The 70,416-nt window shown below is 43.2% G+C and overlaps 3 protein-coding genes and 1 non-coding gene across 5 annotated transcripts in view; 2 read left to right on the forward strand and 2 right to left on the reverse strand.

Annotated features, from left to right (window-relative positions):
- Positions 1-563: 563 nt before the first annotated feature.
- Positions 564-635, reverse strand: TRNAD-GUC. The gene has a single exon. It is a non-coding gene; the product is annotated as a tRNA-Asp (tRNA).
- Positions 636-1,045: 410 nt separating this feature from the next.
- Positions 1,046-33,128, forward strand: LTA4H (leukotriene A4 hydrolase). The gene is made up of 19 exons (XM_046011453.1): positions 1,046-1,309; positions 7,432-7,562; positions 9,372-9,492; positions 11,086-11,154; positions 12,986-13,090; positions 14,087-14,139; positions 16,823-16,895; positions 17,172-17,312; positions 18,098-18,121; positions 18,573-18,643; positions 19,121-19,232; positions 20,121-20,265; positions 21,474-21,577; positions 22,254-22,324; positions 24,782-24,836; positions 28,898-28,993; positions 31,110-31,192; positions 31,862-31,966; positions 32,846-33,128. The coding sequence occupies exons 1-19, from the start codon at positions 1,151-1,153 to the stop codon at positions 32,961-32,963; spliced, it is 1,836 nt and encodes a 611-aa protein (XP_045867409.1). The 5' UTR covers positions 1,046-1,150; the 3' UTR covers positions 32,964-33,128.
- Positions 33,129-37,421: 4,293 nt separating this feature from the next.
- On the forward strand, positions 37,422-63,112 carry HAL (histidine ammonia-lyase). 2 transcript variants are annotated; one of them, XM_046013477.1, is made up of 21 exons: positions 37,428-37,558; positions 37,700-37,994; positions 38,439-38,499; positions 38,606-38,633; positions 38,963-39,037; positions 39,129-39,201; positions 39,305-39,371; positions 39,677-39,714; positions 40,328-40,453; positions 43,901-44,040; positions 45,723-45,770; positions 46,430-46,577; positions 47,334-47,429; positions 47,519-47,577; positions 48,675-48,755; positions 51,358-51,423; positions 51,505-51,670; positions 54,104-54,238; positions 56,714-56,822; positions 56,922-56,991; positions 60,857-63,112. In XM_046013477.1, the coding sequence occupies exons 2-21, from the start codon at positions 37,748-37,750 to the stop codon at positions 60,995-60,997; spliced, it is 1,974 nt and encodes a 657-aa protein (XP_045869433.1). In that variant the 5' UTR covers positions 37,428-37,558; positions 37,700-37,747; the 3' UTR covers positions 60,998-63,112. The 2 variants fall into 2 exon arrangements, with proteins under 2 accessions (XP_045869432.1, XP_045869433.1); XM_046013476.1 differs by having other exon boundaries at positions 37,422-37,994.
- Positions 63,113-66,702: 3,590 nt separating this feature from the next.
- AMDHD1 (amidohydrolase domain containing 1) overlaps positions 66,703-70,416 on the reverse strand; it is a 16,605-nt gene continuing 12,891 nt past the window's right edge. Inside the window, exons 7-9 of the mRNA XM_046014041.1 lie at positions 69,408-69,501; positions 68,650-68,810; positions 66,703-67,779 (exon numbers count right to left, since the gene is read on the reverse strand). Coding sequence (XP_045869997.1) covers positions 67,692-67,779; positions 68,650-68,810; positions 69,408-69,501 — 343 coding nt within the window. The 3' untranslated portion in view covers positions 66,703-67,691. The remainder of the gene's footprint in view (positions 67,780-68,649; positions 68,811-69,407; positions 69,502-70,416) is intronic.

A 70,416-nucleotide genomic window follows, 5' to 3' on the forward strand; every position in this document is an offset into this window, starting at 1 on the left:
CTCTGGATGACATGACTCTGATCATGTTCCTCATGCCTTTAAAATTCTTCAGGGGGCTCCCCATTCAAGAATTCAGGATTAAAGATCCAACTGTTTAAAGTCCTCTGAGGCCTGCCCTCTTCCAGTCTCTCCAGCTTCAACTCTGAGGTCCCATCCCCAAAACAAATCATCCTTCAACCCTTTCTCACCTTCTGAAAGGGCCCCAGAGCTGAGCTAGATGTCCCAGCTCTGCATTCCAGTGTTGCCACCAGCACATACTCCTATAACAGAATTCTCTCATTACAGTATACTGAAATGACCTCCCTAGGTTTCTAAAATGAAGAATATTGGCTTGTTCAGTTTTTGCTCTCCAGGGGCTGGAAACGTACATAAGTAGCACTAAAGAAAAATTTGTTGAACTGACACAATTTAGCGTATGTTGGGTTGCCAACATGGCAAGCCAGTAATGAAACAACTCTTAAAATGTAAAGCTGACAACTAATTTGACTTTCTTTCATACTAACTTTTAAAACGTTGGGAGAAATACTTACATCACGGTTGTTAAAAACAAAACCTTCCCGTGTCTCCCCGTCGGGGAATCGAACCCCGGTCTCCCGCGTGACAGGCGGGGATACTCACCACTATACTAACGAGGAACCGCACAGAAGCTGTTCCTCCCACAAGAGTTTTATTGCTTATCACCCTCCCCCGCCCTCACTATTGGCTGCCATCAAAGTTTCTGACATCCTTGCATTGTTATTGCAACGTCCACCGAAGTCGAACGAAACTAAAATGGAAGCACCCAGTTGTTCTCCCCGCTGCACTTCTGATCATTTCCGTCGGCCCACCCATCCTCCAGCAGCCCCCACTCCCCTCCTCTTCCTCCTCCTCCCCTTTCAGGAATGCTCCCAGTCCTCTCAGCTCCCCTCCACACACACACACTCCCAGGAAGCAAAGCGCACTCCTTCTCGCGCTGCACCACGGAACTTGTAGTTCCATCCACGCTACACCTCACTCTTCTCTCACTTTACGAAACTTCCCTTCCCGGCGGGCGCCACGAGTCGGTCTTGCTCTTCTTTACCTCCCTCCTTCTCTCCTCTACCTCTCAGTCGAGTAGTCGGGCAGCTGGTTTTAGGGTGCGCATCGGCGTGCGGAGAGACTCCCCAGAGCCATGCCCGAGGTAGTGGATACATGCTCCTTGGCCTCTCCGGCTTCGGTCTGCCGAACCAAGCACCTGCACCTGCGCTGCAGCGTCGACTTTACCCGCCGGGTGCTCACCGGCACCGCCGCGCTCACGGTGCAGTCTCAGGAGGACAATCTGCGAAGCCTGGTACGGTGGGACGCGCGCCCAGTGCCCGCCTCTCCCCGGCCGCCCGCTTCTCGTCCCTCACCCCGCTGCTGCCCCTTCCCAGCCCCACGTTCCGGTCTGCCTCGCGCATCCCTCGGTGCCCCTCCGCAGCCCGCAGCTCATTATTCCGCACCTCCCTTTCCCCCTCACTCATTTCTCAGCCTCCCCTTCCTCGGCTCCCACACACCCTATATCGCCTCCTCCCAATTCCACTTCTGTCTCTGCATCCCTTCGTCACCCGCTGCATACACCTCAGTGACCCCCTCCTGCACCCCACTCGCCAGACTCCCCTCCTCAGTCCTTAGGCACATCCCAGCGCCGCATTCACGTCCTGCCCTCACCCAGCTTCAGGCTTCATTTTAGCCCGAATCCTCCCTCCCCCGCTATCCTCGTTTCCAGCGCTAAGCCCCCTGTGGCCTCCCCATTTCTTTGGCCTGCAGCCCAGAACTCCCTTCTCAGGCCCCGAATTTCTTCCAGTCCCCAGCCTACCTTCCTCAGGCCGTAGTCTCATCTTAGTCTCAGACCGTATGTCCTGTCGATGTTGATCCGACCCTTTCCTCCCAGGCACCTTATTTCAACCCGCACTAATGCAGGACAGTCCCCCTCGACCCATCGGAATCTGTCCTCAGTCTCTCTACCATCCATTCCAAACCCCTCTCCCTTGCTTTGATACTTTCAGTCTCTGCTAGCTCTAGATGCAGCTCTTTTTCCAGGGTCGTGGTCCTTGTACCTTTATCACCCTTCTCTTCAGTTCATGTAATGAGGGTGGGCCATTCAGGCTTTCTAAGCATATCTCAGTACAGTGTATTACATAGCTGGTTTCAGCGAGCGAGTAATAATTGCGCTTCTTAGAAATCTACTTCTACAACATCGCTAAGCCACTTCAGTGACGAAAAACTTGTTTAGATTTATGGAATGTTATTAAATTATTTTCTCTGTACCACATAACCTGTTTTCAGTGTTCTTACTCAAAGTGATAGTATTTAGATTGTACCTTTCACCTGAAGGATTTCATAGGTGAGAATTTTGGAAATCAGAGGGACAGAGAAAGACCAGCCACAGTGTATGGTGCCTAGAGCATTGTGATACCTACTTAAGCAGGCCATTAAGCAACCTAATCACTGAGTGTTGTGGGCTTGATGGTGGGAAATCAGTGGGGTCAATTAATTGGGCATAATTATAAATTTAGATAAGAATTGGTGGTTCTCTTGACTCCTTGGGTCATAGGCTATATTCTGAGTTCATTAATATGAACTAATAGACCAGGTAACCTACTCTTCATTCTTTAACATCTTGCTAGACTAATGCTGATTTGAAAAGTTGGTCGACTCCCCTATGAATTGCTGTTTAGTCACCAAAAGCACTACAAGGAAGAAAATAAGGTACTATAAGCAAGAAGATAACCATTTCCCTGTAGGTTGTACTTTGGTCAACTTGAAGTACCATGCTATCATTCATTGCAGGCAGCTTTGCCCAGGCAGGATTGGCCAAAGTCCCATTTCAATGAGATTTCCCTTTTTATTATAAGAAAGTAGGTTTTGATAGTTAATCACTACTTAGTATGACCTTGCACTCTCACCTGTTTTGTAAAAATAAAGGTTTAACTCTGTGATCCTTGAGGAAGCAAGGGACAGGATGCCTAAATTTTGAAAAGAATGTGTCTTCAATGTCCTAATCTCAAAGCTGCCCATTGTTTTTGCATTCCCCAAATCTTGAGAGAAGACTTTCAAATCATAATGTCTGGTTGGCATGTCTGTTTGGTAAATTAGAGCCTAGAATGATAATAATTTAGATTTTATACAAGGAAGGCTAGTTTGGTAGAGTGACATCTGTTTTTAATTGTTTGCTTATGGCGAATGACAACTTGAGGCCAAGAGTTTGGTTTTATTTCTTCAAATTCAGCTTCTTTCCGCCACTAGAATACAGTTTCTTGAAGGTAGGGCTGTTTCATGGCTCTATCAGGTTCTTAGTATTGCACCTGCCATGTGGAGGACACTCAAAAAGTTTGATAACTAATGGATGAGTTTGATTAGAGTGCAGTGCCTGAACCTTAATATGGGCCACACTAATAATAGTGCTAACAGTGTCTTGAAGGTGAGAAAACACCACACCTCACCACCACCAATAGAGAGGACCTAGTGGCAGTGCTTGGTGAGGATATCAAGTGTCCTTGCTGTCTCCATTCTTGAAGACCTTCAAGCTGGGGAAATGTTGAAGGAGCCCTCCTTTTGAAGTTTGGGTTATTTGTGCTCAAGTTCAGTATTCTTTGGTGATAACTTCCAAGCATTTGTTTCTTTTATTGAAGTTTGCAACGTTTTTAGTTCTGTCAGCTGGTGGCTCAAAGAGGTTTTAATGTCTTGGCCAAGATCATACACTAGTGAGTGGTAGAAGCCATGAAGTGAACACAGATCTTTCTGACTGCAAACCCTCTAGTGTTCACTACGTAAATGGCTGAGCCGGAAACAAAATTAAAGTTTTGTTTTGGTTTTGGTTTTAACAATAACCCCGTTTTTTAAAATTGCAGCACCCTGCAAATGACAGAAAATGTAAATAGAGACATAATACTGAGGACTAAAGCTTTTTTATTTAAGCCATGCTTTGTCACAGAAAGAATTTGAGTCTGTTTAAAACAACATATACATTATAATTAAAAATAACTTAAGAATTCAGAGGAAGAGAGAATAAGGATTGGGAAAACAAAACACATGGCCCAAGGAAAAAAGAAGTGGGTTGGGAGGCTTACTCGGAGCTTCCCAGCAGCCTGTGCAAAAAGGGAATTAGTTATATATTCCATGGCAATTAGCCAGCTGCTTAGAAGTAGAAGTGTTTTTTGGGGTGTTATTCGAAGAGGATACTGTGAGATACAGTAAATTATCTCCCTAGTAACTTCCTACTATTGGTAGGTCTGTTTCTTGTAACTACATATGGTATCTCAGCCTTACATATATAATTGGTATTCAGTAAAACTTTGTTGAAAAGTACTAGTTCCAACTTTTCATCTACCCAGTTTTCTTTTTTTTTCTATCACTGTTTTTAATCAATTGTTTAATGACATTTATTAGTGAAATTTGAAGGGGAATTTCTTAAGTTATTTGAGAATGATAGTTGAGGTTAAGACTTGGCAATACACAGCTTAAACAGTGCATTTTTTTCCTTTTCTCCTGGCTCAGGATTTGCTTAATGCATTAATTGATACCTACAATTTTTTCAGGCACTGCGCTAAACTCTGGGAATGCAAGCCTAAGTAACATTCTATGTCTTCTTAAGAACCCTCCGTCTAATAGAAAACACATACCATTCTAATGTGGTACAGTAAATGCTATAGGAGAGATTTGGACTGACTTAATAAGTACGGAGGATTTGAAAAGATTTAAAAAAAATAGTAAGACAATAATCTGGCTCTTCCTTTTTTTTTTTTTTAAATATGTGTTCGAGTCCCTGCTTTCAATTCTTTTTTTTTTTTTTAAGATTTTATTTATTTATTTGACAGCAAGAGAGATCATAAGGAGGCAGAGAGGCAAGCAGAGAGAGAGGGAGAAGCAGGATCCCTACTGAGGAGAGAGCCTGATTCTGGCCTTGATCCCAGGACCCTGAGATCATGACCTGAGCTGTAGGCAGAGGCTTAACCCACAGAGCCACCCAGGCACCCTAATCTGGCCCTTCTGATCTTTGATTAGATTAAAACAGTTTAGGCAGTACAGATAATCACATATATCTCCCTGGGAAATGAGTCAGTTGATTCATCCTGTGGTTATAAGAGTAGTATAAACATGAGAAGTTACAGACATAGATATTGTAATCAAGTTTCTAAAATAAGTCCGATAGCCAGAAATAGATTCTGGAATGTAAAGGGGGAAAGGAGGAATCCTATTCTCCTTAATAAGATGTAAACCTAATAAAACCAAATATTCTGAATATGCAAGTGCAAGAAGCTAAGTCAGTTCTACTAATTTAGAGCAGCTATCGTGGCGGTACCCCTCAGGGAAAGTAACCCGAAAGGAATCGTGGCGGTACCCCTCAGGGAAAGTAACCCGAAAGGAATAATTACCTATTCAGAGGGAAACAGGTGGCACCCCGAACAAATTTAGCTGCTTTTAAAACAAACAAAAAAACAGAATAGAGATTTCTTTCTGCCCAAATACTGCTGACTGTAGAGAGGTAGGGATCAAATTAATGATTGCCCATGTGACTTTTCCTGAGCTTATCGTGCAATTAACTAACTTGAAAGAGAGGCAGCCGGCCTTCTAACTCCCCGTGCTATTGCCCGCCAGATTTCAATAGAAAGATGCCAGAGATAGACCGCATCACATGTAGTTCTAAGGCAGGGTCTGACCAAGAGCAGTGGTAGAAGGAAAGAGAAGAAAGTCTAGGGATGGTGTGAAAGAAAAACGTGTTAATTGGCCATGGGGACTTGGGAAAGGGATCAATTGTGGATTATTTGAATATCTCAAACCTTAGGTACCTTGTGGATTCTGTTAACGGAAGGGAGAAATTAGCAGAGAGAACTGATGAGGGGACATAAGGCTGGCTTTGTTTTTAGAATTTTTAGAAGCCCACTGAATAGGAGGCAATATTGCCCATGGAAATGTCAAGCAGGCAACTAAGAGAGATCCAGTGGCAGTCCTGTGGAAGGGATACCAGTCATAGAAACAGACTGTACTCATGGCAGGGAGGAATTGATTGATGATACGGGATGAGCGAGAACAAGGGAGTGTCGGTTATGGTAAGAAAATCCAGCAATCCAGGGCAACTGGATGACTCAGTCAGTTAAGCTGCTCTAGTCAAGATCCCAGGGTCCTGTGATGAGAGCCCCACATAGGGGCCTCCCTGCTCAGCAGGGAACCTGCTTCTCCCTCTGCCCCTCCCCCTGCTCACGTTCTCTCTCAAATAAATAAATTAAATCTTTTTTAAAAAATCAAGGGATTGAGGCTAGAACATTGGGACAAATCCATTTTTAGCTAGAAAGGGGGGGATAGCATTAGACGAGTAAGAAAACCATTTATGTGTAAAGTCAAAGAAGCCATGGAAAGGACTTCAAACAGATGGTGTGGCCCATAAGGGCTATGAGGGGGTGGAGGTTCAGATTACTGAGCAGAGAAGACCTCTTGACCAGGAGGCATGCCCTGCCCTTTCAGCAGCAGAGTTGCTGCAAGCCAGACTGAAGAGAGGGAAGGAGGAGAGATTGATGAAAAAGTGGAAACAGCAGCCACAGGTTGCCCGTGGAGTTTAAGAAAGGGATGAACAGTTATCAGGGCAGAAGGATCAAGAGAAATTTCAAACGTAAGGTGGAAGACGTGTTGAGGTTGTTTGGAAGCAGTCTTTCGGCACAGGAAGATTGAAGATTCTAAAACAAAAGATGAGTTGAGAGATAGTGAGAGGTATGGTCTCTAGGGCTCAGAGGACTTCAGGGGATGGAAAACACTCAGATACTTGCTGCCACTCCTCTCCTGCATAAAGCAGGAAAGTCCTTGACTGTCCTTAATGGGCCATGGCAAGTAGATAGGCTCTCAGTTTTCTGTAGGTCTTTCGGTTGGACTTAGCACACCAGGTCAGGCTTTTTCTATATCCATAACGGTGATGTACAGCCCACTTATTTGCCTAATGAGTGCCAAGGTTTGTTTTAAATTTCAGATATATGAAAGTACATAGGAGCTGGACTATATGAATCCCAAGAAGAAATATATAATAAGATATATCGAGGAGTCGTGATGAAAGAAACTTAAGTTATAGATGATTTTGGGGGGGGGCATAGAAGTTAAGTTTTAGGAGACAGGAGCAAAGACATTCTAAGTTAGATTAGATTTGTATTTAAAACCTTAAATTTGTGTGACTATCCCGGAATTACCTAATTACCATTTATATGCAAACTTTAGAATGAAAAATCTTTCAGGAAGCATAGAGTCCCAAGAGATGCGACCTACTCTAATATTTGGCTCCTTTAATTCTTGTAATTTCACTCTATTTTGCTTTCTGTGAGCAACTAGTTCTATTCTGTAATCGTTATAGTTATCTATATATAGATAATATTATCTATCTAATATTACTTTTCTCTGGTATATACTAAGTAATTTCCTTATCATTTAAAAATACTAACTTAATTCTAGACCTTGGATACAAAGGACCTCACAATAGAAAAAGCAGTAATCAATGGACAAGAAGTCAAATATACTCTTGGAGAAAGACAAAGTTACAAAGGATCACCAATGGAAATCTCTCTTCCTATTGCTCTGAGCAAGTATGAATGTTATCCTTCTCTTTTATATAGCTAAATGATGGAGAAAAATGTTTTTAATTTAGACAATTTTCCTTTCCTATTTCTAGTTTGTGTGTATGTAGTAATTGGTGCTCTTACTGATCTGTTCAGATTAAAGCTTATAGTGAAAATTATATGTTCTTAAGACTCTAAAGAAATTCATTGTATGAAATACTCAAGAATAGGACTTTTGATAACTGTTACTTCTTTACTGATCATGGGAGTGATCTAGAGTGATGATGGGATGGAAATGCCATCTGAAGGAGGCATTTCAGGATCTGGGAAGCCCTTCCAAGCTGCAGTTTTCACCTTTTCCCCGAAGGCCGGCCACTTTTATTAATGGGATAATGACAATGACATAGAATGGCTTCTGTGTACCAGTCTTAAGCTAATGCCTTAGACTTTCCTTTTTCTGATTCTTATGGTAGCCCTTTGTGGTTTGATTTCCATTTTACAGATGAGGAATGGGAACTTCAGAGAAATAAAGTAACTTACTCAAGAAAGAGGCAGCCACAATTGTCATATTGGGAGTATATCCCACTCCTCGATAAATTAGGAAGGGAAAAAAGGGTAGAAAACCATCCACCTAAAACAAAGGTAATCGACCCCACCTTTCAAAGGCCAATGTTTTCATGCCTTCTCTTCTTGTTTAAGAAAGCGAAGGGCAGGGTGCCTGGGTGGATCAGTCTGTTAAGCATTAAGCCTCTGCCTTCGGCTCAAGTCATGATCCCAGGGTCCTGGCATCCAGCCCCACATGGGGCACCCTGCTCATGCTCATTCTCTCTCATGCTCTCTCTCTCTCAGATAAAATAAATAAAATCTTAAAAAAAGAAAAAGAAAAAGAAGGGAAACACCCACACGTAACTTACTGACCCCATTCTACAGATCAAGAATTGCGGCACAGAGTGGCCAAGTCATTTGCCCAGTTCACAGCACCACCAGTAGGTGGCAGAGTCAGGATTTGCACACTGGCCCGCCATTCCTCTCCCGTGCTCTTTGCTATTTCCTCATTATTGGTGCTGCTCAAACTATCTGGGGCCAAGGACCAGTTCTTTTACACAATGCAATAAAAGTGAATTACTAGGAAGAAGAGATTAAAAGCAAGCACCTTTTTTTTTTTTAAAGATTTCATTTATTTATTTATTTGACAGACAGAGATCACAAGTAGGCAGAGAGGCAGGCAGAGAGAGAGGAGGAAGCAGGCTCCCTGCTGAGCAGAGAGCCCGATGCAGGGCTCTATCCCAGGACCCTGGGATCATGACCTGAGCCAAAGGCAGAGGCTTAACCCACTGAGCCATGCAGGCGCCCCAACAAGCACCCTTTTTTGATCCGTAGATTCAACAGACATAAAAGTGACTCTTAAAGCTTCTAAATGCTTACTCTCCATTTCTTGACTGGTCCCATACCCGTTTACAGACCAGTACTACTCTGTGTCATGCTCCAGCACCCGCCGCTGTGTGTTAGTCAAAGTTCCAAAACTCTTTCTTCCTCTTTCCCGCTGTCATGAAAGATTGTGGGATACCACAGGTGCAAAGTGTGTGACACACAGTGGTGTCATTGACGAATATCGGTCCCTGTTACGTCTTCGGAAGCACTTAGAGCAATAGCGTGGAAGGCAGCCAGAGGCAGACATCAGGTAGGAACTGACGACCCAGCATTCCTACAGCTGACTTGCCATCAGTAACAAGACCTTATAAATTATTATCTATATTGTTTAGTCTGTGTGTTATGAATTCAGACGTCAGTTAGATTGAATTATACTCTACTAATGTATTTGTTTGTTGCATACAGAAATCAAGAAGTCGTTATAGAAATTTCTTTTGAGACCTCTCCAAAGTCTTCGGCTCTCCAGTGGCTCACTCCTGAACAAACTTCTGGGAAGGAACACCCCTATCTCTTTAGTCAGTGCCAGGTAAAAAAGATCGGGAATGATTTGTTGTACAAAAAACTCCCAGTACAGTTTACTGAATCAAACTGGACAGTGGTCTTATGGATACTTGGGTCTTCCCTAAGACAGCGTTTTAATTTATGTTATAAAAATGATATGCATTTTCATTGATATCTCATTACTAACACATTCATACATCACTTTTAAAAAGAAACACCCTTCAGTTTGAAATCATGTCCACTTAAAGTGGACTGTCTAGGTCATATTTCCTGAGTGGGCACTCAAGAAATCATTATAAAATAGAAAGGAAAAAATTAATAAGATGAAAGTAATAGGTACGGGTTATGAAAAATGTTAACAGTAAAGAAAAGTGAAAGTGAAAGGTCAGATGTTTCAACCTTCTCCAGACACTATTGCCCAGAAGTAACCATCACTGAGATAGGTGTACAGCCATTTCCAGATTTTCCTTATACTTTAACAAATGTCTATGTTATGTAAACATATTAAATATATGATTTAAACTATTTCTGTTTTCTCTTTAAAAACTAAGAATAAAGAATCCTATCACTGGAGACAATCTGTCACAAGGATAATACATATTAAACTACCTTCTAAAAGGGGAAAAAAACTAATTCTGTTAGTAATTAAATAATTTACAGTTAAAGGAACTCATTTCATTAAACACTTACTGTAGTTTTTATTAGGTACTTTGCACAGTTAATCCTCTCAGTATTCCTAAGTGATAGACACAACCTTAGACTGAAATGTAAATAGAAGTCTAGATGGTATTGAGAAAGGCTGTTCTTTTCCTTCCCTTTCTTCTTAACTTTTACTTTCAAAGTTTGCTGTAAGATTGGAATGTCAAGCCTCTAGCAACACTCCCCACGCATTTCTCCTCAGAACATGGGCGTCCCATTAAATGTTAATAACTAACCAGAACAAGATGGTTTCCTGTTAAAACAAGTGTAAGAATTCAAACAGGTTTCTTTATTGTGGGTCTTTTCAGTCTCCAGGAGGCTAATGCTCCAAACGATTCTGTAAGACAGGAATGTAGTATGCATGGTTCTCAGTTTTATTTCACTAAAGAGCCTTTTTTTTCCTTGGGGTTCCTAACACCATCTCACTGAGCACTGCTGTTACTCAGGGCGGAGAACAAGAAACAATGCTTACATTGCTTCATGCTTCAACTGCAACGTGAGGATTGACCATACATTAAAATGGGAAATCAGGGGCGCCTGGGTGGCTCAGTTGGTTAAGCCACTGCCTTTGGCTCAGGTCATGATCCCAGGGTCTTGGGATCAAGTCCCGCCATCAGGCTCCTTGCTCAGTGGGGAGCCTGCTTCTCTCTCTTCCTCTGCCTGCCTCTCTGCCTCCTTGTGCTCTCTCTCTTTCTCTGATAAATAAATAAAATCTTAAAAAAAAAAAAAAAGTAAAATGGGAAATCAGACTTTTCTATCCACAAGTCTATTTTTGTTCCTTCAAAAGATCTGAAAAAAATATGAGACATATTTTTTAAAAAGAATATATTTAAGGGCAGTGCTGCAATTTTAATGATTTCTTAACGACGTGATCTATAAGAAAGGGAAATAGCTTTTTCTTTTCCCTCCCTCTTCTCAGGCCATCCACTGCAGGGCAATTCTTCCTTGCCAGGACACTCCTTCTGTGAAATTAACATACAGCGCAGAGGTAAGTATCACAAATTATTAACTGAAATAAATGACTCATGTAAGTAAATGTGTTATAAATGATAAGCAGAGTTAAGAGTTGGATTTTTATAGTTAGTAATATTTTACTTAATTAAATTCTACATGAAATATAACAAAGAAGCTGTGGACCTCATTTTGCATCTCTCTTTTTAAAACTTTATTTTTAAGTAATCTCTACAACCAACTTGGGGCATGACTTACAGCCCTGAGATCAAGAGTCACACACGCCCGTGACTGAGCCCGCCAGGTGCCCCTGCATCTCTCTTTCTAAAGGCAGTTAACATTTCTAAAATATATAAATTCAGCCAAAAAGTAAGAGGAAATGGGTACTATTCTGATTTTAAAGGGAATTCAGAATAGCAGATCTCAAGACAAAAATTTGGGGACAATGTCTTTTAACTTTTAAAAATTAACATTTGTAGGATTATAGGTTCTAGAAATGCACTCTATAGCCATGTGAACCTCTGTCTAGGTCCCCTAACAGGCTTAGATTGCAGACTTATCTGAACGTTTCCACCTGATTCTTGTAGATACTGCTAATCATTTTACAAAAAGGACTATAATAATAAGTAAGTCCTAACCAACTAAATGATACTAAATACATACCTACCTACATATGTACGTACTAGGTCCCAGGCCAGTCCTACTCAGACCAAGCAAATAGAATTGGGGACCAACCTGTCTTTATGGGGACTTCTTGATTCCGAGATCGTCGCACAACCGAACCACACCTAGTATGTATAGTGCCGTAGAAAACTGTATACTCGGAGACAAAGAATCTCCAGTTTTGGACTCTTTACCACTTACTGATTGCATGACCTGGGGCAAGTCTTATGACCTCAAAACCTGGAGTTGTCTCATCTGTATAACACATCACTGCCTAAACAAAGGGAGGAAGCAGAACTAAATTATTTCTCAAGTGCTTTTTAGCTCTAGGTTTATGATTGTTGTGGTACTGGCTCTGGAAGTTCTGATTCTGTGTCTGCCTCCAAAATAACTTTAAATACTGGGCCAGGCAAGGAGAATATGAAAGTCTAGAACTTCACGGGATGTATGTTTGCTAGATCATTAATATTGGAGGGCTAGTCCTTAATTCTAGCATTCATTAGAAATAAAACTTTCAGGATCATGGAGCTTGGGTATACATTTAAATGACCCTAAGTTTTGCCCCGTCAGCATCTTTTCCATACAAATTCCCAGAGAAAGTTATTTCACGGCTCTGGGCAATAACTTTTAGTTTCTCACAATCATGACCCTTAAAAAGCTCTTTGATTTGTAACTCCAAGTTTATGGTTTAAATATAGAACTATTCAAAACTGTATTCACTGTCCTAAAGTGAATATACAACCTTGTGAATCTGTTTTGAGCGTGTGGAGGAAGACACGGGTGGCCAGCCCTGCCAGGAAGGTTGCTGGATTGTTCTTCTGTAATTTACTCTTTGCTGTAGTCCCGTGAGGTTATTACCCTTGTTTGATGGGGAAACTGAAGCTCAGGCAGGTCATTTTCCAAGGCCATGCAGTTAGTAAGTAGCGGAGATGGAATTTTAATCTAGTTTCTACCAAATACTCTTAACATGGATGGATGAATGGATAGATAGATAATTCACATTCATTTTTAAAGAAGCCAGTTTTATTTATTGCTAGTTTTTTTTTTTTATTGCTAGTTTATTTATAAAGCTGCTAAGTCCAAACTTATTGGGCTCACTGTCTATTGCATAGTTAAGAAGGGGGAAGTCCGTTATTTTACACATATAATTAAGGATACATAGAATCTTTTCTTTGGAACTGGAAATGACTTCTCTTCTTGATTAGGTTTCTGTCCCTAAAGAATTAGTGGCACTTATGAGTGCCATTCGTGATGGAGAAGCACCTGACCCAGAAGACCCAAGCAGGAAAATATATAAATTCAGCCAAAAAGTAAGATCTGAGGACCTGCATTTTTGTTTTCATTGCTGGTGAACTATAAATAGCTTTTACCTATCCAGAGAGCAAAATCGCTTTTGAAATATTTCAGAACTTAGAAAGTAGCTTCTGTCTTTTGTGTTCTTCATTTCTTTTGTGCTTGTGAAATGTTGGGCTCTATTCACAGAGTTGGACTAAAGAAAGGGGTCATTGAATAAGCAAAGTGGGGCACGGGGCCTGATCCCATTCTCTCTCATCACAGTTAGCAGCAGGTTTTCTGTTGTTTCAACTTTGCCGACCCTCCTACCGCAGGGCAGGCCTGTGGTCAGTGTTTACAAACAGAGGAGCTGCATTAGACCAAAGCAAACAAAACAAAAAACAACTCTGTTACAGTCCTTAAGGTTAAGATTTCTATGTAGCTGGTAACTTGACTTGTATCTTTGACCTTTAATGAATCGCGTGTGTTTACACATGCTTTTTTTTTTAAATTGACCTTCTTAACAGAACATGTAATTGAACCACAGTACAGTTTTGCTTCCAACCAGCATCTGGGATTCCAAGCTCCCAAACCTTCAGCTTCCTATTACTGCTGGATTATTTTATATGTCTCTCAAATATACCAGGAGTGGTTTTAAAAAAAAGGAAGTAAAAAATTGTTTCACGTCAAGGAAAAACCCGAAAAACTTAAGAAAAAAGCACGGTTCCTCTTATAGGCTAATTTTTGAGAATGCTTGATATGGACCTGTTAATATTATGTGCAGGCATGTTTTTCACGTAAGACTGCCTTTCCTAGTAAAATAAAAGAGAAATAGATGTTCTGAAATGTTTTACATCACAATTTTGAACTATTTAACCCCCTAAAAATGAGAACAGTGAGATCTGAAAAGGAATTTACATTTAAATATGGATTGTCTTACTCTGTAACTTTTCTAAGCACTAATTCAAGTGTGTGTGTGTGTGTGTGTGTGTGTGTGTGTGTGTGTGTGTGTGTATGTGTTTTGCTCCTTTTAGGTGCCCATGCCCTGCTACTTGATTGCTTTAGTTGTTGGAGCTTTAGAAAGCAGGTGAGCTTTTGAACAAATTTTGAGGTTTACGAAAAGATTAAGCTTGAAGTATCTTGAATCTCTGGCAGGATTAACTAGCAGCTCATTTATGCACATCACATGATAACAAGCTGGAAAAATTCAAATCTAATTATAAAATGTAAATAACAATGAATTTTAAATGAAAAAAGTCTTCACCAGTCACCATTCAGCTTTTCTGGGTATTCCAGAGTGAGCATGCTCTGGCCTTTAGTTAAAGATCTGGATTCTAATATAAGTTTGAACTAGTCACTTCTCTTAACTTCCATTTCCTCAACCTTGAAATTGCAATATCTCCCTTTCCCTGAACAAATGAGGTAAGATATGTTAAAGCAATTGGAAGGGGGCACCTGGGTGGCTCAGTGGGTTAAGCCTCTGCCTTTGGCTCTAGTCATGATCTCAGGGTCCTTGGATGGAGCCCCACATCGGGCTCTCTGCTCAGCGGGGAGCCTGCTTCCCCCTCTTTCTCTCTGCCTGCCTCTCTGCCTACTTGTGATCTCTGTCAAATAAATAAAAATTTTTTAAAAAGCACATGGAAGCCTATAAATACTACAGAAATAAAAGATACTTTATTAAAATTTTACCAATAGCTAGGGTGCCCTTTTTTTTTTTAAGATTTTATTTATTTATTTGACAGATAGAGATTACAAGTAGGGAGAGAGGCAGGCAGAGAGAGAGAGAGGAGGAAGCAGGCTCCCTGCCAAGCAGAGAGCCCGGTGAGGGGCTCGATCCCAGGACCCTGGGATCATGACCTGAGCGAAAGGCAGAGGCTTTAACCCACTGAGCCACCCAGGCGCCCCGGGTGCCCTTCCTTCTTAATTTTTTGCTAAGTCTTACTTCTAAAGAGCTCAAAATTAAGAATATGGGTAGGCCTTACTTTCTTTAAATTGCCAGAGATGTGGACAAGATCAAGAAGTCAGGTAAACCCAGCTCCAGCTCCAAGCAGTTACTATCAGCATCCTTGGGCAGCTCACCTCTGAGTTTCCCTTTCTTCTCCTAACGGCTGGAAAGAATACTATGTTCCTCAAAGGATTTCTATGAGAATTAACCGACCCAATATAGGTAAAGCTTCCAGCCTACGGGAAACACTCACTAGATGATGATTCTAGGAATGATCGGAGTGCTGACCCCCGAGCGTTAGGGCACAGAATCCCCAGTTCCGTGGAGTAGATGGGATTGCTTTTCCCATCTGACCCATAAAGGAGCTGATGCTCTGTGAGTATTAATAACTGCCTCATGGTCACACGGTTAGGAAATGTCAGGGCCAGGGCCCGGATCTAGGCTGGCTGACTTTGCAGCCTGTGCTGCAAACATGTGCCCTCTCGGGCAAGATAGCCGCTGACCGCATGGCGCCTGCGATGTGTGTGAAATACACACTAGATTGCTAAACACTTGGGTAGGAAAAAAAGGACGTCAACTCTTTCGTCGGTAATTTTTATGTTGATTCCATCTGGAAATGATACTACTTTGGATGTATTGGGTTAAACAAAGTGTATTGTTAAAATTGATTTCATCTGCTTCCATTTTGCTTGTTGGACATGTGGCCTCTAGGCAATTTAAAATGACACATGCAGCTCATACTTGGGGCTCTCATTAAATTTGTTGGATAACAGCACGTCGGTTACCATTGCTACCCAGTATGGTTCCAGAGACTGGTAGCTTTGGCATCACCTGGGAGTTGGGTAGAAATACAAATTCTTGGGTCCTATCCCAGAGCTACTAAATCAAAATTTGCATATGAACAAGAGTCCGGGATCATCAGTATGCACATGAAAGTTGGAGAAGCAGCTGCTCTAGAGTCCACCGCCTCTCTGGGGCACGACACCTCAGCGAAATCTTGTTGTTTGGGGTTTGGCTCCGCAGAAAATTTTTAGGATGCAATTTAGATGAAAAAAATATTTTTGTGTTCTAGTCCTTTGTAAGTGAGACGCACTTCTATTTGTTTCTTCTGGGTTTACACTGCGGCTAAAAATCCCACAAAATTTACTCTCTTAACCATTTTTACGGGTACGGCCCAGCAGTCAGTATCGCCCAGTAAATCCACACCGTTGTGAAACAGATTTTCAGAACTCTCATTTTGCAAAACTGAAACTCTGTACCCTTTAAACAACTACTCCCATTTCCACCTCCTTCCAGCCCCTGGTAACTAGCATTCTACTCTCTGTTTCTATGAGTTTGAACACTTTAGAGACCTCCCAAGTGGAATCAGAGTATTTGTTCTTTCGTGACCGGCTTGGGTTGTTACTGAGCATAATGTCCTCAAGCTTCAGCCATGTTCTAGCACGAGACAGATTTCCTTCTTTTTCTATTTGTTTCTTCTTCTGTGAGTGTTCAACCTTTACGTACATAGCAAATAACCACTTACTGAGCCTGACTGGGGGATCCCCAAAGTCCTTGCCAGAGCCAGTTAGCTAATCTTTGGGGGCACCTTACATCTCTGTTTTCATGTGGCCCAGACGGTGCCTCCTCAGAGAGCTGCGTATTTTCTGGTGTGCACACAGCGGTGGACTGTATCTCAGAGAGGCTGTTAAACCTCCCCTCCTCCCAGAGCACATGGCAAATCTTACTACTGTCAGGCTTTTTATATACTACTTTAGCTCTTTCCTAGAACCAAATGAATAATGTGTCTTGAACTTCATTTTTATTAAGCCTTTTAATTTTGCAGGCAAATTGGCCCAAGAACGTTGGTTTGGTCTGAGAAAGAGCAGGTGGAAAAGTCTGCTTACGAATTTTCTGAGGTTGGTCATAGAGTTATCCTTTTTAATAATCCTGGTAGACAATCGGTTTAAGACTTTAAGTATGAAATGCAATGGTGTTTAGTGATGTGGTCAGAGAATCAAATATCTCTTATTCTATGTGGTTTTGCAGTTGCTACTTTTTTTTTTTTTTTGCATCAGTATTATTTAAAATGAACATCCTTAATTTATAACCTTCATAGAAAGCAATATGTACTTTCAAGGAATTCATCACTATAATGACTAAGACACTTAAATATATACACGTTCATTTTCCAGACTGAATCTATGCTTAAAATTGCAGAAGATCTGGGAGGACCGTATGTATGGGGGCAGTATGACCTGTTGGTCCTCCCGCCGTCCTTCCCGTACGGTGGCATGGAGAATCCTTGCCTCACCTTCGTAACCCCCACTCTGCTGGTGAGTGTGAGCCTGTCTGTGTGCATGGCTGAGTTCTTCTCACATACAAACAGTTGGATGTGAAGAGCCTTAGGCTCCTAATCTTTTTTTTTAAACCATATTTTCTCTTATTTGTATAACTCCTCTTCCTGATGTTCTTGCTTATTATGGTTATTTTTGTCATCTCATTTTATCAAAAGGAAATAAGTTAGCCATTAGGGAGACGAGAACTAAAGGTGTATGGGGGCAGTGGGGGAGGGGAGGTGGTGTCACACCAATGTAGGGACAAATTCTGTATCCAGACGAGAAACTAGACCATTTACACTCAGCATATAGGGACGGGTCGAACAAAACGAACCAAAACTCACTTTAGCATGTATAGGGAAGGATTAGACCTACAGTATATAATTTATATGCCTTTGTATGCTACTTTAAATCACTACAGACTTTTCTTAAGTATGCTGTGGGTAATTAGACGAGAATAAGTTACATAAAGGAAATAAGAACAGATATTTTTTTAAAAAAATGGAAGGAGAAATGTTTCCTGGAAGTTAGAGATAGGTATCCTGGGCTTCCTGGTTCTGGAAAAATTCCCAGATGAGGGAGAGAAAGAGTCAGGCTTTTTTTTTTTTTTTTAGTCCTGCATGTTTGGTTTTATTTTCCCAGTACATACTCTGGTCTTGAACCCCTTTGAGTATGATAGTAGAAATACAGTGCACTATTAATGTCGGAATACATCCTGATGTAGGCAGTCTTTTAAATGTAGTCTGTAATTTGAATACTAAGGTACTTTTCTTTTTTTTTAGGCAGGAGACAAGTCACTCTCCAACGTAAGTTAAAATTTGTTATCGCAGTCTTACCCTCAAAGAACTAAGAATTCAGCTGATTTTTAAAATATCGATTGTATTATTATGTTGAAGATATGGTTATAAAAGATAACTCAGGGGTTGTTGTTACATTAACAGTTAGATTTAATAGACATCATAACATTTTATGGTCTGATCTCTTCATATGTTTATGAAGTGCATTTTAAAGGAGTGATGTGTCCATTTAATATTTTCTAAATAACTTTTTGTTTCTAATTTTTTAAACTATAATTTTGCCTTTGCTAAGTGATGATTTGTTTGCTCAACTAACTCCCTAAATATCTCAGCTGATGTTAAAAAGAAATTAAACAACGTGGAACTGAAAGAACTAGAATGCTTACGTGCGGAGTTATTTTAGAATAAGGCAATGCGTTCTACTAATCCCTTCCACTGTTACTATTCATTTCCACTTTAGGTTATTGCACATGAAATATCTCATAGCTGGACAGGAAATCTAGTGACCAACAAAACTTGGGACCACTTTTGGTGAGATTTCTTTATTATTATTACTGTTTCTTTATCGGTTCTTGTTATTAATTTCCTTCCCTGCCTCCCGCCACTCTGAATTGGTTTGGTGGAAATATCTTGTTTTTCTTTGTCGTCATCTCTTAGGTAGATAGTTAAAAAAATTCCACAATGCTTCTCAGTGTTAGGAGGAGTAAGAGTATTCGGCTCGTGCTTCTTACTTAGTGCTGGTAGCGTCACATTTTAATACGTGGGAATGAAAAATGAGAACCGTGGCTGGATTTTCCCCACTGCCGTCCTCGGGGCTGCACTTCCCTCCCATTGCTCTGAGTGGAATGCAGAGCAGGCACATAGGCAATCTGCTTAGACTGTAGTGTCCAGGCTTTACAATGCTTTACTCTGTAGCAAAGCCAAAAAGAAAATACTTGTTAAGTTTCTTGTTCCTTTCAGCTGTGTCTCTGTTTTTATTTTATTTACCCACAAAAAAATACTTTTTAGGTTAAATGAAGGACATACTGTGTATTTAGAACGCCACATTTGTGGACGACTGTTTGGAGAAAAGTTCCGACATTTTCACGCACTGGGAGGATGGGGAGAACTACAGAATTCGGTAAGTGAGTCATGCTTTAAAAAGCATTTCTCCAGGGGCACCTGGGTGGCTCAGTGGGTTAAGCCTCTGCCTTCGGCTCAGGTCATGATCTCAGGGTCCTGGGATCGAGCCCCGCATCGGGCTCTCTGCTCAACAGGGAGCCTGCTTCCTCTCTCTCTCTCTCTGCCTGCCTCTTTGCCTACTTGTGATCGCTCTCTGTCAAATAAATAAATAAAATCTTTAAAAAAAAAAAAAGCCAGGTGTGGAAAATCAAGCAGATACTGATGTAATATTCTATTTTTTAAGCTTTTATTTATTTGTTTGAGAGAGAGAGTGGTGAGGGGGCTGCATCAGAGGGGAGGGGCAGAGGGAGAGAGAGAAACCCCAAGCAGACTTGATGCTGAGCACATGGGTGCAGTCAGAGAACCCTGAGGTCATGACTTGAGCCAAAGCAAAAGAATTGGACGCTTAATCCACTGAGCCACCCAGGCGCCCTGGTATAATATGGTATTGATACATGCTAGTCATTATCTTGTGTAATGTCATGTTCATGACCAGTAGGACCTCATTGGGTCTTTGCCATTAATACAGTTACTTAGTTTGAATTTTTCATTGTTCCCTCCCAAAGGCTGAATTTGCTGACCAGGCATTGAAACATTTTCCTAGTTTTTTATAAGAATAAAGCCTACTGCTGAACAGGAAATACCACAGAACATGACACAAATAGGCATTCCATTAACAGACTTAGAGAAATTTGTGCTAACATACCCTACAACTAACTTCTAGTCTTTCAGTGTAAGTTCCCCTAAAGTTACGCCTTTGAACGAAGTCATACTTCCCTATTAGCTTGCTTGCATGCTAATGACCAGTATCCATATTTGAACATTCATCTAATTTTGTGTCTTGCAGATAAAGACCTTTGGAGATACGCATCCTTACACCAAACTTGTGGTTGATCTGACAAACGTGGACCCCGATGTTGCATATTCTTCAGTGCCCTACGAGAAGGGCTTTGCTTTACTCTTTTACCTTGAACAACTTCTTGGGGGCCCAGGCAAGTAGTTGGCATTTTCTGATTTTTGTTTGTTTTGGAGGGCGATGTGAAGAATAAGGAGGATTTTTAACTGTTGTTTCTGTCCCATTTTATTCTTTCATTTCATTTTGTGTGTAGCTGCTAAAGAAAACCCGTATCATTTTCTAATGTGACCTCTTCTGCTTTAAACCTTGAATAAGCTGAATGCAAAAGTGTGTTGCCTGACTTTAAAGAAAACTCATCAGTATTTTAAAAATTAGGAAAATAGTATATGGTCCGTGAAAAAAATTCTGTAGTACAGAAGTTTCTAAGCATGACAAGTGAAGAGTCCCTCAGCCCCTTTCCAGTCCCCAGATGGCCACTGTTAGCAGTTTGGTGTGCATGGTTCCAGGTCTTTTTCTAAGCATAAATGAACAAACAGACAAATAAATATATTTTAATTACAGAAAGTGGATCATTGGGGCGTGTGTGTGGCTTAGTGAGTTAAGTGTCTGCCTTTGGCTCAGGTCATGAACCCAGCATTCTAGGATTGAGCCACACATCGGGCTCCCTGCTAGGTGGGGAGCCTGCTTCTCCCTCTCCCTGCTCGCACTTACTGTCTCTCTCTCAAATAAGTAAAATCTTAAAAAAAAAAAAAAAATAAGAAAATGGATCATTTTATACACACACACACACACACACATTGGTTCTACTTTTTTTTTTTTAATTCAGCAGTGTTCCACAGACATCCTTCCATTTCAGAACATAGAAATCTGTATACCCTTTAATGTCACCGTAGCTGTCCGTGATGTAGATATGCTGAATACAAGTAACCTTCCCCTCCTGATGGGCATTGGGCTCTTACCCTTTGTCCACGGACTTCGAAGGCCCTCCCTCAGCCACACGCATTCTGCCTGTCCCATCTCGTTCTTCTCCTCTCAGGTCACACTAAGGCCATTACTTTTAGAATTTATGTTGTGGGTTCCTTCTCTGTTTCTTCATTGCATTGGTCTCTTGTCATTAGGATTTCTCTTCTCTCTTCCACCAAATTACATATATTTTTCAAGGCCTGGCTTAAGTCCTACGTCCTGATTTGAACATTCTTTCATCCCTAAAACCCTTATTGGTTTCCCTATTCTCTGAAAGCTCTCTGTTTTCCCTGGGCAAGAGTACCATACCAAGCACCCCAAAGTGTTCAGTAGTTACCTTTCCATTAATCGACTTTTTTTTTTTTTTTTTTTAACTCTTAGAGGTTTTCCTAGGATTCCTAAAGGCTTATGTTGAAAAATTTTCCTACAAGAGCATAACCACTGATGACTGGAAGGATTTCCTGTATTCCCACTTTAAAGATAAGGTTGGTTTTGAAAAGCTTTCTTATTTTCTATGCCCAGTATACCTGTGTTTAATGGCTATTTGTTAGGCTGATTTGAATTCCTTCATAGTAGTACTGGTTTAGAATTTAAGATTCAGCCTTTCCTGGTACTTTGTCCTATGTAAAATGTGATCTCAACAATATGAACTAATGTGAATATTTGGAGAGATCTGCAATAGTAGGTTTCAGAAATTTAGTTCTTGTATATAATTAATTTTCCTGCTTTATTTAACGGAATAATGCTGATTAATATAACTTTATTTTAGGGGCACCTGGGTGGCTCAGTGGGTTAAAGCCTCTGCCTTAGGCTCAGGTCATGATCCCAGGGTCCTAGGATCGAGCCCCACATTGGACTCTCTGCTCAGCAGGGAGCCTGCTTCCTCCTCTCTCTCTGCCTGCCTCTCTGCCTACTTGTGATCTCTGTCTGTCAAATAAATAAATAAAATCTTAAAAAACATATATATATATATATATATATATATATATATATATGAATTTTTTTAGGAAAGAGACTTAGAAGTTATCTTGACATGTTAGTGCAGATAAAATTTTAGATTTGAGGACCTAAAAGTCTGTTTTAGATAGTCACACCTCCCCCACCCCACCCCCGATGGAAAAAGTTATTCCGTAGCAACCTTGGTGTTCTTTGTGTTCATAGGCTGATCTTCTCAATCAAGTTGACTGGAATGCGTGGCTCTACTCTCCTGGAATGCCTCCTGTAAAACCCAAGTCAGTTCTTCCGGTTAATGCTTTCCTTCTCACTCTCCAGAATTCTTGGGCTCCTCAAGATACCCGACAGGGTTTGATCACTTCCTTAAGCAGTAACCACTTACAGAGCAGTTGTAGGTGTTTGACCCTTAACTCTGAGGTCAAAAGAAACATTTCCATGAATTATAAATTCAGTTAATTGCAAATCATGATGGAATGCCTCCTTTCAGCTGAAGGACGGTGATACAGAGAAGATATTTTCCTTTCTTTCAACACCTCTGCAGTAAGAAATACAGCCTGTATAAGTGTTATGTCCATCATTACGGCAGTGTTCTAAGATGTCAGCCTCGTTTCTAGAAGAGGCACATTAGGCTTAGTGAGGTAAAGGTCTTCAGCCGAAGTTCGCACAGTAAGTAGTGAGGGTTGAGATTCAAACCCTGGCAGTCTTTACCCCTCCATTATACTGCCTTTGATACTAAATACCCCCCTTGAATCAGAGACCTAAACTCTGGTCCTCACGTGTCATGTGAGGATGCGAACTACCACATGTTCCAGCCAGGACCATGCTGTCCCCCCCGACCCCTGCTCTGGCAGTACTCTTTGCCAGAACATTCCAATCTCAGCTCAAGAGCCGCTTCCTCATGGAAGTATTCCTTGACCTCTCTGACCAAGTCCGGTCCCCATTTAGGGTTTCCTGGTGCTGTGTTTGGCCTCTTCATTGCTGTTACCATGTGGTAACAGTGTGTGTGATAAAGTCTTTCTTTCTTCTTCACAACACTGAAGCACCATGAGAGCTGGGCTCATATCTGGTTTTGCTCCCTGCTTTTCTTAGGATCTTGCCATAAGTAAGGGCTGCTTCCCTTCCCCGGGCTAATCCTTACCTAGTTCTTATGACAACGAGAAGGAAGTTTCGGGACACCCAGAAAGAGATCAACAGAGGTTTTGTATGGTTCTATTGTTCCTTATGAAATCAGTGCTAAGGAATGTTCTAGTTGAAGGTGATTTACTGCCTGAGCAATTTACTGCCTCTGATCCCATTTGGTCTTGGGGACAAACAAAAGGCTTTCTCTGCAGTCCATAGCCAGGCTACTTAGTGAAGATTAACTGGCAGCTACTTCAAAGGAAGGCACTGCTTTAACTGGCTAATAATCTCCCCAAGGGCTCAAACTCTCTTTCAGAGGTGCAGAGGCAACTTCTAATCAAAACTCATTTCATTGAGGCCCACAGGGGCACGTTCCCCCACTGTTCTCTAATAGAAACATTTCACAGCAAGCAAGCATCATTTATGGACAAAGAGGGATGTTTTGCAAGAATTTTTGTACCTTATACAGTCTCTTCCACTGTTGTTGCAAAACAGAGGATTTATTTTCTAAGTTGAGAACACACAGATTTTAGTGCCATTTGCTTTGCTTAATGGTCAGAGTTTGTTATTTCCTCTTTGTTCTGAAAAGAGAGGAATAAAATTATCACATGACGACGCGGAGTCTCCCAAGGGTCTCCCATGACACCATCATTTCCCTGGTGTCTAGAACAGTGCCTGCCACATAAATGCTCGCAGATTTGTTGGATGATTACAAAGTCAGAAGATAGTTGGAACAACAGAATGTAAAATCCACAAAAGCAAGGACTTTGTGTTGTCATGAGCCCCTAGAACTGTGCCTGGCACACAGCAAACCCTAAATGTGCCCACCTGGGTCCCAGCACCTTCAGCAGATGCTACTGAAGCATTTGACCATCTTTTCGCTGAGGTGGTGAGGCTTTCTCTCTGGAGGATAAGCAGGTGTTTCATTAATCTGGTAACCACTTGGATTTCCAAGTTCTCCGATGACATCAGTATATTGAAGTCAGATAGAAGATGTCCTGTTTCCAACAGTCAGGAGTTCTGATCGACATTTCCTTTCCTTTTTCCTTTCCTTTCCTTTTCTTTCCTTTCCTTTCTCTCTCACTCTCTCTTTCCTTCTGACTCCTTTCTTTTCTCTATTTATTTTTATTTATTTGAGAGAGAGAGTGAGCACATGAGCAGGGGGGAGGGGCAGAAGCAAAGCAAGAAGCAGACTCCCCCGAAGAGCAGGAAGCCCAATGCAGGGCTGGAACCAAGGACCCTGGGATCATGACCTGAGCTGAAGGCAGACACTTAACTGACTAAGCCTCCCAGGTGCCTCCTTGAGCTTTATTTAAGAACTTTGAGGGGCACCTGGGTGGCTTAGTCAGTTAAGCATCTGCCTTTGGCTCAGGTCATGATCTCAGGGTCCTAGGATCTAGCCTTGCTTTGAGCTCCCTGCATGGTGGGGAGTCTACTTCTGCCCCGGTCCCTCCCATGCAGTCTCTCTTGGACTCTCACTCTTTCTCTCAAATGAATAAAGTCTTTAAAAAAAAAACTTTGAAAGATAAGTATGTTCTGTAACTTTTAACATTACATTTATGGAAAAGCATGTCCATTTTTATGAAGTTGAATCTCTGGTATTTTTTCATTTGCAGTTATGATATGACTCTTACAAATGCCTGCCTTGCCTTAAGTCAACGGTGGATGACTGTGAGTACTAACGTGTGATTTTGACCCCTTTTTGAATTATACAGATATGTCTCTACTCAGGAAGGTGGTGGCAGGGACAGGAGTCGGTGGGTACTTGACTCACAAACTCAAGTATTTGGAAAGGTCACCCATCAGTCAAGTTTGTCTGAAGAGGTAGTATACCAGCCCTCAGTGTGTAAAGTTAAGTTTGCCCAGGGGAGCAAATACATATTGGTGCTATTAGTTCTCATTTTCTTGCTTCTTTTCAAGTCTTAAAAAAAGGTATAAAAAAATATTTGCCTGTTCTCTTGCTTCTCATCTGTCATTTTTCTCATCAGTCATTTGTAAGATACTGCTTCAAATAGCCCTTACCCATACAGGTGAATCTAGAATGATCTTAGGTGAGCGCTGGTGTCACCTGTGAGGGAAGAACAGGGGCGCTTCGGTTCTATCCGCCGGTGTTAGTGTTGACCGCTGTGGAACCTCCTAGAAAGAGCTGCTTTGTGCATTTCCTGTAATAGAATCCTTAGAAACCGGAGTGCAGATGTGTCCTGGGTAATGCTTTTGGGGAAAAATAGTGGAAAATGTAGGAACAATCCTTGTAGGGGAAGAAAAGGAATTTTCCGCGTACCCTCTGAGTTCTTAGCGGAGACGTCTGTAAGAAAAGGCAGATTAACGGGAGAAGAACGAATGTATCCCCGTGTCTACCTCGTGTACACATGGGAGGGGCCCACGGAAAAATGAGCAATTCAGAGGTGGCTCAGAATTCAGGATTAAATACCATTGCGGTAGGAAAAGAGGAGGCCTTTTAGGTAAATAAAGGATTTTTAGGAAAGATAAATGGGCCCTTAGAAGAATAGGTAAGTATTGGGACAAAGTTTGTCTGGGTGTGGTATCAGCTTTTTTTTTGTTCCTTTCCCGTGATAAGAGTCAATCTTGCCTGATTGATGAAACTCCCAGGGGAGGGGATCTAGGACAACTGGGTTCCTTTTGGAAAATCTGTCTTTAGGTAGCTGTGTGCAGTTGGGAGAAAACCTCTCCTTGCCATTCCTGTTTTTCCAGAGCCTGCAGCTGAAAGATTCGGTGTATTTGGGGCTGGCGTATTCTGCTAGTCTTCATGCTGTGACTGCCACAAATTTAGATGGTGCCTTTTGACACTTATTCCTAAAGTTTAGAGATAAATAATGATACTAAACAGGAAGTGATGCATAGCATGAAAAAGACACAGATGAAGTAACAAGAGGTCACCAGAAAGGGCCAATATTTGCACCTGGTTTGAGGGGGTTGGCATGAAGTGCACGGAGGCTGGCTGCAGCATGGAGGAGAGCTTTGTCTAGAAGAGGGTAGTTCAGCTAGGACGGAGCATGGTTTGGGCATGGAGGAGGTAGAATAGGACATTCTGGGTGGGAGGGACACAATTTGAACAGGCTGATTTTTTTTTTTTTAAGCAGCAACGAAACATGGAGCCTAGGTGGAGAGGTGAGATAAAGAAAGAGGCATAGAAAGCTCTGGGTTTTGAGGGGAACTCTCTTGACAGCCAGAAGAAAGAAGAAAAATCAGGAGTAAGGCCAATCGGGAAAATGGAACCAGAAACCCCAGGGAACAGATACTGTCCTTTAAAATAAAATATAAACATCTTTCTGAAGATTCTTACAACATCATAACAAAGTCAGGATATTACTAACCTTTTAGATGTAGGTCAGGATCTTTTCGAGCGGGGTAGAGAATATCTAGGCCGCTATCTCCACCCCCTACCCCTGGCAGGCTAGTCATGCGCGTCTGCATGTGCTCGGTCAGTACCTGGCCGGGAGAGGTAGGCTTCCTGCGTTCAGTATCATAACCACAGGGACCAGAGGTGTTAAGTGATGATTAGAGGAGGGCTTTCATTATGTACAACAAATCATTTAGGAAGGCTTGATCCCTATGCAGGGAGAGAAATCTGGTAACACCTCTTGCCACAGATCATGGTTTGCTGTTTTTCCTGTGTATCGAATCTCGTGTTGGGTGTAGTTCACAGACGTGTCATTGGAAAAAAGCGAAAGAGAGATCCAAGGGACACTGGGTCTTTTCACAACAGTGTGATATGTTAGGACCTCAGTTTTCATTTGAAAAATGTATTCCAGCCCCCCTGGCAGAACTGCTCCTGATCGCTGCCTAGAAACTCCTGTAGGCTCAGCGATCAAGGTGGAGGACTGTAAATAGGGCAGTGTCAGTAGGAGTGGGGAGTGTCGGGGACAGACTGAGGACTAACTGTCATCTCCGAAGTCACTAGTGATTACAGCAAGTCCTCTTGTTGCCTCGTGTGATTGCCCAGTTGGTTTTCTCATACTAAGTAAAAGCAAACAGAAAAAATGTACATCACCTGTTTGAAGGTGTAAAAATCAACTGTAAAACAAAAGCCTGCGTACCCACCGCCAACCTGAGAAAGAAAACCTCACCAGGACTGTTGGGGCGCCCCTCCTCGCCTCATCCGTTCTCTGCCCACCTTGCCTTCCCAAGAGGGTAACCATTACCTTGAACGTGGGCTTATCATTCTACTGCTTTTCATGTTTTTACCACTTATGAGAGGTCTTTAATAGATAGTTTAAATTTGCACGTTTTTGAGCAGAGAATGAGATCTGTGAGTTTTGACACTAAGGTATGGTTTCCCCGTGGGATAGAAAGGGGAGGAAGGTGTAAAATAATATTTCTTTACAAGGATATCTATTTATACATGACGTTTTCTGGAAGGATGTACAAAGAACTATTAATATGGGTTACCGAGGAAAGACGGAGCAAAAACAAAGGAATTTTTCATTTGGCCCTCTTTGATTTTTAAAACACTGCATATATTTCTTTACAACTTAAAAAAAAAAAAAACCTAGTTTGTGTAGATGACAGTAGGAGGAGGTGCCTCAAAAAGTTAAAAATAGAACAACCCTATGATCCAGTAATCATACTATTTAGTATTTACCCAAAAATAACAAAAACACTAATTCAAAGGGATAGATGCACCCCTATGTTTATAGCAGCATTATTTATAATAGCCAAACTATGGAAGCAACTCAAGTGTCCATCGACAGATGAATGGATAAGGAATATCTACAATGGTATATATCTATAGTGGACTATGACCAGCCATAAAAAAGAATGAAATCTTCTCATGTGCAAGGACACGGATGGAGCTAGAAAGTATAATGCTCAGCGAAATAAGTCAGAGAAAGACAAATACCGTACGATCTCACTCCTATGTGGAGTACAAGAAACAAATGAGCAAAGGGAAAAAGAGAGTGAGAGAGACAACCGAAGAAACAGACTCTCAACTAGAGAGAGCAAACTGATGGCTGGGGGTGACCAGGGGGGTTGATGGAACAGGGGATGGGGATTAGGGCGCACACTTGTCCCGTTGAGCACCGGGTGATAAATGGAAGTATTGGATCACTATTGTACAGCTAAAACTAATATGACAGTATATATTAACTATACTGGAATTAAAATTAAAAATAATAAAAGGAAACCCTAGTTTAAAAGAATTTAAAGCTGGTTTTAAAGATTTAAAAATACTTACTTTGATAAGCTTTATTTACTATTTCTTAATCATATCCTCCAAGATTTTTGGCAGTAAGTCCTAAATAGAAAAGTACAGACCGACTTTTATTTTTCTTAGATGATTTCCAAGATTACCTGTGTGGGATGGAGGGAAACCTCCGTTTGTGGTCTTACCCGTTCATTAGTGTGATATTTAAGAGGATGTGCGATTTGATCCTTTACCCAGAGTTTTTAATTGGCCTATTAATTAGTTGATATGCTTTTGTAATGTTTTCTTTATTTTGAAAATCCATATATCTGGAATGGTACAAAGGATGTCAAAAGTTTCTTCCACTTTTACTAGTAATAGTCTAATTTCTCTTAAATAATACAGATTTTAGGAATCATGTCAGCTCTTTAAGTTATAGTAACATCATCTCAAAACTATTAAAGTAGCTAAGGCTTAAATCACCATCTTAGGCGTCTTTGTATCTTTTTCTTAATCTTTATGTCTGATAAGCCAATAAATATTAAATCGTACATGAATGGAAATAACCAGATAACATTTATTGTAGGCCAAAGAAGAGGATTTAAATTCATTCACCCCAGCAGACCTGAAGGATCTCTCTTCTCATCAGTTGAACGAATTTTTAGCACAGATGCTCCAGAGAGTAAGTACGAGTTCAAAACATGAGAAATTACAATGGGCGTAACAAAAGCACAGCATTTATGTCAAGCCCAATTTGGGGGGGAAAAAAAGGTTAATGTGAAAACTAATGGAAAAAGATAATTTCTAAAACTCATTCATTTAAAGACATTGGTTGAATGCTTATTATGTTTAGTGTTGCTGGGAATATGAAAATAGGCAAGAAAGAAATACACCATGTCCTCAAAAAGCTTATAATCTAGAAGGAAAGGTCACACGTACAAAATGTGGCAATAAAAGGAGGCATATTTTAGGTACCATTTGAGAAAAGCTGAGTCAGAGAAGGAGAATTCCCTTCCAAGTGGTGTTGTCAAGGAAAGGTTTTGTGGGAGTGGGGCTTGCTTTGCCCAATATTAGCAGAGGTCTCGGAGTCACAAGCCTCAGTGTTGCGGAAGTTAATGAGGATAATTCTAGAACGGCTAGTATCTTGGGTTTTGTTTTAGTAGGTGGTGGAGTAGGAAAGTAGCTAACATTTTTAACAGGAAAGTCATTTGATGAGAGGGTGGGTTATGTAAGAGTCTGCCAGTAGATCAACATGAGGAACATGGAGAAATTCTTTGGGAGACTTGGAGAACACGTTGTGAAGGGGAAGGCGGGGGGGGGGGGGGGTGGTGGGAGAAAAGGAGGGAATAGGCCAGATGAGCAGGGTTGAAGGGTGAAAGCATGTGATTTGTGACTGACTGGATTTGGTGGTTAACAGGAAGGAGTCCAAGCAGATTTTAAGGTTTCAAATCCAGGTAATTAAAAGAATACGTGAAATGGAAAGGAGAGGCCACATTTTGAGAGGGAGAAAGTGATGGGGTCTTTACCGTTACACTAAAGTGTGCTCTTGGGCCTGAGGACTGCGAGAGGGGTAGAGAAGACTGGACAGACTTTCCTATGGAAGCAACACAAAAGGAAGAAGAGGATTTCAGGCAACAGGGGCTTTGCAAGAATCCATTTTTAGGGCATCCAGTCACCGAGGTTTCATAAATGTCTGCAACATCTGATGGGATGTCTCCAGAAGAGGCGTGGCAAAAATTAGTGAAAGTTGGGGGTCTAGGAGGTGACCTTAACCGATGGACCTACCAGGGTGGACTTGGTGTTTAGCTGAGGGCAAAGGATTTGGGAAGAGTCTAGCTCTCCCAGCAAAAATGCTTCCCCGAGCGTGGGGTGAGTTTCATAGGGTGGGTTGTGCTGGGAAGGAGAGTCGCCACCTGCCCAGCAGCCCCTCAGCTCCCCTGCTTGTCCGGACTGAGCTGCCCTTCTTTCCTCACCAGACTTGCTCCGCCTGTTAGCATCAGTTAAGATGGGTGCGGGGGGCCTGTGAACCCCCTGCCATTGTATATAGATGTTTGTGTTTGTACAGTAAATCTCTTTTTCCTGAGGAAAGGGTCATCAGGTTTTCAAAGGGGCCTATAATAGAAAAGTTTAAAAAGCTGTTTTGTAGGGATAGAGATGATGCAAAAGGGACTTCAGAGGAAATACGCAAAGACAAAGCTGAGGGCAGTGGGGCGCCTGGGTGGTTCAGTGGGTTAAGCCTCTGCCTTCTGCTCAGGTCATGATCTCAGGGTCCTGGGTCGAGCCCCACATCGGGCTCTCTGCTCAGCAGGGAGCCTGCCCCCCCCCCCCCCCCATTTCTCTGGCTACTTGTGATCTCTGTCAAATAAATAAACAAAATCTTAAAAAAAAAAAAAAGCTGAGGGCAATCAGTGAGGAAACAGGTAAGGGGCTGTGGTTTAACATGGAGAGTGGAATAAATTTAAGATCTATAAGGTGTAAGGAAGAACCTGAAAGACTCTGGAAAGGGTTAGAAAGTTAGTGTTCATAATATGCCAAAAAGTCTGAGGAGAGTAATTCTCATCTAATTCTGTGTATATCTCACCAATTAAGTTATCCCTTTGCTCCCAGCAGAACATCCTTATCCAGAATAAGTTTGCACAAAATTTATTATAGCGTGCGTTTGTTTCTTTTCTTTTTATCTGACTTATTTCTATATTATAAAATATGGATTTTAATCCAGCTAAGAATTTCTCTCCAGCTCCTTTCTTCCAAGGAATCCTGTTGAAATGATACATCGTACTTCTTTATTTTGCTCTTAGGCGCCTCTTCCATTGGGGCACATAAAGCGAATGCAAGAGGTGTACAACTTGAATGCCATTAACAATTCTGAAATACGATTCAGGTACATCATTTTAACTTGTCTCTGTGGAAGAAAGTAGAAACTAGTTTAAAAGGTGGAGAAAGGGAAAGCAGTCTGAGACATACATGACTTTGAAGAAATCCTTGTGAAATTTACTGCACTTGTATAAATAATGATAGCAATCTTTGAGGAATAGTTGCGCTATCTATAAGATGATAGTATTAATTTTTTTATTAGAATTTATTGTAAGCTTCTCTTGCCTGACAAAAAAAAAAAAAGAATTAGGAATCCCGTGATTAAATAGGCATTCTTCTGCAACTAGCCAAGTGAACTCTGATATGGGAATAGTTAGAAATCTCTAATTCTGTTATGTGGTTAATCTTTCTTAATTCCGATTTGTAATGTGAGTCTTAAACCTAAGTTTAATTCCTTAGAAACTGTATAGATAAGGTACATGAGCACCGACATAATCTAAACCTTTTTAAGAACATATGGTCTCTTGCAAGAACAAACTCCTTTTCACTTCTCCAGTTACTCAATTATATATACGAGGACTTGAGAGTCTCAGAATAAAGACATAATGTAAAGAGGTGTAAGCATAACTAGAGTGGGATTATTCATCATTACAAAAGTAATCTTCAGATATGCCTGTATATCCTGCCCCTTCCTCCTCGTTTCCTACCCCACGCCCCCCAAAAATCCTCTCTCCAGGTGGTTACGGCTCTGCATTCAATCGAAATGGGAGGAAGCAATTCCTTTGGCTCTCAAAATGGCGACTGAGCAAGGACGAATGAAGTTTACACGGCCTCTATTCAAGTAAGAACCAGCTCAGACTGTGCTTTGAATTTAGATCAGGAATTGTGGGGATGACTGCACGGGGTGGCTCAGTGGGCTAAGCTTCTGTCTCTTGATTTCAGCTCAGATCATGATCTCAGGGCAGGTAGATTCAGCCCCATGGCGGGCTCTGCACTCAGCTCAGAGTCGGCTTAGGATTCTCTCCTTCTCCCTCTGCCCCTCCGCCCCCTTATGAAAAAAGGAATGGGGAAGAACAATCTTATATGCTTTTCCTGTTGCTAAAAATGCTTTGTAAAACACCATCTAAAAATAATATTTTTAAATTAATTAAAGATTATAGGTATAGTTTTGAAATAGGAATGAACAGTTCTAAATATTTAAAATTTGAAGTAATTTCATTAGCTTTTTTAGAAACATCACCTATGGATTACCTATTATGGGCCAAATTGGTTTAGACACTGGTGAAAAAGAAATAAATAGAAAACAATCTTAGGTCCCCAGAAAGATCTTTAAAAGCAAGTAGGAGATAATTGGTGGGTAGGCACAGACACAAAAGAGTCTGAAGTTATTTAAATGTTCCAAGAAATGAGCCTTTGGTAAGGCCAAACCTTTTTGATTCAAATGCTGCAATGACTTGAAAGAGTTGCTTGACGTATAAGGAAGCAATGCTTTGGTAGATGGGAAACAAGTTGTGTCTTGGCTGCAAGACAGAATTTAAGAATATCTTGGTGAAGTTATTTTGACTATGGATTTAGCAGGAATTCTGAGAAATACAGAACCATGATATATATAGTCATGATTAATCTTTTCATTTACTTCACAAGTATAATAAAGTTATACATGCCAAATAAAACACTACTTGCCAAAATCAGTCATTATCCGTCTTTCTTCCCCCGCCAGGGACCTTGCTGCCTTTGACAAAAGCCATCATCAGGCTGTCCGTACCTACCAAGAGCACAAAGCGAGTATGCACCCCGTGACCGCCATGCTGGTGGGGAAAGACTTAAAAGTGGATTAAGGAAACTACCAACTGCTGATTTCAGATAGTTCTCTTTTTAAACTGAATTCACGAAGAAATATACAAGTTCAGCTCATATTGTAACTAAAAATGTTGTTTTTGTTCTGGCTTTTTATTGTTTTGTCAGTGATTTTCATAAATAAAGCTGAACTACCGTCCCCCCCACACCCCGACCGGAGCCATGTTCTTTGTAAAGTGCATTTTAGCAAAGTTTAACCTTTTAATTTATAAATGTAGAATTTTTCATTACTTACATATTTATTTTTCCTAGCATGATCACAAGAGTGTCAGCGTAGTATTTTCCTGGTATTTTAAGTTCTTTAAGTTCTTTTAATTATTTAAGTTCTTTAATTTTAAGTATTTTAAGTTCTGCCACATGCCAAAAATTCAACATGACGAGAGTTTTGCTTTTTTTTTTTAAGTTTCAATATTCAAATTATTTAGAATTTACATACACTGACCCTGAGACTCATCTTCTAGTATTATTATTATTTTTTAAAGATTTTATTTATTTATTTGACAGACAGATCACAAGTAGGCAGAGAGGCAGGCAGAGAGAGAGGAGGAAGCAGGCTTCCCACTGAGCAGAGAGCCCGATGCGGGGCTCCCAGAACCCCGGGATCATGACCTGAGCCAAAGGCAGAGGCTTTAACACACTGAGCCACCCAGGTACCCCGAGAGGTTTGCTTTTTTAGACAAGATGAGCACTCAGTTGGATTTGCTCACCCAGGTACTCAGTGGGCATGGCCTAAGTGCGCTTTCTAAAATGTATAAACTCGGGGCAACTGGATGGCTCAGATGGTTAAGAGTCTGCCTTGGGCTCAGGTCATGATCCCAGCATCCTGGGATGGAGCCCCACATCGGGCTTCTGGCTCAGCAGGGAGTCTGCTTCTCCCTCTCCCTCTGCCTCTCCCCCTGCTAATGCTCTCTCTCTTTATCACTCTGTCTCAAATAAATAAAATTCTTTAAAATGTATAAACTCTCTGAGGAACATTGTGCTCCCCACTCCCAGATCCACCCGTGTCCCCACTGGACTTGTCCTGCCCTCCTGTCCATCAGGGTCAGATGGTGACCCCGAACCCCAGGACTTCCCATCAGTCCCTCTGATACTCTCCTGTCTAACCTGATTCATCTCCTTAATGGGCACCAAACATTCTTCACCCATGTAGCGCGTACAGCACACAGAAGTCAATAATACAATGATTATATCTATCATATACACGTATAATGCATACTGGGAATAATAGGACGACTTGAACCAAGTAAGACAGTAACAAAGCATCCCATGTGTACAATGTAGTCCCCCAGGACACCTCAGCACACAGCCTGGGAACCACAGTTGTATTAGGATTCTTTGACTCTAAGTGACAAAACCCAAATGATTAGAAATCAGAAAAGGAAAAGGGAGGATTAAAGATACAGGGGAGGGGGAGGTTATCAGAACCTATGGGCAGACGGAAGGGGGCTGACACCCAGAACTGTCAAGCGAGCAATATTCTCTTGTCTCTCATTTCTGCTTCTCTCCTCCATACTGTGGAGTATGCTGTAAACAGTTCTTATCCCATGGGAAGACTGTCTCGATACCCGATTCCCAGAGGTGGGACTCAGCTTGAGTCCACCCCGACCAAATAACCTTTAGCAAGAAGAATGGTGTCTTAGAGTATAAGCGTGGGTGGGGTGTCATTAAATACACAGAAGGAGTACTAATGCAGTGACAGAAGTCTTAAAATAGGAGCAAACACCCCAAAAGTGGGGCAGGTCTCAAAGACACAGATTCCTGTCCATCCCCGTAATACTGAGCTACTCCCATGCTCACTGTCGCTAGCCATTCTCTCCTGGACACACCCATACCGCAGTGGTTCTGTTTCTCAACGCTCTGTTCCCACTTGTCTTCAATGGCAAGAAGACCACAGGCGAGAGTTCAGCTCACATCCCTGGTATATAACCAGGTCCTACGTGATGAGACTTCGGCCAATCCACGGACTCAGATGATGCTTTTGAAGGCTTCCCTGGCCCCATAAGCTTTCCCTGCACCCTGGGCTGATGTCGCGTTCCAGTGATCACTGAGGAGTGAGCCACGAGGTGAACCGGGGCCAGGGCCCTTGCAAGGGTGGCAGTGAAGGAGGCTGTGAAGAAGGTAGAGGGCACTAGAGACACACGTCAGCACAGGTTTCCCCGGGGCAAGCTCAGTGGAGTCTTCAGCTTGGAGACAACTTCAGCTGCTAAGCATATCATGAATGTCTTTGTGCCAGGCTGGGATGTACACATAATCTCTGGGTGAACAGAGAGATGTAATTTCTATATATGGCTAAAGAGCAAATATGCTAAAGCAACCTGGAGAAGGGGCACTTAATCCAACCAAAGGGTTTAGGGAGTGCATCCTGGGGAAGAGAAGGCCTACACTGTGAGGCTTACGAGATAAGAAAGACCTAACTAAGCAAAGGAAGTTGGAAGTGTGTTCCAGATGGATAAAGGGTAACAGAAGGACGGGTACAGGTATGTACACAATGTCAAGGGCATGAACGTGGAATCTTCAAATTCACACCACTGGGAGGTGATAGTACCTAGAGGCTTCTTCCCTCACCTGTCCGATGTCTGGCCTAAGATTATGTGAAAGCTGGGCTCAGCTGAGACTGGCCCGTGGAATGCCCAAGTAGTTGGGGTTTTCTCACAGCACAGTGGATACTTTGACATCTTATTGGTCTTCTTTATGAGTGGATCCATCACCCGAGAGTAGCACCATGAAGGCAGAGAATGTTTCATTCGCTAGCACCTAGCAGAGTGCTTGGGATGTAACAGGTGTTTGAGAACTAGTTGTTGGCTGAGTGCATGGAGAAGGGTAGAAAGTTGAGCTTCACATCTCAGGTCCTCGGTTTTCTCAGAGAGGTAAGAGGTAAGGTCCTCCTCTGAAAATTAGAGGAGCTGGATGTTGAGAAGCAGGGTGAATGTTCTGGAAACTTGCTGAGGAAGAGGGGCATGTAGAAAGACAGTGCCATGATGTACACCATCAAATAACTTTCTGTAGCAGAACCTTCCACCAGGATAAACAGATACCAGTTTGTAGTGATGACCCAGGGGTTGAGCTTTACTCAGTACAGGCATAGGTTTAGGGTTATAAAAGGATTTCAAAGTGCTCAGGAAAGAGTGGCCCAGGTAAGCAACTAGGACACCAGCTTCCTAGGAAAGAATGTGAGTTGGGAAATGGAGCGAAGAAAGGAGGAGCCAGTCAGAGGTCAGGTCCAAGGGCAAAGATGACTGAAGGAAGGGGAGAACCAGAAGGCTAGAAGGTCATAGTCAGAAGATAGGTTATTGGAATTTAAGATCTCTTAGGTGCATCAAATTCAAGTGGTGACAAATTCCAGAGTGTGGTCAGGATGTGGGTGACTGAAATGCAAGTTTCAGGGAGGGGTAGCTCGCTCTTTGTACGCTTCTCAGGAAGCTGTCAGGGAAAGAGAGATTCTGGGTGTTGGTGTTTTCTGTGAACAACCATGTCTCTATTCCCAGCACAAGTCAGTGTTAGTGGAAACACACGTCAAGATCGTTCTGTTGCACTAATCCAATCTCTAGAAACTGGCTTATTACTAAAATGCTGCTTAGTTACAACAGGGCCCACATTTCTTTGATTCCTTTTTCATGCTTTTCAGAGTTCCTTAATCTACTGGTAATGAATTGGGTGCAGGGAGCAGTTAACAGCTGAAGATGCTTAACTGGATTAGGGATATCCATGTACCAAGATGAAAGAACATTTAGAAGGCAATATAGGTATACAGAACACTGGAGTGCAAATAATAGTAATCACAAACACTTCTGGAACATTCCCAAGGCACCATGTGCTGCACTAAGGGTTTTACATATACAAACTCACTTAATCCTTCCTAAAGCCCTTTGAAACAGGTGCTATCATTATCTCCAGCTTAGAGATGAAGAAACTGAGACCCCAAGAAATCAAATAACCTGCCCAGAGATCACAGAGCTAGTAAATGGCAGAGCCAGAACTGGGTCCCAAGGAGATACTGCAAATACAGCACTGAGGCAGTCTACCTCTTCCCTTTTGAAGAAGAAACAGAGGCTAATTAATAACTTCACTTGCTCCAAGCTAAGAAATAGTGGAGCTGGAGTCCCACCCAAGGCTGTGTGAGCTGTTAACTTCCAAGCCAGAAGAGCTCACTCATCCAGGTGGTGATCTTTCCTTGTGAGAATGATCTCGGGCTTTTGCAGTCTCCCTTTGTGGAGGGACAGCTTTAGAAAACCTTGGTGGTGACAGGGAGTCGTTGCTCAACACATGTTTGTGGAATAAATACAAAAATGAAGATTACCACACTCCCTGGTGTCACAGCGGACCAGAAGGTGCATTTTACAGTTGAGTAACTCCAGATAAAAACAGGAACATGGTGTTTATAAGCTGCTCTCCGTGGAGGAGAACACAGAAGCCAGGGGAGGGAGAAATTGGGGGTCCTGAGGAGAGGGGCACCCAGCAAGTGCCAGCAGGCACTGGCACCCCCAGCACGGGAGAAGCCAGGGCTTCGTGTGAGCAGGGCTGCCCTGCTCGGCCTCTCCTGCCCGGAGCTCAGCTGTGAAAACTCAAAGGGACACTGGTATGGCTCTCAATAAATATTTGTCCAATGTGTGGATGAGTAAAGGCAGGAGAGGGGGTGTGCTTTGGAAGTCCATCCCTTTCCTCCCGGCCAACCACACCTCAGTAGTCACTCCCAGATAAAACTCTCCCTGCCCGGCAGCCGTCACAGGCAGAGGAACTGGTGTCGGTCCCCTTGGGACGCAGAGCCATGCCCAGGTACACGGTGCACGTGCGCGGAGAATGGCTGGCCGTGCCCTGCCGGGATGCGCAGCTCACCATTGGCTGGCTAGGCCGTGAAGCTGTCAGGAGGTACATCAAGAATAAGCCGGACAATGGTGGCTTTGCCTCGGTGGATGATGTGCACTTCCTCGTGCGCCGGTGCAAGGGCCTGGGCCTGCTGGACCACGAGGACCTGCTGGAGGTGGCCCTGGAGGACAACGAGTTCGTGGAAGTGGGTGAGTGGCCGAGTCCATGCATGCCCAGGCAGGAGGCTTGGCGGCCACCCCCGGGGGAGGTGCGGTGGGCTGCGGGCCGGCACATGCCTGGGAGAGGGGAGGCTTCCCATTCACCTGTTGTAGCAAGGCTGCAGACCCTGAAACAAGCTGACTTCCCTTGCCCTGGTAAGCCGTGGAGGCTGCATTGAGGGGGGGTGAGGGTGCAGGTGAGAGCTTGAGCTGCCGTTTAAGCCCTGCCCACACCTGACACCTGCATCTCTGCCTTTTGCTCTCCTCCTTGGAAAAGATGCTAAGAGCACTTGAAAGCCCATGAGGCTGTTCTAAAGCAGCCATTTCTATAGAAGTGAGAGGCAGTGGAACAGTGGTCTCCCTGGTTTGCCAGCAAGGCTGAACGAGCTCTCCCTTGCCATCTGTAAAGGAGCCTCTCCGGTATTCTCGTTTTAGTTATAGAAGGCGACGCCATGTCTCCCGACTTCATCCCATCACAGCCAGAAGGAGTTTACCTGTATCCTTCCCTGCAGGCTGGCTGGTCTGCTCTGAGGGCTACTCCCGCCCGGGATGGGGCTGGGGCTTTCTCACACTCCCCAGTGTTTTCCTTTACCTGGCTTCAGATACAGCAAGTACCGAGAGCCTGAAAAGGTAAGCTTCAAGCCAACACTCTTTTTGTAAAGAAAATGAAGTCGCGCTGGTTTCTGGAGGGTTGGGGCCCGCAGAATTTATGACCAAACGTTATCAGTTAGGACAGGACTTTATCCTGCTCTGTGAAGTTAGGAAAAGGTATTATGCTTATTTCTTGCTTTCTTTCTTCAGCCTCTTCTAGACCAAGCTTTTTCATTAGCACATTAATGTTTCAGAACAGAAATAAAATCTCTTGAGTGTCAAAATTCAGTTCTGCTTGAGGCTTCCCTACTCTCTTGGTCAAGCAGCCCAATTGCTCAAGCTCACTGAGGTCCCCTTCTTTTGTGTAGTACATTGCCTTAGATGGGGACAGCCTGACCACAGAGGATCTGGTCAACTTGGGGAAAGGACGCTACAAAATAAAGGTACCAGGGAGGGTGGGAGGGATGTTCTCTGACCTTTTTCACTGCATATGGGAGCCTTCAATGTGCTCAGCTTTGACCGATGTTTTCCTAGCTCACCCCAACTGCTGAAAAGAAGGTGCAAAAATCCAGGGAAGTCATAGATAGCATCGTGAAAGAAAAAACTGGTATCTTTTTCTCTTTGTGTCATACAATTCTTTTTATTGACTTAAAAAAAAAATGACCTGCATCTAATGGTATCATGTCTGTTTGTTGTTTTTTTCCCCCTAGTTGTTTATGGTATAACTACAGGTTTTGGGAAATTTGCCAGAACTGTAATTCCTGTCAATAAGCTAGAGTAAGTCTGATCCCCCTTCCCCCCAGCAAATGTCCATTCACATGCCACCTGTCCCCATCTTTGGAATTTCTTTCAACAAGAGAAGTAATTAACATTGCCCCAATTTCCAGATGAGGAGGATAAGGCTCCTGTTCACTTGCATACGAGTTGGCATTGAAAACACAGGCTTGCTGGTCTCTTCCATCCCATCACACTGACTTATTCGGTCTCTCCAAAGATTCACCTGTTCTTCCCCTTCATTTCCCCAGCTGAGGGGACACTTTCACTGCGAGGTATCTAAGAGGGGTTTTCCCTTTCTCTTCCAGAGAGCTCCAGGTCAACTTAGTACGTTCACATTCTTCAGGTAAGTCATTTCAAACGTTAAATGACTTCTAGTCTTGTTTGATTTGGTGATTAAAGTACAACACAGCGCAAGGCATCCTGTAACAGGCGTGAGTAGCTAGTGCATCCTGAAAACTCATGCCAGTTCTGCTTCAGGGGAGGAAGGGAAGCAGAAAACATCAGACAAGACCACCTTTCAGCTGAATCTCAGGAAAGGAATGGGCCAAGTGGAGGGATGGGTTTGGGTCAGGAGCGTGTACATGGCTGTGCCAACACAGTGGTGCATTCAGGGAAGGAGTGAAGGCTGGAACTCAGGGAATGAGTTGATCAGGATGAGGTGAAATGGAAAAGTCTGTCCAAAATCCGAGCTGGTTGCTATTCTAAGAGTGTTGGGGAAGGTGGGGCTCACTGAAACATTCTAGGAAAGAGAACCAAAAAGGCAAAACTGGGGTTTCCCATTTTTCTAGAAGATGGGACTTTAAGAAGCAGGACAGTCAGGAAAGAGAGCAGTCCAACTATCTGAATCAAGAAGAGACAGGTGGTAGGAGACTGGACTGAACTGGGGAAAGATCTGAAAGATGGAGGTAGAAACGACTTTGATTTTCTAGGAGAAAAACATCAATTCTGTTTTGCAGGTGTTGGGAAACCACTAATCCCTGAGAGATGTCGGATGCTTTTGGCTTTAAGGATCAATGTCTTAGCCAAGGGGTACAGTGGCATTTCCCTGGAGACCCTCAAGCAAGTTATTGAAGTATTTAATGGTAATGCCATGGATCCCTGGGCTGCCCCTCCATTGAGGCTGGGCATGTACCACAGGCAGTCTTGGTTGATGGCATAGGGAGGAGCTAGCAGAGACAAGATGACATAACATAATGGAGATGAATGTAAATGGGCTTGGTGAGGAGAAGGATAACTGGGGGTGGGGGGAGCGTGGGGACAGAGACACTTAATTCTTTGTACCTGCAACTCATTCTTCATCACGTTTTACTTAGTATTTGTACCTTTAAGTCTGGAACAAACCCCTCATGTCTGTCCCTGAGCTTAAAGCTGGAAAGACCCTTGAACTCCATGATGCCCCGATGTGGTTAGAGAAGTTGCATCAAATCATCTGGGAAACACCATGATTCCTGGATGTTCATCCCAAAGACCATTTCAGTAGTTCCAGTTAGTGTCTAGGAATCTGAACTCTTAATGCTCCCCAGATGGTGGGATAGCCAGACTTAAATAACTGAAATTCAACTTCTTGCAAAGATAGAACAGAAGTGTAAAGAGATCGAAGGGTTTTGGACCAGGAAGCCATCTGGTGCCAGGATACAATGCAGTTCTGCGCTTTGGAGCTTACTTCTCAGGATAGAAAAAGTCCGACATGGAGACAAGATTTGAAATGCTTGGGAGGCCACGATCCCTTCTCACAGATAAGGATGAACAGAATAGATCAGTACAGGCTCAGGAAACTCTTTGGGGTGAAGGTATAAAGGTATATAGGGCACCTCTGGGTGCCTAGAGTTCTGAGAATTCTCTTGGGTGAACTATGATGTGGAAGCTGGCCTATCGATGGCACTTTTCCTACCGACATTATTTAGCAGTTGGAAAACACACTGTTATTAGGAATCTGAGTTTACTCTAGAAAAAAGAGGATTTGTTTTTCTTGGTGACTGAGAATTTCCTCCAAAGCAGTACATGTCTGTTTATAAGTGGTGGTGAGGTAGCAGGCTGGGTGCCTAGGAATCTGGGCAAAAAAAAAAAAAAAAAGGAAAAGAAAAAGAGACTACATTCCCTATGCTTACCTCCTTAGAGAACCCCTGTGAATACTTTGGTTGTGTCTTACCCTTCCAGAACATTTTATATTACTTTTCTGGTGTAAATATTTACATGTTTCCAATAACTTTTCTTTTTCCCCCAATATCTTTTAATGGCTACACACACTCTTTGGCCATATGGTCCCTTAATTCCTTATTTAGATCGTTTCTAACTTGTTCTTAGGAACAAGACTGTAATGAACAATAGCTAGTTCCTGATCTTTAAGATGTATTGCTACAATTTCTAATAATTTCTAGGTCTGATTAGACCATGCACAGTGAATACAAAGGGGTAGAGAACCAAGAAAGAGGAAAAAGTTAAAGGAATAGATGATCCTTACAGTGATGGGGGTCACCTTTCTTCCATACAGCCTGATCTGGTTTGTTTCTCTATATAGTGTACCCCCAACCACCTTCACACAGCAAATCTGAGTATGTCCTGGCTAAAATATGTAATGCTTTCCATTGTCCTGAGGATAGAGTCTAGAGTCTAAACTTTAAGAAAATATGTATTCCCTATGCTATACCTTTCAGCATCAATGACTTACTCATTCCATGAAATGGAAGCCTGTACCCCTCCCTCTCCCCTTCACCCATTTTGCCCAGTGCCCCCACCTCTGTCAACCATCAACTTATTCTCTATATTTAGGAGTCTGCTTCCGGTTTTTTTGTTTTGTTTTGTTTTGTTTTAGATCCACATATAAATGAAATCACCTGGTATTTATCTCTATCCTATTTAACATAAGACCTACCGGGTCCATCCATGTTGTCACAAATGGCAAGATCTTCATTGTTGGTTATAGCTGAGTAATATTTCATTGTGGGTGTGTATACATACATGGATATATGTATATACATATATACCTACGCATTACCTATTCCTTATCCATTCATCTATTAATGGATGCTTGTGTTGCTTTCATATCTTGGCTCTTGTAAATAATGCTACAGTAAACACGGGGTGGCATGTATCTTTTTAAATTAGTGTTCTAATTTTCTTTGGACCCAATATTGGAATTACTGGGTCATATGGTATTTCTATTTTTAACTTTTTGAGACTCCATATTGTTTTCCAAAATGGCTGCACTACTTTGCATTCCCACCGACAGTGCCCAAGGGTTTCCTTTTCTCCGCTTCCTCATCAACACTTGTTTTTTCTCGAGTTTTTTATTTTAGCCATTCTGCCAGGTGCAAGGTGATATCTCACTGAGGTTTTGATTTGCATTCTCCTGATGATGAGTATGCTGAGCATCTTTTTATGTGTCTGTTGGCCATCTGGATGTCTTCTCTGAAAAGATATCTATTCAGGTCCTCTGTCCATTTTTTTAATTGGACTATTTGGTTTTTCTAATGTGAAGTTCTGTAAGTTCTTTTTCTACTTTGGATATTGATTCCTTACCAGACATATCATTTGCTAACATCTCCCTTTCAGTAAGCTGACTTTTCATTTTGGTGACGATTTCTTTCATTGTGAAAACATTTTATTTTGGTATAGTCCCAATAGTTTACTTTTGCTTTGGTTTCCCTTGACTAAGAATCCATATCTAGAAAAATGTTGCTAAGACCAATATCAGTAGTTATTGCCTATGTTTTCTTCTAGGATTTTTATGGTTTCAGGTCTCACATTTAGGTCCTTAGTCTGTTTTGAGGTAATTTTTGTGTATGGTATGAGAAAGTGGTCTAGTTTTCTCAGCACCGTTTATTGAGAAGACTTTCTTCCCCACTGTATATTCTTCCCTCCTTTGTCCTAGATTTTTTGGTCATATAGGCATAGATTTACCTCTGGCTGTCTATTCTGTTCCATTGATCTGTGTGTCCATTTCTATGTCATTATCATACTGTTTTGATCACTACAGCTTTGTAGAGCATTTTGAATTCTGAGATTGTGATACCTGCAGCTTTGTTCTTTTTTTCTCAAGGTTGCTTGGACTGTTGGGGGTTTTTTGTGGTTCCATACACATTTTAGGATTCTTTGTTTTAGTTTGTGAAAAATGCCATTGGTATTTTGGTAGGGATCGCATTGAACCTATAGATTGCTTTGGGTGGTATGGACATTTTAACAATATTAATTCTTCCATTCCATGAAATATGCCAATTTTTTGGTGTTGGCTTCAACGTCCTTCATCAGTGTTTTATAGTTTTCAGAGTACAGGTCTTTACAGTCTAAACTTAAAGTGGCTACAAGAGATGGCTTTTTGCTACTGGGAGGGTGCTCCTTCCGGCCCATCCCCCTTATTCCCCTCTCCCCCCCCTTTTTTTTAGTAGCAGCTCAGCCAGGTCCCTTAAGCACTAGTTGTGCTTTCCCCCAGTATTTGTGTCACAAAGCGATACTAGCTCCTGCTGGGGGAGGTTGGTCTCACTGGTAAAATGAAGATAGCCAGAAGTAACGGGTGCCTCCTTCTCTCCCAGCCTCCTGCCTGCCTTACGTTCCAGAGAAAGGAACCGTTGGCGCCAGTGGAGACCTTGCCCCACTCTCTCATCTTGCTCTTGGGCTCATTGGAGAAGGGAGGATGTGGTCTCCAAAGAGTGGCTGGGCTGATGCGAAATACGTAAGACTTTATGAACAACTTCCATCCTCAGTAGTTTCCCTAAGCTGGACGCCGGCTGCAGGTGCCTGCTTCATAACATTGAGTCCTTATGGACTCCCGAGAGGGATCCACCATTATCCCTGTTTCATAAATGAAAACTGGAGCTTATGAGTCAAACTAGGTGAGGCTCTAAGCTTCCATTCTTTACCATTGGGCTTCTGGACTTGGTAGTCACCTTGGTGAATAGGTACAGTGACCAGTGTTGATCCCAGCAATTTGTTCTGCAACGAAAACTCTTCCAGGGCCTATCCAGGAGGTCACGCACTGGTGGGAATTTATTGAGTGGCTGGTCTCACAGTGCAGAGCCACAGATCCCAATCCTGACTGTATGGCCTCTGGACAGCTGGTTCCATTTCCCCCCAAGCTCCTACCCCAGTGGTGAATCAGAAAAGTGTGTTTTTGGTCAAACTTTCATGTCTTCCTCATCCATCTCCAGATTCCATCAGAACAGCCCACAGAATTATTTGAAGTGTTAGCTCAGGTCAATTACTGAGAGGTCCCCTCAGTGAAGGGGCAGAGCACCAAAGGGGAGGAAGAAGTTAAGGGAACAGATAATCCTTGGTGGGGTATAGGTTCCAGATCACCTCTGTTCCCTACAGCCTGATCTTTATTTCTCTGTGTACAGTGTTTGCCCAGCCCCCTTCACACAGCACATTCCAGCATGTCCTGGCTTAAGCCTGTAATGCTTCCCATTGTCCTTAGAATAAGGTCTAAACAGCGTGGCTTCTAAGAGTCTTGTTGGTGGAATTCCTCCCTCTCGGTTCTATAGTGGGATGTGCTGTGTCTGGGACAGAGGGACCAACACATGCATGTTTTTCTCTTTCCCACTCCCTCCTGCTCCTCCTCCCTCCAAGGAGTCCTCTGGGTCTTTCCCCTCCCCTCCAAATGCCTTGAGCCCCTCCTTTCTGCTCTCCTAGCATCTTCAGCGCTCATTTTCCAGCAAACCCCATGCACTTCCTGCTTTCTAGATTGCTTAACATACTCTCATTCTGGAATTGCCCCTGAGCTGGTCTGTCTCAATTTTCCTAGACCAGCCCTAGGCTGACACCCACAAACAGTCTGGTGAGTAACAAGTACTCCCAATACACTTGTGAAATGGACGCAGTGAATGGTGCTGACTCTGCCTGCCTTCCTTGCTCAAGGGTCCTTAGCACAGTGACGGTTTCACTTCCTTTATTTTGGGAGAAGATAATCCTGCCAGTGCTTAGATCAGTAGGGAGGGTGGAGGACTTTTTAGGTCAAATTCGGTAGGCAGAGAATTGCGGACAGTCAGGAAAGAAGCCTCAATACAGTAGAGGTGCTCGTCGGTGCTGAGGAAGCAGCAGGAGAGAAAGTGAGTCCCTAACGTGGAAGCTGAGTACAAAGGACCTAGAAACCCAAACGCAGGGTTATATCCTCAGACACTAAAGTCCCTGCTTTAAGTATAAAAATTACGTGAACTAGAAGTCGGCTTTCAGACTAAAGAATAGAACTAGAGACTAGACCAGAGTAGATGAACAGAACCAATTTATGTAGGTCTAAACTTTATAAGACAGCTCTTTAGGCTTAAGGATATTTTATCGATTCCTTGGAAAATTGGAAATAGAAAAAATGAAATTCGAAATTCACTTGATACCCATTTTATCTTCTTAATCACTCTGCAGGTCCTGGAAGCTCATGGATTGAAACCAATTGTTTTGAAACCAAAAGAGGTAAAGAGATTCGAGGAAGCTTTAGTCATTTTAACAAGTCTGTGTTTATAGACTATATTTGGTCTTCATATCTATCTCACTGGTTTCTTAAAGTAAATGTGGCTTTCACGTCTGTTTAAAGTTTGTCCCTGAAGAAAGGACTCCTCCCCAAGACTTCAAAAGATTCTTCATGCCACAGATGCTTCGAGGTTCTCTTACCTAAGAACGTAAACTCCAAATCGGGATCCCTAAGGATCCCTAACAGATGCTTTGAGATAAGATCCCTTGGGTGCTCTCCACCAAGAATCTTGGACCAGAAATGTCTTAAGACATCTTGTCCACAATGAGGACCAGTTAAAAAAAAAAAAAAAAAAAAAAAAGCAGCATCCTTAGGAGCTGAAGATTTTATATGCAGTCTACCCTGGAGGGCCATGGCTGCCTTGAGAACGGGGACATTAACACGTATTTCACTTGCCAGGTTTATGCTAACCGGTTCACAGACAATGGCACTTCATCTTCCGGTACCTACTAAGCATTCCTGCCCTGAACTTTCAAAAACATAAATAAATGTCATTCAGCTGACGGGTTAACTCTTCTCTTACGGAAGCAAAAGATACGAAATCAGCTTGAACGTGGGTTACAACAACTACCACAAAGGACTTCTCTCTTCCTTTCCAAAGGGCCTGGCGCTCATCAATGGGACACAGATGATCACCTCCCTGGGCTGTGAAGCCGTGGAGAGAGCCAGTGCTATTGCGCGCCAGGCTGACATCGTGGCGGCCTTGACCCTGGAGGTGCTGAAAGGCACCACCAAAGCCTTCGATACCGGTCAGCATGGCTTTTCCACCGGGTTACTGTTCAGTGGACCAGAGCTGGTTGGGTGGGCTGGACCCAGTCTTTAGACATGAGAGTGGTGGGGGTGGATGATAGGGGGAGAGGAAAATCCCCAAGTCCCTATGGCATACGCAGTATTGCTACAGCTTCCTCTAAGTGATGCCACACTTGATCTTGAAATGACCCCATTTTAGGGACAGATGCTCATTCTAGAGTTGACCCAGAAATCCGGATCATTCCGGTCTGACTCCCATTCAACTGTGTGCATCTTAGGAATCTGTTCACAGGATTTTAGAATTAGAGTAGGATTAGTGTTAGTCCTCATTAGAAAATTGGGAGGGAAAAACTACAGAAGTTGTAGCTTACCCAGAAGTGGTGAATTTGAAAGACTCCCTACCATTCTAGGTAGTAGGACAGAAAAACGGCTTAAAAATGATTGAAAACTATCAGAAATTGGCCCCTGTGGAGCTCCCTTTCATTACCAGCCTAAATCTTTTAAGGGTAGGCTCAGGGTCTTGAGTTAAATTCCCAGTGGGCTCCACACGTATTTGCACCCAGACATTTAAAGTAGAAAAAATACGGTCAATGAGGATAATCTTGCTTTTGGAGTTAAGCTTTTAACTGAGTGCTGGTAAGAAGCTCTGGGACTTTCGAGGGCTTGTGTCAGCACTGTGGATGGTCCTCACCCATCGATGGTAGTTCATTCTAAGGCAAGAATTGCTCAGACCATTTCTCTTTCATCAATTCTAGACATTCACGCGGTTCGCCCTCACCGTGGGCAAATCGAAGTTGCTTTCCGGTTTCGGTCACTCTTGGACTCAGATCACCACCCGTCTGAAATAGCAGGTCTGGGCGTGTTCATGTGAGTGAGCTTATGTGGTGTTGTGTTTTGCGGAAAAAATTGACCACGTGTCCCTTGCCGTCCCCTTCCACAGAGAGTCACAGGTTTTGTGATCGTGTTCAGGATGCGTACACCTTACGCTGCTGTCCACAGGTAAACCAACAAAACAATCTTTTCTTTTTTCCAATTCAGGGCGCAAAACAGAAAAAGAGGAGTGTTAAAAAAATCATGTAATGGTCAATTATAATCCAAATTTCTTTACTGCCTCTTTTATTTTTTTTTAAGATTTTATTTATTTATTTGACAGACAGAGATCACAAGTAGGCAGAGAGGCAGGCAGGCAGAGAGGAGGAAGCAGGCTCCCTGCTGAGCAGAGAGCCCAATGCAGGGCTTGATCCCAGGACCCTGAGATCACAATCTGAGCCCAAGGCAGAGCAGAGGCTTTAACCCACTAAGCCACCCAGGCACCCCATTTACTGCCTCTTTTAAAAATTACTCGTATCATATTTCCATTTGTCTGATCATTGCAGAGTTTCTATTCTCTAGGATAAGCTGTTTCCTTTTGAATTGCTTTGCTCAATTCTCTTGTGCAGGAGCACAAGAGACAACTTGCTGTGTTGGTTTAGTGACGTAACTTTTAAAAACTCTTAGTAATAACATCATCCTAACCCGTTAATGGAATTTTAACTGGTTCTCCCTTTTAGATACCACAAGAACCAGCCTGACAGAGATGGCCACAGGAAGGGTGAATCATAATTCAAGGGCACATCATGGTTGTGCCTTATCTGCATTTGATCAGCAGATATAAACCATCATAAATAAATCTGTGAGGCTTAACTTCAGTTAAAACAATGCAGAAGACCTGAGCTGGCCTGAAGCATTCAGCATCGCAGATGTTACCACTCGTTTGTGTGTGGCAACTGGATGAGAGATTAAAACACTTCTCAAGAATGAAACAATATTTCATTTGGTGCCAGTTTCTAGTCTAGAGTGTAGTAAAGAATCCTCCCCAGAGCAAACACCCACATTTCCTTTGACTCAGCAAGTTCCATTCTAGCTAGGTGATCGGAAACATCTACCAGAAAGAATTGCTAAGTTAGCCTTATAGCCCAAATAAATCCCAGTTTAAAACTTGCTTCCTTGCTATCCTAATAAGATCCTTGCTATTCTAAGACAAGCATCAGACTCCGTGTGACAGACACCATTATCCGTGTTTTCAACGTATTCACTCATCTGATCTTGTATTTTAGGTCCACGGTGTGGTGAATGACACGATAGCGTTTGTGAAGAACATCATTACCACAGAACTGAACAGCGCAACAGATAATCCTGTATCTTTTGACTGTGTACTAAGCTGTAGCTGTAGAATTCCAGCTGGTAATTTTTAGATCCGCTGAAGTGATCCTCTTGTGTAGCATCTCTGTTCTGTCACTCCATTTCATAGACTAAGTCCCTGAAGTTCAGAGGGTAAATGACAGAGGCAGGTCTGTGAACCTAATTTCACTTCAGAATCTAACATGCTGTGCTTTCCCAGTGGACCCATTCAAGGTTAAAGGATGTATTTCCAGCATTGGCTGAGAGAGTTCAGGAAGATGGTTGCCCTAAAATCCAGGGCTGAGATTGCTGATAGAGGATGAAGACCTATGTCACAGGTGGGATTGTGGGGACCCCGCCCAGGCTGGCATTTATGCAAGCCTTCCTGGTTCTAGTGACACATTAGACAGAAGGCAACTTGTTAACACTTACCGAAGCATTGCTCAAGGAGTTATGGCTTTCCTCACCTCAAGTTTTTACTTTTGACATGGATTTTACTCCAATCAGTGTTTCCCAATTTTACAAAGAATAGCAAGAATGCTTCCATTTCTCAAAGATAGAGCCCTTCTTCCCTTCATGGTGTGGGTATCGCAGAGCCATCTTATTTCTGCTTTGGAATGTTCTTTGATGGTACAGTTCCCTCCAGATGTTGATGTGATCTCTCAGGAGTCACACTGGCAAAGTCTTCACAGAGATACTCAATACTGCCTTTGAAGACCACCCAGACCCTTAGCAATATATTTTTCCTATACCACATCTGCCTTAGTTCTCAACACTGGAGAAAGTGCTAAGTTAACAACCTTGGAAGCCATTCCTAGCTGAGGTGAGCAGACGGGTTTCACAGCAGCTGGGTAAGACTGATTTATCACAGGACCTTGCCAGTGTGGTTTCTCTGATAAGCTTACTTCAGGATGTGTGTTTTATGTCCTCAGTGTCGGGTCGTTTTACAGTTAAGTCAGACCCATACTAAATAATTCTCAGCTCACTCACCTCAACACCACTCCACGCACTGCCCCCACCCCCCCAAATGGAGTAGAGCTTTCAAGAAGTCTATGTAATTCTTGTCTCATCTATCAGTTCTTATAGAGGAGAGATATCCATTCTACACTTACATAATTTAGACTTTTTTATTTTTTAATTTGGGAGAGAGAGACAGAGAGAGAGAGAGAGAGAGAGAACGAGCAAGACAGAGGGGCAAAGGGAGAGGGAGAAGCAGACTCCCCCCTGAGCAGGGAGCCTGATGTAGGACTTGATCCCAGGACCACGAGATCACAACCTGAGCTGAAGGCAGACGCTTAATCAACTGATCCACCCAGGTGCCTCCATAATTTAGACTTGAAAGAGTATCTTATAGAGCAAAAACAAAGAGTTACCCTTTAAATTAGTAGATGTGGGATAGGGATAATTCCTAACTAAATTCTTCTCCTACCACTTGCCCCAGCAAAAATTTCAGCCGAAAGTACTTTCCTTTCTCAATTAAAGATTCTTAATTATCAATGAATTTCCAATAAGGTAATATTCGGGAATTCCCCAGCAATATTGGTGTTAGTTGAAAGAATATTCCTCTCAGTTTTTCTGTTGTAGAAATAGAGCACCTTTTACACAGTTGCTAGATGTCATGGAGGCTAAATTCTGATTGCTCTACTCTGATCGCCAACAAACAAATCTGGAGCAACTGGAAAACAATTGAACATGCTAAGTTCCAAGTATGTGCAAAGATTACTCGCTATAAGGATTCAGAGAATGGAGAGAAGACTAGGGCCTGTGACTAGGGGGTGGCTCGGTGGAGAAGAGCCAGCGCTGGGCCCAAGAGGCTCAGGGTTGTGTGTACTGAAAAGGGTAACTCCCAGCTTGATGAAGTTAATGTAATCCGTGCATCCCCAGCTCTTTGGAAGTCAGAACCTTCCTTGCACGGAGTGAGTTCCTAGCTGATAGGTAGTAAGCATTCTTTAGTCCAGTGGGTGTAAATCAGCTCTTTGCCATCTACAAGAAGGGCCTGTTACTGCCTTTGTCTGGGTGCCTGTTGCTTTAAGCGAAGCACATGACAGAATGGGATGATCCTTGAGGGCATTAAGATGCAGTGAGTCTGAGTTGCTCCTACTGAGATCGGTTTGCAACAGCCTCTTGGCCACCATTTACTATGGATGCTGCTGTAGGATCACTGAGTAGACTAAAGTTTGAAAATCTTTCCAGAATTGATTGTTCCAGACTATGGAACGTTCATCAACATGTGGTCGTTCATCAACAAAGTCTTCCATTCAGCAAATTCTTCTACCAAGCACAAGAAGAAATGGTGTCCTGGTCTCTGTTCTTAGTTATAGACACAAACTTTTGAGGGAAAGTACTAACCACTAGATTATGATAGTTACGGTGTTCGAGAATCTCCAATTTCAGAAAAAAAACACAAAAACCAAAAAACATTTCATGTTCCATGTTTTCCTTGGCCCCTAGTTAGGTGCGCATGATTCATCTTTAAGGTTTTGGGTATTTGTTTTGTTGTTTCTATGTGTTTGTGTCCCTATATGTCAACAACTGCTTGTAGAAAGACACTCCTTCTCTCTACCCGTATTTGTACAAGGGCTACAAGTGTTAAAAATTAGCCTTAACTTGTTTTGCAAGATGGTTTTTGCCAGCAGAGGAGAGACTATTTCTGGAGGAAACTTCCATGGTGAATACCCAGCTAAAGTAAGCTTTTTTAGAATTGCTCCTGACCCTGAAAGCATATTCCAATTTAAAAAGCCAGGTGAACTGAGACACTCTTTCTAGGCCCTAGATTATTTGGCCATTGGAGTCCATGAACTTGCTGCGATTAGTGAAAGAAGAATTGAAAGACTCTGTAACCCCTCCCTCAGTGAGCTGCCTGCCTTCCTGGTGGCTGAAGGTGGTCTCAACTCCGGGTTCATGATTGCGCACTGCACCGCAGCAGCCCTCGGTAAGAATACCGCCCGTTCCCCAGAACACAAGCCTGTCATTTCATCTGAAAGTGTCCAATTTTGTCCTTTAATGCGATTTTCCCCCCACCTCATTTGCATCCCACCTGTCTCCACAGAAATGCAGAAGGGGAGTCTCTTGAACGTTTTTTAGAAAAAAAAAAAAACACTAAATGAAACCTAAACAAAGCTAGACTGAAACATACTAGTACCTAATGAGTTTGTAAATGATGAGGTTTCCACAATTTCTCTGTAGGACACAACTGGATATCACCTAGGAAATTCATCTTTGTAGCTTTTCCCCTAATCTCCATTTGAAGACTAGCAGAAGGGAAAAGACAAAGGTATCTACAATTAATGGTGAAACTTGAGCTGATTTGAGTGATTAAGCTTTGGGTACATTCTATTAGATACACCAGCCACCAAGATCATAAATATGTGATTACAATTTGCAAAAATGCTTATTAGAAGATGCCCTCCATGAAAACTGAGTTTCAGTGTGGCTGATCTCTGACTCCAAACTGTGAGTAACACATCACAGCAGGCTCTAGTACAAAGGACACACTAAGGGCTTCATTAATATTTGCTCACTTAATGGTCACAACAATACCACGAGGCGTGTACTATTATTAGCTCCACTGTACAGATGAACACCCTCAGAACACGAAGATCTGAGAAGTTAGGTGACTTACCCAGCACTGGACAGCTAGTAAGTGGAACTGAATTCAAACCCAGGCATTTTGTTCTCAAATCCATGCTCTAGCTTCAATTAATGTGGATCTCGTTTTAATCTGTATTTAATCCTAAACTATGGTTGCCAGATTTAACAAATGGAAATGCAGGATGCCCAGTTAAATTGGAATTATTTGGGACATCCTTGTACTAAAAAATTATTTGTTTTTATCTGAAATTCAAAATTAACTGAGCATTCCATATTTTTTTTCAGGCAAGCCTACCCAAGAGGCAGGAGGCCTGTGCTTAATCAATAGCATAGACTCTAGGACCAAATTCCAACTCGGTCATTTATCAGGAGTGAGATATGGAGCAAGTTTCTTAATCCTCTCTCTGTATACTCCTCTGTAAAATGGGGGTGATGAATTTACCTAATGGGACTGATTTGAGGATTAAATGAATTAATGCATATAAAGCTTTAGAACTATGCCCAGCCATGTTGTAAGCACTAAATAAATGTTAGCTGTTATTAATATTACTCCTAACCCCTTCCTCACTGAAGCCTCACACAAAAACTCACCACAACCCAAAGGATTCCCTGAATTCATCATGTCCTCTATCTAGTATCTTCTAATTGCTCACTTACCTCCTTATTAAAATATTCCTCTAAAGGTAGCAACTTATACTAACTTCTGGAGGTCATGGTAACTGATCTAGAAAACATTAGGGATTTTGGAAAGCTTCATTTGAATGTGTTTGGCTTTCCCTAAACTGCCTATTGAAGTTGTTCAACTTTCAACTTGCTTTTGTTATAATGAAATGGGTAGTTTTCTTTTTCAGGGACATGTAACTTCTCTTTCTGAATAAGCCTCACCACAGACTGTGTATCCATTAAGCAGGTTTTGGGTCCCAGGACCTGGGACTCGCCGTGCTTGAAACCTGGAAAGTTCTCTTCTAGGACGAGCCGACCACCCGGTCTACATCGCTAGATTATCTCAGGATCCCTTATAGCAGGGAGAACTCTCAGTCACTCTCAGGAGCAAAAACGTAGGGGAGAAAACTCTCTCCATGGCTCCAGGAGCAGGGGAGGAGTTCTGGAATGTAGGTCCTCCTCCACACTTAATGTGTTGTCCCTGGGCCAAGAATTCAGCCATCCACTGAGAGTTTGTTAGAACAGCAGAATCTCAGGCCCCACTCGAAACTCAATATTTGCATATTGACAAGGTTAGAGTGACTCATATGCACAATGAAGTCTGATCTAGGCCACCTCCAGAATTCCTCCCCCTCCCCAAGACGCGTCCTGCAGCCACAGAGCCCTTGCTTGAATCCCCCCACTGGACCGTCTGAGCTATGAAATCTCCTTGTGCAAGATCTGTAGGCCCAGTCTCCACCCCCAAATACCACCCTGAATCCTAACGCCTCCTCTGGGGACACAATCAGTCCATCGTTCTCAAGTACTTGGCAAAGTCCATCACGACTTTTTCCCCTAGTCTCCCGGCATACTAAACGCTTCCAGTGTTTTCAAATAGGGTTTGTAATAGGGTTCCTATCAGGTCTCATCTCAGAACTCACTATTCCCTCCTTTTCCATTTAATACAAACCCAACCTGCTTCCTTTTCCCAAAATAATTTGGGACCATCTGGTGCTTCAATACCAACCAAGAGCTCCTGGAGAGGACACTCCGCGCTGTGAGGCACACGGGCAAGCCAACAAGGCAATTTTTCCCATTAGCAGCTTACTTACCTTGCCCTGGCCTCTTGCAGTGTCTGAGAACAAGGTTCTGTGCCACCCCTCGTCTGTGGACTCTCTCTCCACCAGCGCCGCCACGGAGGACCACGTCTCCATGGGAGGATGGGCAGCAAGGAAGGCCCTTCGGGTCATCGAGCACGTGGAACAAGGTAAACCCAGTCCATCTGGGACGGCGCGCCCCACCACCAAATGACTACGTCTGCGGTCCTTCCCGTGGGATCCCTATGGGCAGCATCGGCATCACCTGGGAACTTGTTAGAAGGGTCGATTCTTAGCCCCGGCCTGAGATCTGCTAAATCAGAAACTCTAGGGAAGAGAACAGAACCCATCTGGGTTTAACAAGTCTTCCAGGTGATTCTGAAGCTCGCGGAAAATTAGGAACCACACCTGCTGTCTAAGCAGTTTCGCTGGTCGGCTTAATTTTTTAAACAATTAAAAACATATTCAAAAGTGGAGAGATTAGTGCTACAAACCCTCCTGTACTCCAACTCGACAGCACATTTGCTTCATTTTTTCCTTGACTTTCTCAAGTTATTTTCACACAAATCCCATCACATTATTTTCTTCCTGCATACTTTGTCCCTTAAATATGCATGCTTTTTTTAAAAATCCACCATCATGCCATTCTCATATCCCAAAAAAATCAACAGTGAGTCTTGGTATCACATACCAAGTTGAGTACATACTCAAAATTTCCCACTTTCTCAATGCCTGCATAGTGAGTTTGTTCAAATCCAGATTCGAGGTCCACATTTTAAATTTGGTGGTCAAAGTTGTAAGTCTCTTTTCATCTAGAACACTCCCCTTGCCCATTTTTTTTTTTTTCATGCCACAGACTGGTTAAAAAAACAGGTCAGTCTTATGTCAGAGTTTAACATTCTGGATTTTTACCTGTTAGCCTCCTCAAGGTGTTACTTTTAACTTGCTATCTGCATGTTATCTCTGTCCCCCCCATTTCCCTTTGGCTGTGGAAGAATTAACAAGATTCAGATCCGTATCTTTCGGGAGATAGTTTCTAGGGTGGAGCTGTGTTAGGACAACCTCTCCCTGCCTTAATTACTGCTTATTTGTTTTTTTTTAAAGATGAATTGCCTTCCTTTAGGCATTGTTAGCTAAGCTACTAAGTTTTTGCAATTGTATCAGAAGCTGTTGGAAGACAAAAGAATATCACTACAGTAATTCCCCTCTCCGGGAGGGGGAGGGGACATTCCAAGACCCCCGGGAGAAGCCTGATCCCTCGAGATACCAAGTCCTATATATACCCTGTTTTTTTTATGTCTGTATCACAGACATACCTGTGATACAGTTTAATTGCTAAATCAGGCACAGTAAGAGATTAACAAGAATAATCAAGTAGAACAGTTAAAATAATATATTGAAATATAAGTTCGGTGAACGTGAGCTCTCTCAAAATAGCTTACTGTGCTTTACTCACCCTTCCTGTGACGAAGGGGGGACGACAGGACAGAATGCGAACACGGCCAGGTGAAGTGAGCAAACGCCTCAGGCGTTTTGAGGTAGCTTTAGGCTACTCTTGACATTCCGATGATTTGTCAGAAAGAGGCATCTGACGACCCGTCAGAAGGCTCACCTGCTTCCAGACTGTGGTTGATTCTGAGCAACCAAAACAGCAGAAGGTGAAATAGCAGATAAGCAAGGACGAAGGTATCCTAAGATAAATGCGGGAGAGTTATGCGCTCGTATTATTGAGATATAATTTATGAACCATACAATCACTCACTTAAATTGTTCGCTCCGGTTGTTACTAGCACATTCACAAAGTTGTGCCATCACTACCACAAATCAATTTTAGAACATTTTCATCCCCAAAAGAAACCTTGAACCTTGTACCCTTGACCCAGTACTCGCCCATTCTCCCTACTCCACCCCGCCCCGAGGTTTAGGCCCCCTGGATGTCCTTTCTCTATGGATTTGCCTGTTCTGGAAATTCCATAGAAATGGCATACAATATCTGATCTTGTGTAACTGGCTTCTTCCGGTCAGCAGAATGTGTTCGAGGTCCGTCCATGTGGTGGCATGTGTCAGTGGTTCCTTCCTTCTTCATGGCCCAGTAATATTCTGTCATATGGCTACACCACGTTTTGTTTATCCATTCATCAGGACCTCTCCTGATGAAACCTAAAGCTGGCAAGATACCAGTTTCTACAATTTGAGTTTTAGTGGGCTTGGGAGCCTTTGAGTTTGAAGGCTTGAAAGAACATTGTAGAATTATGCAGCGCAACAAAACTGATTTGCTCCTTCCCTGGCTCCTTCAGTCCTTCGACGAAAGTCTATGTGCCAGGTATTTCAGCCCCAAGAGAAGCAGCAAGACTAAAAACAAATGGAAATAGGACGCAGCTGTCATCCATCTTGATCAGAGGACGTAAGGAGAGCACTAAGACATTTACCTGTACAGCACTCCCCTTCTAAACGTTAAAGATCCAGCCAGTGGGGTAGAAGAGGAAATTTTTTTAATGGTAACCGAATGCCAAAGCAGCTCATTCTACCAAAAGGCTGAGAGCCAACCATCTCTTAGTTGGCTAGAGCTGTCAACTTCCACGTGAGCGATATCCCCCCAGCACGAAGTCGGCTTCAAACAGCTGTCCCCTCCACTTTTCTCGTAGTGCTGGCCATCGAACTCCTCGCAGCCTGCCAGGGCATAGAGTTTCTACGCCCCCTGAGAACAACCACTCCTCTGGAGAAGGTCTACGACCTCGTGCGCTCTGTTGTAAGGTAAAGGCAAACAGGTCCCCGGGTGTGACATCATTTCGGGACTGTGAACCCTGGCCGCAGTTCGCGTTGGGCTGATGGTCTGATGTGCTTTCTGTGCAGGCCCTGGATAAAAGATCGCTTCATGGCTCCAGACATTGAGGCAGCGCACAGGCTGCTCGTCGAGCAGAAGGCAAGTTGGCCACTTGGCTTCCTTCTTAGTTTTGGGTCATTATGGGAAAGCAAAGTGGGAGTGGGGACTGCAGAAATACTGTCTTATTCTTTTGTTTCCTGTCTCTTCCTTGGAAGTGAACAAAAAGGAACTCGAGCAACTTCCAAGGCAACTAAAAAGCTCTTTGATAAACTCTTAAGTGTCCCGTGTTGCATCCAAACATTGACTATCTAGCAATTAGAAACTGAAAGGACTTTAAATGGAGTTTGGGACAGGTACTCCTGAGGAGAAGATGAGATGAAAGGTTCATGGATCCCTTCACCAAGAATATTCTCTTTTGATCAAAAGCACGTTCTATTTCCATGATGCTATCACCGCCTCCTCCAACTAGCCCAATGACTAAACGGACCTGAAGACAAGAAAAGAGTCCCAGGATTTTTTTTTTTTTTAATTTTACTTACCTCTTTGACAGAGATCACAAGTAGTCAGAGAGGGAGGCGGTGGGGGGGGGGAGGGCGGGGCGGGGGAGCAGGATCCCTGCTGGGGCTCAATCCCAGGACCCTTAGATCATGACCTGAGCCGAAGGCAGAGGATTTAACCCACTGAGCCACCCGGGTGCCCCAAGTCCCAGGGTTTTACTTCAAAGGTCTGTGGATCTGTCTAGCGCTGTGGTGTGTCCCGCCTGTCACCCTGGGTGAGGTACAGGTTCTCTTTACTGCTTATTTCCCCTGGCTTCATTGACTATAGATTTATTCGATAGGAACAGATGCCTCATAGGCTGACTTATTGTTTTTTTAAAGATTTTATTTATTTGACAAAGTTAGACAGAGCAAGAGAGGGAACACAAACCGCAAGAGGGAGAGGCTTCCCGCTGAGCAGAGAGCCCGATTCGGGGCTCGATCCCAGGACCCTGGGATCATAACCTGAGCTGAAGGCAGAGGCTTAACTGACTGAGCCACTCAGGCACCCCTAAGCTGATTTATTTTTTAAATATATTTTTTAAAGTTCTTTGAGCCTTTTGTTGTGATTTGTGGGCCTCATGTTCTCTGGAATTTCTTGATTTCCCCTGGAACCATTACTCTGCTCTTGGGGAATGACTTTTCCCTGTGATCCTCACAGCTGTCATTCCCAGGTCGTGCCCTACACCCTTTGAGGGGCCTTGCATGCTGCCAACTTTGGTGCTCATAGAGAGGTGTGTGAGAGGTTAGCCTTTTTTAATTGAAATAGACCTGACATATAACATTATATTTGTTTCAGGAGAACAACAGAATGATTTGATATCTGTGTATTTTGCAGAACGATCACCATGATAAGTCTGGTTAACATCTGTCACCGCACGCACACAGTTACAGTTTCTTTCTTTTCCTCATGAGAGCTTTTACGGTCTACTCTCTTAGTAACTTTCAAGTAGACAATAGAGTGTAATTAACCATAGTCACCCTGTTGCATATTCTACCCCCAGGATTTATTTATTTTAAAACTGGAGGTTTGTACCGCTTGACACCCTGTACCTATATCACTCACCCTCTACAGGACTCCTCGGGCAACCGTCAGTCTGTTCTGTGCATCACTGAGCTCCCTTTGTTGGCGTTGCACTGGATTCCACTTATCAGAGTATCTGTGTTTCTGACTCCATTCACTTAGCATACTTATCTCACAGTCCATTCAGATTGTCACAAATGCCAAGAGTGCCTTCTTCTTTACGGTTGAATAATACACACACACACACCCTGCATTGTCTTTATCCATTCATCTGTTACTGAAACCCAGATTTGGCTGCCCATCCCTTGAAAGACCAAGACTCGAGAGATGAATTTTGATGGGAAAGGACTTTGAGCTCTGTTCATGAGGCCAGCCACCTGGGGAGAAGCCGGACTCTTGTCCCAAAGCCCACTCCCAGGTTTCTGCCTGGCCCAGAGTTATTTAAAGGGGTTTAATCAGCTAAGGGAGTACAGTGGTCTGTGACATTTCTTGCCTACCTGCAGACTTGATGATGGCAGCTACAGAGTCATCTTGGTGCTTGGTGGTTGTGCAAATTCTAGTTTTTTGGTGCCCAGGGTGGAGGTCAGTTGAGCAAAGAGGTCTGGTTCCTTGGTACCCAGAGGTGGAGCAAGAGTGTCCTATTCTTTCTACAAAGGAGGGCAAGAGCTACAGATGCACAAAGGGAGGGTCAGGAAAGTCATTTATGTGTGTGACCTTAAAAAAGAAAACCATTTTGATAAAGATTGCTGGGTTAGTCAGAAAGCCAAGGCAGTTCCCAACAGACTTGCTGGCCTCTGGGGCCTGGGAAAGTTCTGGTCCTTCATTCCCCAAGGCCAGAGGTCTGCAAATCTCAAAGAAAGTCAGTTAATTCTGTTACAGATCAAGGGCCTTAGGTCAGCAAGCAAGAAGTGTGTTACCTTGACTCAAGATAACCCTGAAGCCGGGCTGGAGCGCTGCCGTACACCCCTCGGTGGACACCAAGGGGGCTTCCATGTCTGGGAGTTTGTTGTAAGTAACACTGCAATGACCGTGGAGGCGCAGGGATGTTTTTGAGGAAGTTAGCCTTTGCAAGGATACATTTTCTAAGGTAATACAAAAGGATAGGAAATGCTCCTTGGTTGTTAGCAGCAAGCTGATAAAAAGCAGCTGTAGGGGCACCTGGATGGCTCCGCCAGTTAAGTGTCTGCCTTCGGCTCAGGTCATGATCCTGCGGTCCCGGGGTCCCCGGGGTCCTAGGATCCAGACCCCCATGGGGCTCCCTGCTTGGCAGGAAGTCTGCTTCTCCCTCTGCCCTTCACCCCACTCAGGCTCTCTCTCTCATTCAAATAAATAAATAAAATCTTTAAAAAAAAGCAACTGTGAATCAAAAACAGGACCTGGGGGCGCCTGAGTGGCTCAGTGGGTTAAAGCCTCTGCCTTCGGCTCAGGTCATGGTCTCAGGGTCCTGGGATCGAGCCCCACATCTGGCTCTCTGCTTGGCGGGGAGCCTGCTTCCTCCTTTCTCTCTTTCTTTGCCTGCCTCTCTGCCTACTTGTGATATCTGTCAAATAAATAAATAAAATCTTAAAAAAAAAAAACAAAAAACAAACAAAACAAAACAAAACAAAAAAACAGGACCTGAACTTCAGAAGAGGAGATTCCTGAAACAGAGTAGGCTGGTGCATGGAGTTGTAGAGTAAGCAAGGGTCTGAAACGCCGGTTCTCAAACTTTCCTGTGCGTGTGAATCTCCTGGGGCTCTGGTTCTAGGGGAGGCGGATGCCGCTGGCCCACAGGAGGCTGTGGGAGCAGCAGGAGTGCAAGGAATAGGGTGCTGGGGGGCTCAGCCAGTTACAGGTCTGCCTTAGGCTCAGCTCATGATCTCAGGGTCCTGGGATGCAGCCCTGCATCGGGCTCCCTACTCAGCAGAAAGTCTGCTTCTCCCTCTGCCTGTCCCCTAACTTGTGCATGCTCTCTCTCTCACAAAATAAGTAAATAAAATTTAAAAAAAATGTTTTAATGGCATAAGGGGTAGGCACATGGGCCATGGAAACCCAGCAAACAAGGACATCGTTGCCCTATCCAAGCTTGTTTTAGAAAACGCACATGCATACCTTTGAGCAACTTTCCTTAATTCTGTCCACACTGAATCATCCGGGTTTTGTTTGTGTGTTGGCTTGTTTTGCTTCCAAAGAGTAAGCAGCTGAAAACCCTCCCGGGGAACTTGAGAAAGGCTTTGGACTTTGTATTTTAAAAGCTGTTAATGCAACCAAAGACTAATGGATACAGATTGTGTGTCAAATGAAAGCAAGCAAACAGCTGCTAGGTGCCTGGTCAGCTCGCGACGCTTTGATCAGATGAAGCTGACGTTGACTGACGTGTGAGGACAGTGTCATCAACATTCTGACTCTGCTTTATCCCTCTCAGGTCTGGGAGGTTGCTGCCCCATACATCGAAAAATACAGAATGGAACATATTCCAGAATCCAGACCGGTTTCTCCAACAGCCTTTTCACTGGATTCTCTACATAAGAAATCCACCAAAATCCCCGAGTCCGGGGATCTTTGACATGCTTTGTCATGGATCAGCAGATCAGAAGGTCCTTGGTTGAACAGCAAGCAATATTATGCTGAAGAAGAGACCTGAGGACTTCCCTAAGTAGATCAACCCATTCTGTTGTTCGGTTCTTCTAAAACCCCCTTTGCTTAGGCTGGTAACGGCATTAGCGTTCCTCACTCTAGCACTGTGTTCTTGTTGACCTGGTTTGAGACACAGAAGTTGTTTTCAGATTATAGGAGTTTTCTTTCTTCCTTAACAATATCAACAGGCCACAGACCACTTCATATTATTTGAACTCAAATTTTGAAACAGATTGGTATTTTTTTCCAAAAACATTAGACTTTTATGAATCTCTCTTCTCCTCCTCCTCTCCCCCCTCCTCCTACTCTCCACCCCCCGCCTCCTCCTCCTCCTCCTCCTTTTATGGTTTGACCAGATCTCCACTAGATGACTTTGACTGATTGAATTATACCATGATATGATGAATGTTCTCACTAGGCCTTGATCAACAACTTCTTTTGAAGTCATAATTTGTCCTGAAGCTTCTCTTTCTTCTAGTAATCGCATCAGAGTATAGTCAATAGGTCGAGAGGTTTTGTGTAAAGGATTACTATTGGAGTGGCCCTTACTGGTATTTGTCAAATATCACTATACATCTCTATCTGGCTATCTGGCAAAACACTGTACATCTCAAAAAAAATCTCAGATGCTTAAGCTGGAGTTAGAGGTTAGTATTTTACCTTCTCCCCGAGGGTTAGTACTTTATTCACAGTCCTCTAAGAACCCTGCGTTGAGAAGCCTCCTGTCTCACAAATAAGGAATCTTATGTTCAGAAGTAACCAACCCCTTCTCTGTAATGATAACCCTTAAAAGGGGGAATTCTTGACAAAGGTCCACGGGGCCCTGGGCTGTGTTACGCAATCGGTTTTTTCCTCAAAAAAGAAGACAAAGGACTATCTGGGAAGACTTAAGTATAATCACCCAAATGAAAGATGAGTCAGATGACCTCTTTGCTTCGCAAGGCTAACTCTGTGACTTTGCACCTACATGTGCGAATGCGTGCAAGGGGCTCTCCGTGCAGGAGACCAGAGCCACGGCTCCAACAACAGTAGGCCAGATACACTTGCCAGCTGGCCTACCCGCTTCCAGCCTAAAATGGGTCCAACAGTGTATTTCACGGTAGTGTTTTTCTCTTTAGATGGCGGTCGGTCTCCAGCAAAAGGTGGACACCCAAGGGAAAACCACTGCCCACCGCAATTCAGTGATCAAAATGGGCTGAGGAGCCTGTTTACGGAAAGGCTGTTCTGGGTACTGTCCTTTGCCAAAACATCAACAGGCACAATGAATTCATGCTTAGCCACGAACCCCAGTCGAGCCAGTAAACCCCGCCGTCTAATGGCTGCTCTTCCCTCCAGTGTGGGAAGGCTGGGTCCCCACGGGTCACTGTGGTCTTCCCGGGCACTTTATGATCGAGTTTTCAGGGCAGCTCTATGAGAAACAGCATGAGAAACATGCTGCCAAGAGAATGTCAAGGTAACCGTGGAACAGACTCCGTCTGTTGTCTTATGTTGTCACGATGTTCTTAGATTTTTATAACCAAGTGTAGTGCCTCCTTAGGGAAAGGCTATCGAGCTGCAGTTAATCAAGCTTCTAAAAGGTTTAGACAATGAATGTTATTAGCACATCGCCATGCATCTTTAGAAAGTGGGGTTGGTTTGAGTATCCTTTCTCCTTCCCGGGGGGAGTAGCAGGAAGGGTTAGAAGCATCTCGATTTCCTCCCAGCAGGCTCACCCGGGCTTCTTCCCCTGCCATCTCAGGGCAGCCGGAGGGCAAGCCCCGGAGCCTTTGGGCTCTTATGCTTTTCAGTGCCACACTTGCTAATGTCCTGGTGGCCGAAGCAAGTCACCCTGCCCAGCCCAAGCCAGACAGGGACAGTGCTACTCAATGGCGTTGGGATGTGATCTGCGGTCCATCACTGTAACAATCTACCACGTATGTAAAACCAAACACAGAATCTGAAACATTCAAGACGCTTTTCATTACTACTTTCAACTTGAGCCTCATCTTTGTATCTGGTCACTGGATTGTTACCGTTTTATTAAACCTTCTCATTATCTCATGAAGAGCACGGTCGTTTTGCATTTGGGGGGTTATTTGGTTAAAGGCGTTAACTTCCTAAATGTAAACATTAAAAATATACCAAAAATCAAAGCCAAGAGATGTGTTTCAGGCCACGGCATAGGCCGGGTTAGTCAACGAAGTGTCGCATTCCCTTGGCTTAGTGATCAGTTCAAGAAATGGTTGAGGTCGCGATTTGGTCCAATGAGACGGAGATGACTTTTACTGGAAGCTTTGAGAAAACGTTTTCTCTCCTGAGAGCCATGGTAGCCAGGCTTTCTCATCCACCTATTTGAGGCGAATGAGGAGGAGGCACAGAGCCCCTAGGGCTGTTGAAAGCCAGTCCAGCCCACTGAGGAATGCCAAGGCTGGCTGACAAAGCAGAAGGAAGGAGGGAATCTGAGTCTTCGGCATTACTGAACTGCTGGGTAAACCAGTCCTGAAGCCTGTCTGTCTGGTGAATTTTCAAGTTGATCTAATACGCTTCCTTATTTTTGGAAGCAGATTTTAGTCAGATTTTGAAATCCATAACTGTTGGCGTCGTCCCTACCACAGCTGTTTCTGAGGTGCCGTATGGGGCTCTATGGTACATCGGTATGGCATGTAGTCCTGTATTCAAAGACTTCACCCAGTTGGGAACATGAAATGGCCATTACTGTGCCAAGCGTGTGTCCATATAACCACAGCACCTTTGGATCATCAGGGAAGCTTCCTGGAGGAGGTGACTGAGCTGGGTTCTGAGTGATGGCAGTCAGAGAGAGAAGGGAGGAAAAGGAGAAATGGAAGCTAAACGTCAATGTCAGAAGACATCTGTGCCAGGAAACCAAGTCTCCATTTGTCCATTTCTATCATTAAATAAACAGTGACCAAGATGGCCCTGGTCTTTGCCCTCCCAGCTTAGAGGCTAGGTAGGCAGCGGGCCCAGAGGATTAAACAAACAGGGGCGATGTGCAAGCAGGAAGATGGGAAGGTTGGGAAGTCGCAGCCAGGATCATCATGGAGAGCATGAGAACTCGTGCTAATGGTCCGGCAGGGGAAACGAAACTCTGCCAGCGCGGGCCACCTCAGATCTCAAGGGTGGGTGTGCCAGGACGGACCGCCGTGGCTCACGGGTAGTTCCCACACTCAGGGCGCCGGGTTCCTGAAGCCAGCAGTACCTGCAAGCGAACCACTTGGACAAGATGTGCCTTCATATTTTGGAATAACTTTCCACCAGATCAAAATCTAGGGGGCTGGCATTGCCTTTATCCTTTTACTGCTGACTGTAACAAAGACCAAGGTGCTCATGCTTGCGGGGCTATGTGGCAAAACCTATTTCCATTTCTAAAGTACTGTGTTTCACCGAGTTCCTTTTAGGAGAACCTGCTCTCAGTGCGCCCTGGCTTTGACTCTACTCTTGAATGCCGGTCTTACCACCCTCATTGGATGGTAAATTCCCTGAAGGCAGGAGACGGTCTAGCACCAGAATTTCAGAGATGGAAGGAATCCAACTTCTACAGATGAAGAGTTTGGGAAGAAATCAAAGCCCAGATGTCAAGCCCCAGATGTGTGTTTCCTCCAGCACGCCATGCTACCTCGTCTTTCTCCCATGGCATCTGGCATGTGCCCCCCTCAATTCGGTGAGAGGTGCTATTGTGCACAGGGAGGCAAAAATGCGTTCTTGGGAGGCAGAAGAACTCTCATGTTATGATGGTTTGTGGTCTTCCAAAGCTCAACCCTATCTGACAAAATCTTATTCCTTAGGGAGAAATTTAAGTTTCCTCCTGGTGGGGGAGAGGGGTGGCCTGATAACTGTAAAAGACTGAGAAAAGAAACATTGATCTAGCTCACTGGGGAGCACAGAGTAGCGGTTTTCACATCTCACTCACTGCCCTCTGTGAGGGTTTTCCAGCTGGACTTTTAGCACCTGATACCTCCTGCTCTGTCCACCAAGGACTGGTTCAAGGTATCTTGTCAGAGTCCATTCATGCAACACAAGTTTGAGTGCCTACTGTTCACACTAAAACCAGACTCATTTTTCCTGCAGTACTTGTCCTGGTCCTAACTTGTTCAAAAGTTTTCAGTGGCTTTTCGTGCCTTGAAGAATGAGACTCCTACTAGCAAGGCTGACATTCAAAGCCCTGTGATATCTGACCCAGCTACTAGCTCCCCAAGGAGCTAGTAGGGTTCATCACTGATCTTCTGAATACCTTATAATGTTCCATCCTGGAGCCTGGCTCTCTCGTCGAAATCCTGCCAACTCCCAAAGCTAAGGACAGCCCACCTCTCCACCCAACCACGGAACTGTTTCTTTGGTTTTGCTTTTCTAATTTACTCCCCCATGAGCATCATCCTTTGGTATTATATTCAGGACCTCATATGCTCTTTTCAATCCGCAAAACAAGTATTTTCCTTAACACTGTCTTCGTGGGTTGGCCTACTTGGTGTGTTGTAATTAAGTAGTTTTCACTGTGACTACCAGTACGTTTGTACGGCCATCCATGAATTCATTTACTGATCACCTGCTCTGAACCAGTCACCATGCTAGATCCTGGGGCATGAGGAGGGCCCTGCCCTCTACCAAATTCCATTCTAAAGGGAAAGACAGTTAAAACACCGTGCCATGAAGGCTAGCATAGACGATGGGCGTATTGTAGGGTTGGGGTGGGACTAGCTCTGCTTTCCTGCATAAAGAAAAGAAGGAGGGGCGCCTGGGTGGCTCAGTGGGTTAAGCCTCTGCCTTCGGCTCAGATCATGATCCTAGGGTCCTGGGATTGAGCCCCACATCAGGCTCTCTGCCCAGCAGGGAGCCTGCTTCCTTTCCTCTCTCTCTGCCTGCCTCTCTGCGTGCTTGTGATCTCTGTCTGTCAAATAAATAAATAAAATCTTAAAAAAAAATAAAAACAAAAAAATAAAAAAATGAAGAAGAGAAGGAAAGCAGTCCAGGCAGAAGGAACAGGCTGCAAAGCCTGGAACAGCAAAAGCAAACCGTTTTGAGGCACAGTGTGACAGCCGGTGTGGCTAGGGTCAAGACTGCAGCACTTAACAGGTGTACAGATAATCTGGCAGCTGGTTAAGACACACATTCCAATTCAGAGGTCTGGGGTGGGGCCGAGGTTCTCATTTCCAGCAAGTTCCCAAGTGGCGAGGACTAACAGGACACTGGCCTGGGAGGACGAAGGCAGTTCTGGGTGGGTATCCTCTTCTGCTTTCATTTGAAAAAGACATTAACACTCTTTGTTTCAAGCGAATGTCTCCTAGACGGAGAATAGGATGCACTTCCCCTTCTTATTCCATAGGTATTAAGATAGATGTGTGGGTTTGAATAGACCTCATATTTAGTTTTGGCCTTTGTATTTATCGCCTGCATTCCAAACTCCTACCATTGCGTAGGTGGTCATAGGGGAGGCATCACCCATGGCAACCACACGCCTCCAACACCCCCTCAAGACTCCTTGACCAAGCCTGTGAGGGACAAAGCTCCGATGACCCCATGTTACTCGACAGTGACAGCCATGTGGTTACCCATAACCTCCCAACAAGGGGCATCTAAAATGGAACACAGTAAAGCCTCATGGATTCAGTTTCTGTTAACATGAAAGGGAGGATACCTTGGTTAATCTTCGCTTCTCAAATCATTTATTCATAAAGAGGACAAAGTTTAATAATGCTGTTGTGGTGATAAGGATGATGAAACATTTCAAAGATTTCAAGGAAACTCATATGGTTTTAGAGACACCATTCACATCATCATCCATGATTTCTTTATGTGTAATTACGTAATTGGGTTCATTTCCTTAAAAGCTGTAATAAGTAATACCACCCATCTACTTCTGGGACTGGAAACAACAACAGCGCCAACACATATTTATTGAGACCTATGTCCATTCTGTCATACATTTATATTGTGAATAATCAAACTCTTAAGAGTAATTTTTAAAAATTACATTATCAGATTTGGTCCAAATGCATCCATCCTAGGAAGTCCTCATTCCCATGTATAAAATGACGGGTCTTGAACTCTTGTAAAATGCTACTGTTAGAGTCCAGAAGAAATGAGAACTCGAAGGACACCCTCCCTCAAGGGACACTCATGCATTCCAAGAGCTTCTAGAAAGACAAACTGTGTGGGAAAAGGACAAACTAGCTCCTTATAATAGAAGGCTACATTTGCTTAATTTGGGGCATATCGCTTGGATTTCTTACCGTCTCCTAATTGTCGCAAAGTACAGTTTAAGAACCGAAACTTGAAAAGCACAAACAAAATGGGAATTTCAAGCCATGTCTACCTAACTGCCAATCAGCTTTTCCCCATGAAGGCATTCCGATGATACGCTATCTTAATCTTCAAAATATTTGTAACAAATCTCTGTGAAATGATTTCATGTTCTGGGATTAAGATCCAAGTGATTTACCTGCTTAGATGTCCAGGTGCATGTGTTAAATTAAAAGAAATTAATGACTTGGTTTTTTTCAAGCAGATTAACAAAGCACTGAAATATATTTAAGTGACATCACTCTGGCAAATTACTATGGTATTTTAACTTGGACTGCAACGGCATTGACTTATGTAGTTGAAAGGTCTTCTCTTTCCTTTCAGATCTTTCATTTTTTATAGATGACTTTTCCTTTAGCTACAACATATTCAATTAATTCATGATGGCCTCCAAACTGGTAAATCAAATGCTCCCATCTAGAAAGAAATCAAATGTATTTTAATGCCTACACGTCAAAATGATCACTTTGTCAATAAATGTTAATTTGGAAATACATTCTCTAAAAACTTCTTTATACCTTGTCATTGATAAAGGGCTTTAAAAAAAAATAGTAGATTACTATGACAACTAGTCTACGACTTCAATGTTGTTTAATGGCATTATTGAAGTATTTGACCTGAAAATATTTGATCCAATCAAGTAATATGTAAAAGGTGACATCAGCATTATTTTTGATAGAGAAGCGAAGAGTAGAATTAAAGTCGATTTCTTCAGTTGAACTTGAGGACCAAGGAATGCAATAGGCTTCCTGGGTCAAGGATTTACAACTTTCAGACTGAGAAAAGTAGGACTCAAATTGTTCCATCGGAGGCCCAGTTGGCAGCAGACAGTGGATGAGTAATAAGAACCCAGTGGCAGGAAAACAGAAGCAAGGCTTTTGGGATCTGGTTGGAGTGAGAAGCCAGAGAGGTAATGAATCAGATGCAGGGTGGCCCGCAGGAGCTGGGACATGCACCACCCAGCACTAGCTGCAGGTCAGAACGCCAGCAGAAAAACAAGAACACAAGCCAGGCGGCACAAGTCCAAAGTCTAGGTAAACAGAACAAAACTCTGGAGATCTAGGGCAGATGGAAGACAGATGAAGAGACCGGACAAGCTGGTCTACCCTGTGTGGTCTAGGACCCGTAGGGAGACTTGCTGGTTGGAAAGGGATGATGGTAAAGGACACTGGGGAGCTTCAGAGGCTTCAGGGCCAGATGCTAATATCGAGCAGAAAAGCCATTTAAACCCAGCCTGCGTATCACAAGGGGCACAAAATAAAATAGCTCCGTTGGGAGAACACTCACCTGGATGCATTGATGATGATGAGATCTCCCTGTTTGCCGACTTCCAGAGATCCGTGTGTATGAGATTTTCCCAGGGCATAGGCTGCGTTGATGGTGGCAGCGGCCAAGGCTTCCGGCATGGACAGTCGCATGTTCACGCAGGCCAAGTGCATGACCACCGGCTAAGGCAGGCAAGAACCGCAGTAGAGGAAAGGAACAAAAAGGTAGCTGCTACCTCGGACATTTCTCAACGCAGCACAACCAATAATGGAAATTAAATATCTGGGAGGAACAGGCTACACTGGTATGAGAACATTTTGATGTACATGTAAAGATTCTTAAGCTTTGGGAAAAATTCCTTTATTAGAGAGATTACCCCCGTCGAACCCCTGGGTACTGAGTGTTTATTTACAACTTTTCAAGACCACTGTGCTGTCTATGTAAGATGAAAGTCCACCTCCACACTTATGTACTAAAATTTCTTTGAGCCTGTGCTGTCCTCCAAGACGGAAGTAAGTTATCATCAAACCACCACGCCCAAGGCTGAATCAAAAAATTATGCACATAGAACTTTCTCTCTTCTCTCTCTGTCTAGAGGCATTCGTATGGCACGGAAATAGCCAAGGACCCTGCTGTCTACACTTTTTTTCCTGTTTCACGAGAAAATTGTTTCTTAGATCTTTGGTACATTCTAACAGTTAGGGAACTATTTTTAAATTATTGATACACACAGTGGAAGATTGATTCTCCACTTGGAAAGGCACATTAAAAAGAATTACCATTGAAAAGCAATATGCGTTTGGGTTGAAATCACTGCCCAGAGCAACGATTACCCCTTCCTCCAACATCTTCCTAGCGCGGGGTTGCTTCAGTCTAAGAGGAAGGGAAAAAAAGAAAGATGGAAGTCTCTGGAAGTAGAGCTTCTACAGACTAGATGTTTGCAATGGAAACCGACTCAAGACATCCAGCCCTTCTGTGTTCTGGAAGAAGAAACAGACACTCAAGGTTAAGTGATGAGTGGTGAAGTCAGGTGGAACCCCAGGATGCCTGTTTTTTTTTTTTTTTTTTTTTTTAAGATTTTATTTATTTATTTGACAGAGAGAGAGAGAGAGATCACAAGTAGGCAGAGAGGCAGGTAGAGAGATAGGAGGAAGAAGGCTCTCTGCTGAGCAGAGCCCCATGCGGGGCTCAATCCCAGGACCCTGAGATCATGACCTGAGCTGAAGGCAGAGGCTTAACCCACTGAGCCACCCAGGCACCCCAGGATGCCTGATTTTTATCTCTGCTTTTGAAATGACTTGCCCATGACTAACTTCTTTAATTTGGGAGTGTTTATTTTGGCAAACTTTACATACTTCCAGAGATCCTTGCTAAGGAAGAAAAATATAACTTAACATTTAAAAAAAAAATGTAACACACTTTTTTTTGACTCTCAAATATAAAACATGAGGTTAAAATAATGTTGTTTTTATTAACTTCCATTTTGCAATTTTTAAATTCATATCTCTCCCCCTCCTTGGGTGGGGGCAGAGGGGCCTCAAACATTTCTGGTAGGCCCTTTAAAACCTTGAAGGCCCAAGAATCTAATATGTAAAATGTCTGCGCTTCTTCCTGGGTTGCATGTCTCCTTGATTTCCTTGGCAAAATATTATTCTTTAGGACGTGACTGAAAAGTCATGTCAGGGATAAACTAAGCCAAACACTAGCTCAAAGGGTGAGGACAGTATTCAGTAATAACTACTGCGAAAGGGAAAAGGGTCCAGTGTGGCCTGGACTCGATTTTGATTT

Source organism: Meles meles, chromosome 7 (genome assembly GCF_922984935.1).
Source record: "Meles meles chromosome 7, mMelMel3.1 paternal haplotype, whole genome shotgun sequence".
NCBI lineage: Eukaryota > Metazoa > Chordata > Mammalia > Carnivora > Mustelidae > Meles > Meles meles.

What these genes read in the sequence shown, in the direction of transcription:
- LTA4H (XM_046011453.1), top strand. Translation starts at nt 1,151, where the DNA reads ATGCCCGAGGTAGTGGATACATGCTCCTTGGCCTCTCCGGCTTCGGTC. An exon ending in ATCTCTTTAGTCAGTGCCAG is followed by an intron (nt 9,493 to 11,085) that starts GTAAAAAAGATC and finishes CCCTCTTCTCAG; the next exon opens with GCCATCCACTGCAGGGCAAT. An exon ending in CTGCTTACGAATTTTCTGAG is followed by an intron (nt 16,896 to 17,171) that starts GTTGGTCATAGA and finishes TTCATTTTCCAG; the next exon opens with ACTGAATCTATGCTTAAAAT.
- HAL (XM_046013476.1), top strand. Translation starts at nt 37,748, where the DNA reads ATGCCCAGGTACACGGTGCACGTGCGCGGAGAATGGCTGGCCGTGCCC. An exon ending in CATCGTGAAAGAAAAAACTG is followed by an intron (nt 39,202 to 39,304) that starts GTATCTTTTTCT and finishes TTTTCCCCCTAG; the next exon opens with TTGTTTATGGTATAACTACA. An exon ending in CTCGTGCGCTCTGTTGTAAG is followed by an intron (nt 56,823 to 56,921) that starts GTAAAGGCAAAC and finishes CTTTCTGTGCAG; the next exon opens with GCCCTGGATAAAAGATCGCT.